This window comes from Silene latifolia, chromosome 1 (assembly GCF_048544455.1).
Source record: "Silene latifolia isolate original U9 population chromosome 1, ASM4854445v1, whole genome shotgun sequence".
Taxonomy (NCBI): domain Eukaryota; kingdom Viridiplantae; phylum Streptophyta; class Magnoliopsida; order Caryophyllales; family Caryophyllaceae; genus Silene; species Silene latifolia.
Window position 1 is genome coordinate 129,858,991 of NC_133526.1, and position 72,089 is coordinate 129,931,079.

Here is a 72,089-nt window from a genome sequence, read left to right on the forward strand (position 1 = left end):
ACCGTCTAACCAAACAAAACTAAGGTTTTCAGAAAAGGTTTTGACTCAAAAAGAAGTAAAACAAACTTGAAAGATTACAACTCGATAAACCAAACTTAAATTACAAGCTAACAAACGACAAAGAACGAAAGGCATAAAACAAACGAGACAAAGAAAGACGCGACCAACCCCACGGCCTAAAGCCACGGCCCAAACCAACGGCCAAGACAAGGTCAACCTAGCTCCTAAGTTAGATTCATTGGTTAGATCGAATGATTGCGAAAAGGGATAGGAAACAAGTTAGAAAATGAGTTAAAAACGATGTTGATTGATTGTCGCATGAGGGTGCATTCTACACGGCCTAAAGGGTCCAATTAGGTCAGATATCATAAGATTAATGCTTACTCGTCGAGTGTTAATAGGGAGGTGCTAATCACGCACTCCTATGCTAGCGAGAAATCAAGTGATAAGAAAGATGCGTTCAATTATTTACAGAGTTGCTAGTTGATTTTTAAAGCTATGTCGATGTACCCTAAAGTGTCTAATTAGGTTATTAAATTAATTTAAAGTCATCTAAATACGTCCTAGGTTAACAATCAGAGGTTAAACTAACATACAACGGGTCCTAGGGTATGTCGATTTGGCCGAAACAATAAGGGGGTCAAAAGCGAAGATCGAAGTTAGAAACTTGTTTTATTTATGCCCTACCTTGAACACGAGGATATGTAAATGAGACGGGGGTGTACGACCGACAGAAGGAGCGGTTTCTTTTCCCATCTCAAGTCAACGCGGGTGTTCATGGTGGTACTTTAACTCATACTCGGACTAACTAGTTTCATAGTTAATTTAAAACAATCGATAAACAAACGAAAAAACAAACAAAAAAAGACAATAAAAAAAAGCATAAAACAAACGAAATAAAAGGGAAAAGATGAGGATTTGATGCACCCTCAACCTACATGTATCGTTGACACCGTCTTGGGTCGTAATCGATGGTAGATTTTATCTCGAGAGGCCGTCGTCGACGAAGAAACAAAGCAACACGCGTTTTTTGACAAATCTGGACAGCAACTTTCAAACGATGATATCTCCCTCGTTTCATGACGAAAATTCGATTTAAAAGATGTTTTGAAAACTAGAAAGAGAGGAGAACAGGGATCTTAAAGCAACCCCTGCTCGTTTTGGGTTATTGGGCACGAAAAACGAGCACAAACAGAACTGGACAGACAAGAATAAACCGCGAAAACAGAGTGTATAACACTCTGTTTTTCGAGGGATTTCGTGTACTCTCAAGGGCAATTTGGCTCGTAAATCTTTGTCTAATGTATAGATGGATGTTATGTGGTAAATTAGGAACAAGAAACTCGAATTTTTATGAAGGTTTGATGGAGGAACGAATGGGTTTTCGAAGAGGACACACAAACAGTTTCAGTTTGTGTGTCGGTTTTGTTTAGGGTTTTTGGAGGATGTTTAGGGTTTGTTTCTGAGGTTTAAAGCTTATAGGTGATGGTTGGATGTGTGGAGAACTTAGAGGAATGAATGTATGGTGAAGGGGTGGTATTTATAAGGAGTTAAAATAGGTTAAAAGAGAGGGAGGGCAAATCGGGCTAGCTCACGGATGGCTGCTGTCCATCGACTTTTGTGAGGGTTTGAGGGGGGGTTTTCTTAGTGATTAAGCTAGGATAATATGGGTAGGATACTAGGGTATGGGTTAGGGTTAATGGGTACGGGTCTTGGTAGTGTTTGGAGCGGGTTTGGGCTCGCGAATTGGCTGCCAAAACAGGGGCCTGTTGCGGTTTGGTGCGGGCTGCTTGGGGGGGTTTGAGACAAGGATTTGGGCCGTGGTATGGGGGTTCGAACATGGGTGGATGGGCATTGGTCTAGGTGGGTTAGCATACTCGAGATTCGTGCCCATTCGTAAAAGAAACGGGCTCAAAAATCGAGCTAAAATCGAGCTCAAAAACACATGGTAAAACGAGTTTTCTTCGCTTTTAAAATCGATTTTTCAAATCAAATAATCCATTAAAATAAATGACTTTTCAAATCAAATATACTCATAAAATGATTTTTCAAATCAAATATTTATTTTATTTTCAATAAAATAAACTTGGAAAAATAAATTCAAAATAAGATAAATTAAATTGAAATTACTTTAAAAAACAAACTTTAATTTAAATATCATTTAAATTAATAAAATGAACTCACTAAAAAAACATTAATTTAAATATCATTTAAATTAATAAAATACTTCATCGACGACGCCCATTCTACATCGTAAAACGAGCTCCAAATAATGACAATGACAACTAACGAATACATGTGTCCTATCATCATCGGGTGTTTGTCGGGTTCTCTATAAATTCCAATATCGACGGATACGGGTATCTACAATATGCCATCTCGTGCATGTTCTGGAGCGTCAAGGTAGAAGACACTCTCTCTGCCAGGTAGCTGTCACGTGTCGCCGGGGTATCAAGGTAAGGGTAACAAGGAAACGGGTGCTGTGGTGGTGGTGCCGGCTGTGGCTGGGTCTCAGCCATCCTCTCCCTCACACGACGTGGTCCTCTCCCTATCCTGGGTCTATCCTCCGCAGCTCTCACATTCTCCCCCTTCCTCGGCTCGAGCATAACCTGAAGGATCGTCTGGTCGATACAATACGTCTGTCTCGCCGGAGGTGCATCCTCATCCGCCTCCTCATCAGAATCGGCAGCTACCACAGTCGCAGCTAACGGCTCAGTTGGTGGGAGGTGCTCAGGAGCTGGTATCTTCATCCAGCTCATGCCCCACACCCTCCATGCTAGACTACCGTCCTCCAAAGTTCTCAACCATTTCAGGTCGAGGAAATAATCTCTGTCCATGGTAGGGACCGGGGTGGCTAAGGGAACGTACTCGGAGAAAGTCTCAAAAGAAGTTAGCTTTTCAGCCAACCGGGTAGCAATAGCACCACAACTCAGGAACCTAGTACTAGAGGAGGCCATCATAGCAAGACTGGCACAAACCATAGCGGGAGCATTAAAGATCACTCTCTCGGTCCGCTCAAGGTTAAGGTAAGCCATCAGAAGCAACAACTCGTGGGAGTTTAACTTACTCATATCAGACCTCTCGTAAAGGAGACACGACACAGCACGAAGAAAGATCATCAAGGTAACATGTTGCACATCGTTGATCAACATGTTACTAGCGATGGGAGCTGATTTCCCGGTAATACAGGGCATAAGGCGGCAAACCCCGCACTCAGCTGGAATGTCACAGAGGGATCCCTTGGGAGGCTTAGCCAAACCAAGGTGGGAAGCAAACAGGTCCATGGTTAAAATAAAACTGGTGTTCATAAGACGGAACTGCACAGTCTGCTCAGCCGGCTCGTATTTAAACGAGATCATGAACTCAAGGGTCAGAAAAGCATATGAATGTTTCCGTAAACGGTATAGCCCGGTGAATCCCAAAGTCTCAAAGATATGACGGACATCCGTCTCAACACCCAGGTCCTCTAAAAGAGTCGTGTCCACACAGCGAGTCGGTCTCATCTTACGGGACTGTAAGGCTACAAACCTATCCCGTTGTGCGTAGTCTACAAAGACCACAGACGGGTACTCTGGTACAGCTGGTACCACCGGTCCACTCCCCTCCCCAACTTCGGGCTGGGAAGCCCTACCCCTCTTACTTTGTCTGGTCCCTAGGTTTAGTCTCGGCATCTGTTTCAACATACCATTTAAATACAACAACACATATGCACCCAAACATACAAAGTACACATATTAAATCATGAAAGATTCATCTAAGTACACACTATCACCAACAATTTCCCAAATTACAAGTAAAATTTCAAATTCTTATATCTCAGACGGTCTCTTAAGCTGTGAAAATTTTGGCATAATTAACATGAATTAAATCAACCACTACAACTTTTAGGACTTAAATCTTCAAAATACATTCACATCCAACTTGAATCTTTAATTATATGAGACGAATTTCAGTTTGGGGCACTTTTAAAACGGAGTTTTAAGATAATTTTTGAGGTGAAAATCACAAAAATCAACTTCCCACATAAGATATATAACATACATTACTCAAATTTCATCCTTTTTCATGTGAAAGACAACCAAAAATCGATTCAATTTATCAAACCCTAGGAAATTCGGCCACTTTATGCTAAATTTTGATTCGATTTTTGCACTATTAACAACAATAATCATCAAAGGGAAGCATCTAGATCACATTATCACAATTGCAAACAAATTTTCTCACATATAACACTACAAAAATAAAGTCCTTTTCCGACTGAAATAATCAGTCGCAAATATAAAATAAACGGTCGGAACCTCTTACTTGTGACGGATTTCTGAGTTTTCCGACCGAATATTGTCCGTCGGAATTATTGGTCGCAAACAAACACATTTAGCGACTGAAAGGTGGTCGCAAATATTAGCGACCGATGTTCCGACCGATACCAAAGGGTTTCAATAGAGTGAATAATGAATTAAGGGTTTTGTAATGACCAGGTAAATAAATGGTCGTATGTTTTTAGTTTGGGTAATTCTATTTACGACCGCTAAATAGTCGGTACTTTGGTTGGAAATTAACGCATTCGCACCCCAAAAACTGTAGTCGCAAAATCAGTCGCAAATAGACATTTGCGACCGCTAATCAGTCGGACACGTGGTTAGTACCAACCCGCGAAAAATAATTTGGGAGCCCGCGTACTTGAAAACTGAAATCGGTCGTAAGTATTACGAAAGCGGTCGGAAAATATATATTGCGACTACTTTAAATTCGGTCGGAAATATACGGTCGGAAAAAGGCTGTTTTCACTTTTCAGATTTTTCTATCATGCTAATTGTTTCTAATTGAGATAAAGCATTAAAATAGGAAGGAGATTCATACCTTAATCAAATAGGAAGTAAAAGAACAAATAGAAGCAAGGAAAATCACCAATTAGATTGCCACAAGCACAAGGACTTAAGAGTTTGAGAGAGATGTAGGGATTAGGGTTTGCGAGATTGTGAGGAAGAATAAGAAGAATGAGGAAGAAAAGGATTTATAAACCCGCGGAATTTCCCTGTACTGTAGCTTACTCGATCGAGTAAGTCGGGTACTCGATCGAGTGCCCTCTACTCGATCGAGTAGGCGCTATTCGGTCGAGTTTCCGTAGGAAATTCCTACATCTTCGACGTCATAGCTTCCTAAGTAGATCGAGTGAGGTCTACTCGGTCTAGTAGGCACTCATACTCGGTCAAGTAAGGTTGGGTACACGGTCGGAATTACGAGATTAACTGAAGATTCCTGCAAAACAACATCACGGGTCGACTCCAAACCAAGTTCGGAAGTCATCACCGGTTACCGTAATCATTCTCATCACACTAGTACTACTCAGATGTAGCGTAACGGTTTCACCAACTAAGATACATACCATATTGTTCTACAGCGAACTTCACGCAACATAATTTACCGTGCTATTAAATCATTCATGAACACATTTAACGCATTATTTCATAGCTAAACCTTTGTCTACAACTCCGCTAATAAACTTATAATCACATTACTCTAAACACTCATTTAACATTAAATTTCCAGGTATCATCCAAGTCTACTTAGCAATGTAACTAAGTTTCAACATACACAAATTAGTCTACTCAAGTTAATCACGTCACATGCGGAAACTTTCAACCATTCATATATCACATTTATCCATTACTATTTTGATAATTCTCATTACAATTCTACAACTCTTTAACTATCATCATTAGTACCATTATAAAACTTATAAATCCTTATAGAAACTACCATTACTAACAACATGAAACAAACATAGCCATTACCATATTCTATACACTACTCCGCACTCCTACACTTTCACACACACTTCTTTTCGTGTCCAAACTTTCACATTTTTCCATTATCCTTAGACATACATATTAGCTCCATTAGGAACTTCACCACATACGATTCTAACATAGCCATCACACACATGCTAACTTCAGCAGAAACTTTACCACGGATAATTCTAGTATGACCACTATACACATTGGGCACATAATTGCCGACTCAACATTCCCATTCCCAGTGACTGGCTTAAGCATAATGGGGCCATGATTTTGAAATGAGGGCGCCTACTCACCCAAAATCTAGCATCAGCTGGGGCTCCCAATATACATACTCCAGGTTCATTTTATTAGACTCACTATATTCATTAGGCTCATTTGTTACAGGTTCCAAAATCGTCGCTCTGATACCACTTTGTGACATCCCCATATACTAAGGAGCCTTAACAAGACCTTCCCTAGCATATAAAGGCATCACCATCTCGGTTGCTCGAGGTAAGTAATCATCAAAAGTCGATAAAAGAACATTTAAAGTTATTTTACAAGTGATACAACCAAACTACTAAAACAAAAGGTACAACTCGTCAAAGCTATATAACTACTTCTGACATTACTCGTGAAGACTCATCTCTACCAGAACTCCAGCTACCATCCAAGACAACATCTGCTAAGACTGACTGCTCACCATAAGGGATCACGACAGACACAACAAAACAAACAAAAGACAAACCACACAAGGTCAGTAACTGAGGCAAGACATAACAAACAACCAATAACACATTACAAACACAACCAAACACACACACCAGTCACAACCACTCCAACCAGTCACCGTCACCGACTGTCCACTGGACCAGCCCTGCCAGTGGGGGACCGCAGCCGTTCCCACCTAAGCCCCGCTCATCATACTGAGCGATAACCCTGTCCCATTAATGTTCACATCCCCTCCCGTGGCGGGTTCCACGGAGGGCGAAACTAGGGCGTGAAGCCACTCCCGCAAGTGACTCCACTCAGCCGAGGACGCACCTCGAGAACCAAAGACAATCAATCACAAACAGTTGCAATACAACAACAACCAACAAAACAGCATACACCAACCGATTACCACGTATACTCAGCCACACGGTCACAACAACAATACAACAACCGACACACTAGACCACCAACAAAAACTGAGTAGGCAAACCTACCTTTAACCAAAAGCAGCGATTCCTCGATCAACCATACGACCGACATCACCCAAGCAAGCAATCCCTATACAAACAGTATACAAGCCTATTACTACCAATACAACCCTACAAGGAACAACAAAGACAAAGATAATGACGATGACATACCTACGCATCCTAGATCGGCGTTAAGACCGCTACCCGACTCAAGCAACGCATCCCCAAGGCACTAACATCCTCAAAAGCTCCCATGGAAGAAGTTATGGTGAAGGGAAAGGAGAAATGCGACATCTAGGTCTGAAGGAAAGAGGCGGAAATGATTTGCGATTTATCAAAACACGATTATAAACCCTCGCTGAAAAGGCGCTACTCGATCGAGTAACCCACTTACTCGATCGAGTGGCCCCTACTCGATCGAGTACCCAAGCTACTCGATCAGCCTCTATTCTATCGAGTACCACACACTCCTAAGGTTAAACAAGACACAAGGCACCTCTTGCACGCATTCCTAAAGGTTATCACCTGCCCCAAAGGTCGGTCAAGGTTGGTCAACGAGTCCCTAAAAGGACGGGTATTACATTTGACTAGAGGCATTTGGGCTAGCTGGGATGTGTCACCACGAGCTGATTAGAGTCTTCCGCTGTCATATTTTAGTTGTTTAGACTTTTGTTTTGAGAACATGTATTGTACCTTTTGTCAGTTTGGATCTGGTTTTGTAATCACTTTAAACAGTTTGGCTATTTAAATTATGTTTCTTTATTGTCATTTGATTATCATTGCCTCGGGAAACCGAGATGGTGACGTTCTTATACCTGAGTGGTCTTGGTAAGGCACTTGGAGTATGGGGGTGTCTATAAATGGTATCAGAGCGACCCTACGACCGTGTGGTGAGCCCGTGGTCGGGAGTACCCGGGTCACACACCTAGCGGGGGAGGATTCTGGGCTTGGCTGTGGTCAAGTTGGAGGCACAACGAGGACGTTGTGTTCTTTAAGTGGGGGAGATTGTAACACCTCAGTTATTGAGAGTAAGGTTGTCCCACATCGGAGAATTGAGGAGGTTGTGATATGTTTATAAGGGATTCCACCCACCACTTAGTAACAAGGCCTTGTGCTTTTGGGCTTAAGTGAGGACAAGTAATGGGCCCAAAGGTACGTATCCCATCTTATTGGGTTGTGTTACGACTGTGGTGGGTCGGGTTGTTATATCCCTGGTCATTAGTAGAGACCGCTATCGAGGTGGGCGGGATTAGGTGTTCAAATAAACGAGCTTCCTAATACGTACCCTAACCCCTTACTCAAGATCTCTGTGAATATCCGTGTTCATTGGCATCACGAGAGTCATTCTAGACATAAAATGATAAGGGTAACGAATTTCTTAGTGTTCATGTCACTACTTTGTGTCTTGACATGGCGCGAAGTATTCGAACGGTTCCAATTTTCCATAAAAATTGGTGACGACTCCACAAATGCAGGCTTGTCAAACCTTTCACCGGTTTCAATGCTTTTCAAATCGATAACGGCCCATGACGTGCCTCGCCCTTGCGCCGGAGTTCCGTGGGAGAAGTGTCGTCGCCTCGAAACCAACGCGCGGGTGGTTGTGTCCACATAAAGAAGATATGAAAGATTAAGAAATCCTCACAATGCTTAAGATGCCAATAGTTCAAATTACACCAAGCTATGAGAAGATTAGCTCCTCATAATTATCTTACAACCCAAATATTGAAGAAAGATTAACATAGAAATGAAAAGATTTAGTCTTTTAGAGCCAAAAGATTAACCCTAAAACATTACTTAATTGATGAAAGATGAGATCTAGATGGTAACGAGGAGACCTAGATGAGTGATAGATGGGTATTTATACCCTAAAAATTCCCACAAGAGTGAGCCTTCAAAATAAGAGAATAAGGCACATTTGAGTGCGAGAAAACAGAGAAAAGTGCAGGCTGCTAGGGGCGCAGCCTGCGGTTTTCAGCCTTGCAGCGCGTTTTTGCAAGAGCCATATCTCCCTTATTTCTTGGCCAAATAAGGAGTGCGATCTACAGTTGGAAAGCTAAGATTACAAGTTTTTACCTCCACTTGGCCTTGCATCGATGTGAAGTCTAGAATTCTAGATATATCCATTTGAAGTAGACCCTTGTGAAACCGAGTTTTCAATTCTTCATTTCGGCTCTTGTTTGTGCATTTCAATTCTTCAATTCTTCCTTTTGCTTGCTTCTCTTGACTTTGCACTTATTCTCTTGGATTACCCTTGGCTCTCCTTCTTCACCTTGGTTGACCGCGGCTCGGGTTTGACCCATTGACTTTGACTTATCTCCTTCTCGATCTCCTTGACTTGGCTTTGGCAAAATGAATTTTTCTCAAGTCACCGAAATAATACACTTATACAAACCTTAAGACATATAAGTTAATGACAATTATAGTTAATCAAAGTTACAACCAAAGTGTATTAACCGGCATATACAACATTTCATATTCAAAACTCGAAATTTGATAACAAAAATATATTAAAAATGTTGGGAAATTAGCACCAATCTCCCACGCGCAACGGAAGCAACCAATCGACAAGTAAACCGTAAAAGTAAATAACTGTAAGCAATAATAAGATGAGACACTATTTAGGGTCAAACCCAGGGCAAAACCTTCCAAACCGGAAGTAAAACCCCATAGTCAAATCGACTAGAATCCACTATAAAAATAGCACCAGTACAACGTATCTGTCTCGAATTAAATACCAATTCGAAACCCACAATAAAATAAGATAACAACCTCTAGACCTCCAGTAATATTAGTCAATGCCGCAAATATCACCCCTAGAGTAACCTTCTAAATTATTGTATTATACCACCCGTTATACTGCCTCTCACCCTCAAACCCGACTTGCTATTTTCTACCAAGCTAAGTCACCTTGTTTGATATTTGTTGTGAGATATTATTTCCAAAGGATTACAATTCTTTATATAGCAAGGTGAAAATGACGTTATAACTTACCATCATAAATCACCTCACGTTATATGAACAAATGAACTAAAAACTTCATAAGCTTTTACGTAATGTTAAACAAATGAATTAATATTCATTTAACATCACAATGTTACATGTACTAAATTAATACATGTAACACTTCCCATTAAGCCTTGTGTTGGATGTTACTGAACAAAAAACACCTATTAACTCGACATTATTTGACACTATCGGTATGCATCTGACATTTGCTCATCTTATGTATGATTATAGCCAATTTCTTACCTAATAACACATGCGCTATCTTGTACCTCGTTATTCTTATATACTCCGTACTCCGTATTTGCCAATCCTCATCAACACTCTTGAATGATCTTGGGTTCAAAGATAGATGAATTAGCTCGGTGTCGGAATATGGTTCGCTGATTTTATCGAACATGTGGTCTGCATCAGCTGAAGTATTGCTACCATTTGAAATAGCTACAATTGCAGACACCGTCACTTCAGTGTTGACGAATTAGAAGTGTACCATGCGAACTTACTAATATCAATTTTTCCTTCGGCAGCCATTCTTAGAGTCGGCCCCTAATTTATTCATTTCCACTTTGAGTGACACTATATCATCGGAAATCACCATATTTGCAATTTGATTTTTTGCTTTAATAGCCAAATGATACGATATAAATTAAGACGGAAATTAAAAAGGATGAAAGTGTAAATGTTCAACCCAAGGATGATAGGCTACCCAAATAATAAAATTGTAATAAATAAATCACCTAGATTTCATCCCCCTACTACTAAGAGAATAAAAATTCTCTTAGTTTTCCCGCCTAAAGAAACTTCTTCTTAATTGGGCCTATTTTTCTGGATACTACTAACACAACAAGATTTGATGGATTGTAAATTGTGGACCTTATACGTAGCCCACTTTTTCTATCTCATCTATCAAAGTAAAAGTTATTAATAGCCCATAATTTTGGACTCTACATGTCATATTATAAGCTAGATGAGTGAACTTGATTTCGTATAAATTTAAATTTATATTATATTTATATGTTACCTATTTTGTAAGAAATCATCAGTTATTTATTATGTAAATTTTTGTCTTAGTAATATGAACTATTTTTTGAAGAATGTAAAAACAATTATGTATTTTCTATTTGAAATAAAAAAGTGAAAACATTATTTTAATAATTCATAAATTGTCTTTTTCGACGCGAGGAATAGTTTTTACTGCTTTTCGTTTTAAGGTCAATACGCGTTTTAATAAAATTATACAACTAACTTAATAATTGTACTATTAATGTCATAAATTAGTTGCATGTAACGGTATAAAATTATTGTGTTATTTTTAATAGTAAAAAAATAACTTAACTTAAAATGTCTTCTTATGGTAGTAAACTTTTTTTTTTTCAACTTCTTATTAATATTATATTTAGTAGATTATAACATTAAATTAAAAGTATACTTTATTTATGCAAATAATTTAATTAATAATATCTCTTTATAAAATAAATCTAAAAAGTATCGTGCTATAGCACGGGAACTACACTAGTTAAGACAAATGAAATAAAATCTCACAACACAAATTCATTCATAAAATTAATTAATAGATTATTACAATTAAACTAATGCCCCTATATAGACTATAATGACTTGAGAGATAAGAAACAAAAGAGATACATGACTAAACTACCTGATATGCGCGGAAGCGTGTTGAGACGATATAATAACAATAGCAAAATAAAGAACACAAGAATTTACGTGGTTCACTATCAATATGATAGCTACGTCCACAAGGGCCAGGGAAATATTTCACTATGTATGGAGAGAATTACAGATTACAAAAGACGAGCCCTCAAACTTGCCTCACCAAGTTTTCTACCTTTTCTCTCTTAATTAACTTAGAATATAGTCGGGTCTTTATATAGTATTATTCCACCCAAAACTATATACCTAAACTAATTAGAAAATATGAGAACTAACCAAATAATATTACCAAAACCCGATTGGTAATTGCCAAAAGCCAACTCACGTAACTACCGCACTTTATTACGGAGACAAACACTAATACGTGGTTATCAAGGAAGAGAAAGTAGGACCAACACACAAATCCACGTGTGATTAATATGTTTAGTGCATGAAGAACACTAAAACCACTCCACGACCAAATACGGGAACAATGCCTTCCCGCGACTCGTATTTGTTGCTGTTCTTTATTTCTACTTCTTTTAATTTTGCTCCATCTTTTAATCTCACTCTCACATACCCAAACCCGAACACGACTCGGACGAGTCATATTCTAACAATCTCCACCTTGACTCGGACAGTCGGATCTACGAACAACTTCCAGTCAACTGAGCCCTCCACCATAGTCACACTATGATTGCCGATACCGGTCTCAAACCATGAGACACCGTGCTAGCTCCACCTTAGCCAAGATGAGCTACACTCTAGCCAGGACTTGACCCACGCCGGAGTCTAATGCCTACGCCGAGGCATGGAGGCCCCCGTCGGGGCTCCTTACCTGTGCTCGCGCCGGAGCACTCACACCCTCGTCGGGGTGATCCCGCGCCCTCACCGGGACGCGCTAGCTAACTGGTGACTCCCCATAAAATCACCTCTCGACCCAACATCTTCTGGCTTAGATTTTTTGTCCGAGACAAAATAGCTACCTTTTAGTATACAAGGCTCGAAATTTCCAAACCTTATCATACCCCTCCGCAACTGAAAGACTCTTTGTTGTTCTTCTTGACGATCTGTTTTATCAACCCGGCCTTTAGGAGTATCCTCTAACTCCACCTTCCCGTTGACACAATCATCCTCAACACAAGACGAACTCTTCAATCCGGTTGTTGAACTTCTTCTTGTTGATCCTGATCCATCGACCACTAGAGCCTCAGCAAGCTCTACCTCACCTTCGACATCATCAACTATCAAACCAGAAGCAAGATTCAACCCCTCTAGACCAACATGCCTAGTATGACTCACCTCTACATTACCACAATGTTTAGAAAGTGACATCCCCCTAGTCAATGCCTTACCTTGTAAAAGATACAAGTTACCTGCACTTGACTTCACACCACGAAGCAACTCCCATGGACCCTTGCACACACTCAATACTCCACCTTTTCCTTGAAATCGAAAACCCCTCCGGTCTAACATTCCAAGAGAAATAAGATTACTCTTAAGTTGTGGAACATGCCTTACACCCTTGAGATATCTAACCTTTCCATCATGCATTAAAAACTTCACAGAGCCTACTCCAACAGCCTCACAAACCGCTCCATCACCCATGGTAACAGTGCTCCTATGATGACTATATGTCAGAAACATCCCCCGTTTAGAACACATGTGAGATGTGCATCCACTATCAAGAACCCATCTATCACCTAGATGCTTCTTTTCTTGGACCACCAATGCTAGATCATCCTCGAGTCGTAATCACTTTTTGATTGTCAGGCAAATGCAAAAGAAGCAAAATTTCCCTTCTTTGGCTTAGGACATTCTAACTTCCAATGACCCTTTTCCCCACGCTTATGGCAATAATCACTAGAACTTGGTCCCTTTGACTTAGACCTATAAGACTTCTTCTTTTTCCCTCCAAATCTCAACTGTTTCCTTTTCACTTTAGCAACCAATCCTAAAGCCTCGATTATCTACCACAACATTAGTTGCCTTCCTCATGTAACTCCCTAGTGTGAAGCGACGACTTCACCTCCTCTAGGGTCAAAGTCTCCTTACCCACCACAAGTGACTCTACAAAGTTCTCATATGATAACGGTAAAGAAACTAACAAAATAAGCGCAAAGATCCTCATCTTCTATCTTAACATCTAAATTACGTAGATCTAGTAAAATAGAGTTAAGCTTATCTAGATGATCCCGAAGTGACATACCTTCTTGCATTCTGAGGCCAAACAAACGTTGTTTCAATAACAATTTATTGGTGAGTGTTTTAGTCATATAAAGACTCTCCAATTTTGCCCCACAAGCCACCAGTTTCCTCACTTGCAACTTCGTAATAACATCGTCTCGGACATAACAAGATTGTAGCATGAGCCCTTTCCTCCATTGTTGCCAACTCAGGATCCTCGATCCACCGTGGATCGACGACTCAAGACTCGCCACCGCCCTGCGGTAGTCTTTGTCACCTTTGTGGAGAAACCCGGCGTCAACGGTCTCCGGATACACTGCTTCTTTAAGCAAAAAGCCCTCATCTTTATCTCGCCATAGTCCGAAATTATTCCTTCCCGTAAATCTGTCGATCTTTGTAGTTAACTGCTGTGCCATCATCTCTCCCAGATCAAATAACCTAGCTCAGATGCCAATTGTTATGCGCGGAAGCGTGTTGAGACGATATAATAACAATAGCAAAATAAAGAACACAAGAATTTACGTGGTTCACTATCAATATGATAGCTACGTCCACAAGGGCCAGGGAAATATTTCACTATGTATGGAGAGAATTACAGATTACAAAAGACGAGCCCTCAAACTTGCCTCACCAAGTTTTCTACCTTTTCTCTCTTAATTAACCTAGAATATAGTCGGGTCTTTATATAGTATTATTCCACCCAAAACTATATACCTAAACTAATTAGAAAATAAGAGAACTAACCAAATAATATTACCAAAACCCGATTGGTAATTGCCAAAAGCCAACTCACGTAACTACCGCACTTTATTACGGAGACAAACACTAATACGTGGTTATCAAGGAAGAGAAAGTAGGACCAACACACAAATCCACGTGTGATTAATATGTTTAGTGCATGAAGAACACTAAAACCACTCCACGGCCAAATACGGGAACAATGCCTTCCCGCGACTCGTATTTGTTGTTGTTCTTTATTTCTACTTCTTTTAATTTTGCTCCATCTTTTAATCTCACTCTCACATACCCAAACCCGAACACGACTCGGACGAGTCATATTCTAACACTACCCTTCGTTTCATTTTAATGTGTATCATTTACGTGCATCAAATTTGTAGAAAACACTAATAATAAAGGACAACGCTTTATTCATCTGAGCCTCTTTATCCCACCAACGCCCAAGACTGAAGAAAATATTTACATTCATTAGAAGAAAGTAGCAAGTACGGAGTAATAATTACACAACTCCTACAAATAAATACTGGTTGCTAGTTCTGCCACCATATTAAATATTAATCCTCAAGAGTCAAGGCAAAGGAAACCTGTTATAAAAGGGTGCGCAAACAGACCAAACAAGTACATATACAGAAACTCCAGATCTTGAAATAGCCCCCCACGTAAGTCCCAGAATAATTACGACGGTAGCTCACTCTGCACACGCTGTACTCTGATTATTCATATTACTGAGTGTCTCTGCTGGACATTCGACACACCAACATTTGGTATGACACTTCATTTAAACCAAACACCTGGGTAAGGACCGGCACTTGGGCACACCCGTTTTTTATCTTCATAAGTATAGAAAGATGAATGTAAGAACATGATTATAGAAGATTGATAGAAGAAATTATATTTCATATAATTGTGTTTCTAATGTCTGAATACATCGTGTATTTATAGTGGATCAATATAACAACCACCTATACTAGCTATAACTAACTCGGGTTAGTTACAACAAACTTTAAACATAACTAACTATATTGAGTTAGTTACTCTATTCTATATTCCCCCCTCAAGCTTGAGTGGGTGTAAAAATTAAACCAAGCTTGCTAGCCAGAAACTGATGCTGTTTTGTACCAAGTGCCTTGGTCATTAAATCTGCTAATTGAAGCCCTGTCCTGGCATGCTTAGTGAGCAAAAATCCTTTAGTCTGTTTCTCACGAACATAATGACAATCAATGGACAAGTGCTTTGTTCTTTCATGGAAAATTGGATTATGAGTAAGGTGCTCTGCAGCTTTGTTATCACACAGTAGAGACATTGGCTTAGGTATAGCAATGTGCAAGTCCTTGAGTATGTTATCCAACCAGACTAACTCAGATGAAGTATAAGAGAGATTGCGATACTCATATTCAGCCGAGCTCTTACTTACAGTACGCTGCTTTTTCGTTTTCCAAGAAATCAAGGAAGAGCCAAGAAATATGCAGTACCCACTAAGTGATCTGCAGGTGAAAGCACATTGCCCCCAATCTGCATCACTATAGGCAGTGAGGGATAAATCTGAATTAGCACTGTAAAATAATCCAGTATTAATGGTGCATTTTAGGTATTTTAGAACATGAAGTGTTGCTTGTAGATGTGGAAGACGTGGTGCACTGATAAACTGACTTAAATGCTGGACTGAATAGGAGAGATCTGGTCTGGAAGAGTTTAAGTAAAGCAATCTTCCAATTAATCTCCTATATACCTCTGGATTCTGCAGTAGCTGTCCTTGATCTGTAGAAAGCTTGAGACCTCGTGGTAATGGAAAAGTAGCAGACTTGCAATCTGCCATTTGCATATCTTGTAAGATGTCTAATATATATTTTCTCTGATTGATCATTATTCCTGATGCATTTCTGGATATCTCCAATCCCAAAAAATACCTCATATAACCCAAGTCTTTAATGGAAAACTTGGAATTCAGACCTTGCTTAATCTTAGCAATCTGGTTATCATCTGTCCCAGATAGTAAAACATCATCTACATAGACTAATGCAACAACAAAAGACTGAGTGAGTGCATTATATCTTGTAAACAATGAATAGTCATTCTTAGATTGAACAAAACCAACACTTTGCAGATACTTGATCAGTTCTTTATTCCACTGCCTGCTGGCCTGTTTTAAACCATATAAGGACCTGAGCAATCTGCAAACTTGACCAGGCTGAACAGTGTAGCCTTCTGGAGGAGGCATATACACCTCCTCATCTAGATAGCCATGAAGAAAAGCGTTATTTATATCCAACTGAAGCAAATTCCACCCCTTTGCTGCAGCTAAGGCTATCAATGCCCTAACTGTTGTGAACTTTGCAACAGGTGAAAAAGTGTCTTTGTAATCCTTATCCTTTACTTGATTATACCCTTTTGCTACTAGACGAGCCTTGTACCTTTCTACACTACCATCTGACTTATACTTTATTTTAAATACCCACTTTGAACCAATGGGTCTTTTATCAGATGGTAAATCAACTATTTCCCATGTGTTATTTTCCTCTAATGCTTTAAGTTCCTTATTCATAGCCTCAACCCATTTCGGCTGACTGCTGGCTTGTTTGAAGGTATAAGGCTCAGATTCCTTGATAACATTAGCCAAGGATGCTTGATAATCAGGGGAAAAAACTGATAGGTCTTGCAAGATAGCAGCATGTGATGATGATGCAGGAACTGTATTCGACAGCTTCAATGGACAGTGGTACTGCTGCAGCAGGACTGATGGTTGCTTGGGCCTGGTCGACCTCCTAGTAACTTGTAATTGCTCATTTGATTCTTGAACCAGATTATCAGTATTACTATGTGGCATACTACTAGTAGTTGTGACAGTGTCAGGAACCTCTGTGGCAACACTTACAGGTTCACCAGTAACCACTGGCATTGTACTATGTATATTATTGCTTACTGTTGTGGCATTTTTTGATAATACCAAGGTTGAGGTAGCTGGATTAACCATCATTATATCCTCATTTGTATTTGAATGTTGTTGCTTAAAAGGAAAAATGTCCTCTTTAAATAGAACATCTCTGTTAACAAAAATCTTGTGTGTGGCTAAGTCATATAGTCTGTAGCCTTTTTGTTGATGGGGGTAACCCAAAAAGATACATTTTCTAGCTCTTGTTCCCAACTTATCAATGTAAGTGGGTGGCATAGTAGCATAACAACAACACCCAAAAATTCTTAAGGATTCATAGGGTGGGGGTTTGTCAAAAAGTACAGTATAAGGAACTTTCCAATTAATAGCAGATGAGGGCATCATATTGATTAAGTGTGTTGCAGTAAGAAGGCAATCTCCCCAAAACTTAATGGGTAAACCAGCATGTATTCTAAGTGCCCTATCAGTCTCTAGTAGGTGTCGGTGTTTACGTTCTACCCTACCATTCTGCTGGAGCCTTCCAACAACACTAGTCTTGTGTACTAAACCCATTCCCTTAAACAAGTCACCACACACATGATACAAAAATTCTGATCCATTATCTGTTCTTATTATTCGTAACTGAGCATTGAATTGAGTAACAACATATGCAAAGAAATCCTTTACCAATTTGCAAACTTGATCTTTGGTTTTAAATAAAATAGTCCAAGTATTCCTAGAGAAATCATCAAGGATAGTCAAAAAATACTTAGCACCAGTCAAGGCAGGGGTCTTATATGGACCCCAAACATCCATATGTAGTAAAGCAAAAACACAAGAAGCTCTAGAAGAACTTATAGGAAAAGGCAACTGGTGATGTTTAGATAATACACAAGTCTCACAATGCTTTGCTTTCTTCTCATTATTAACAAGAGTAGTTACATATTTGAGTTTATCATATCCTACATGGCCTAATCTGGCATGTAACAGATCTACAGAGATAGAGATTGAACTACTGTTTGCAGTATGTAAAGACTTATTAACTGATCCATTTAGTGACTGAGAAATAATGGAAACAACTTTATTGACTAAGTCTGTAGTACTAAAATTCTGAAATCTGTAGAGGTCCCCTATTCGTCTCCCCGTAGCAATGACAAGTCTAGTTGAAAGATCCTGAAAAGAGCAAGTTGCAGCAGAAAACACAGCAAACAAGTTGTTATCATCAATTAGTTTACTGACAGATAGAAGATTTTGTTTAAAATCAGGAATCAAAAGAACATTTTTCAACAAGATTTTGTCAGTCAATTGAACATCACCAATCTTAGAAACATACTTAACACTGCCATCAGGAAGACCAATAAGCAATGACTTTGTCAAAACTTTAACATTATGCAAGAAATGAACATTAAATGTCATATGATCAGATGCACCCGTGTCAATGATCCAGTCATGTAAAAAAAAAATTATGATTAACAGCATTTGCAAGAGAAGAAGGAACCATACCTGCAAAATTAGAGGATGATAGCATACCATCTGAAATTCGTTTTAGAACTTGATCAACAACAGATGTGACCAAACCATCTAGCATGCTAGGATCAAAAGACTGAGAAGTACTAGCACCAGAAGACTGAACCAGAGGATGTTCTTCTTCAGTGTCATCAGATTCAATGACATCAACTGTATTAGCACTCTTCTTGTACCCATTCTTTCCACCAAAACCCTTTGGCTTAAATTTTGCAGGTTTTGCAGGTGGTTTTGCAGTCTTATCACCAGGAAACCCAACCAAACGATAACATTTGTCAATCTTATGCCCTGGCTTACCACAATAATCACACCCATTGACCCAAAAACATTCTTCCAAAGTATGGTTATTCATCTTGCAATGACTACAATACTTCTTTTCTTTCTTATCAGTGGTATTAGGATCAACAGCTTTGAAAGAAGCATAAGCAGATGCCTCAGTCAAGACTTCAACAGATTCTACAACCTGCTTCTGTTTCTCAATTTTTTGTAACAACCCTAAAGCCTTATTGATAGTAGGCAAGGGATCCATGGAGAGTATCTGGGTTCTAATATTGTCAAAACCAGTATTAAGTCCCATCAAAAACTGTATTAACTTTGAGTTGTTCTCTCTAGCAATGATTCTCCTCATCAAAGTGCAGGAACACTGAGAGATCTTACCACAAGAACACTGAGGAATTGGGTCAAGACTGTCCAAAGTCTCCCAATAGTTCTTCAGCTTGCTGTAGTACTCCACCAGGGATAAGTTTGATTGACTCACTACATCAAGATCCTTCTTGAGTTGATAGATCTCTATAGCATTCGCCTGCCCATACCGTTCCAGCAGCTCTTCCCAGAGTTCTTGAGCAGATTTGACATACTTGAGATTGTCACGAATAGATTTGTCGAGAGAATTTAAAATCCATTTCATCACCATCAAGTCACAACGCACCCATTGATGATACTTTTTGTCCGTCTTTGGAGGCTGAGGAAGCGTACCATCTATGAAGCAATCCTTGTTTTTCGAAGCAAGAGCCATCAAGATATCTTGTTTCCAACCCAGAAAATTTGTGCCATCAAACAGTGGTGATACGAGATGCGAAAAAGGCTGATCAGATGATAATAAGTACAAGGGATCATCATAGAAATCATAGCCATGATTACTTTCTTCAGAATTCTCAGGCATGTTGTTAATTGGATTTGATTCGAAGATGATTTGATCAAAAATTTGTGAAGATGAGTATATATGAAGATGATCAAAATTTGATCAAGATTTATGATGAATTTGATTGAATATGAGAGCGGAAGCAAAAGAATTTGTTAAGGATCGAATTAATTGGTAACTGATACCATATAGAAAGATGAATGTAAGAACATGATTATAGAAGATTGATAGAAGAAATTATATTTCATAGAATTGTGTTTCTAATGTCTGAATACATCGTGTATTTATAGTGGATCAATATAACAACCACCTATACTAGCTATAACTAACTCGGGTTAGTTACAACAAACTTTAAACATAACTAACTATATTGAGTTAGTTACTCTATTCTATAATAAGGAATCTGAGTTAACATAGCTAGTACATGAGAATTAGCATCACGACCACTTTCACAACTCCTGCAGGATGCACATAAAAGAATTGGAAGCATGACAAGCCAATTGTGAACAAATTTTGTAACACAGCTTACAGTTTCTATAATTTCTGGACACAAAAAAACATTAAATTATATGTGAACAAGCTCACCTTGTTATAGACTAGTGTTACATCCATGACAGCTATGGATTATGGAACATGAAGTCTCATTCATTCTCATAATTCTAGAACTCCTGCAACTGCATCTTCAGAATTATCGTCACTTGATGCATCTTCAGAATCACTGAAATCCCCATCAAGGATTTCTGCTCTACTACTAGAACCAATAATATCCTCCTCTTTGGCATAAAGAACACAGTATTCTGAATGTTTTTAAATAATACTCGTACTAATTAATACAATTTATTTGCAAATCAATGAGCATTATAATGGCAGTCAGCAACCATTAATCTACGATGCTGAAATGTAAATGTTATAGAAGGCGATCGGCACACAAAGTGATAAAAAAAAAAGCCCATCTGGCGCAAAGACATTATTAACAAAATAGTCATGCATAAGAGCAACAAAATTAATAAATTATCTACTGTGTAGAAAAATTTGATCTAGCAGCCTTGCAGTATAAGAAGCTAAAAGGTTTCAAGTTTGAGCAACAGTGCAACTCTCAGAGAAAATAGTAAGCCGCACACAAGGTCAAATCACAAATTTCCTTAAAAGGTTAATATTAGGTTTCTTACATCCCATGAATTCTTAATACTAATGTCCTCGAAATAATCAACAGAAACCTTAATTTTCCGCCTTTACGATCATAGAAGTCTTCAGTCACCTTCACCTACTACCTAGCAGTTAGTGCACATTTGCAACGGAATATAAAGCCTCTGGCTTCTCTATTCATTACAACAAACCCTTGGTAAATTCATCAAATTTATAAAAGCTAACAAATCAAAAGAAAGAAAAACCACATGTTCAAAATAATCAGGAAGAAAAATATATTCGGTGCAAAGTGCCACAAGAACCAAGATAGTTTTTCAACCCAGTAGAAAAGAACAGGGTTCCTTCAATATATAAACTGTCACACATAGGTATACCTTGAATTCGGATGTTGTACCTTTAACTTTCTCTTCAAATTCCTCTTTATTGGTCATCAGTAGGAAGATGGCATCTTCATTGAGGCCATGTGAAGGATTTGGGTATAGCAACAGCTGAGGAAGGATGATATCAAACACCTTCACAAACTCTGCATCGAAACAGCAAGTGATAACCAGAGATGAGAAGAAAATAGCTTACTTGACCCCATCCCTAGAATCAAAAACTCGAATTCTTCTGGTAAGTAGATCATTTTCGCCATAGGGAGAAAAAGTCATTAACGGTGATAATATTTATGCCAAAGACAGATTATTACCATATGCAGGACTCCAGTCTTTGTCAATCACGTTCAAGCAAATGGTGCCCAAGCTGGAGCTCAAAGAAAGCATATAGTCAGGTTTCTAGTGATTTTGTTCCGAAAAAGTTAAAGTTGCTGAAGAAGACGAATAGCAAACTCACTGCTCATGAATATTTGGGTGAAAAATTTTGTTCATGAATGTAATCGAAGGAGGCTTGTAAGGATAAGCATCTGGAAGCTGAACATGTAATTTCCAAACTCCACCCTTGTATGGACCTGTCGGCAAAACATCCACATATGTAATTCCCAAAATCAGAAATTTTATTCCATTTCTAAAAAGGGGAAAAATTAGTCTCCTTTTTACACACACTGATAGTTATGTTTTGTGTCGGTCTAAGAGGGCGATTTTATCACCCTCGTGTCCTTTAATATGGGTCTTTTGGTACACTTTTCCTAACAATTGGCAATCGGTTATATGGTGGTAACTTGTGCATGTTTACTCGGTTGGGCACTCAATCCTTATGCATGGAACCCGAGTGGCATTAAAGCACCTTTCAAAGGTCAAGGCAAAGAACAAAAGGATCACTTGTAACCCGGAAATCAATTGGGAGAAGTAAGAATGAAGACTAGAAGAAATGAAGGCTATTGTAGAGGTCTAGCTCGTGGGAAAAAGAAGTTCGATTTGCGAGATCGTGCGCGGCTGCTTAAAAAGAAGTCTTGTGCTTGGGTGTGCGCCAAAATGCGCAGCATGAACAGATCTTGCGCGACTGCGCGACAGCTGCGCATCCCCGCTTTACGGGTTTTTCTAATCTTCTTCGTGGGCTTGTTAAGTGGAAATCTTTCTAGGTTTTCGTGAAGGCCTATAAATACCCGAGAGTTTGAAGACACGGGATTATCACCTACCATCATCTCATCTCTTTTAATCTCATTTTTAGGGTTAATCTTGTAGTAATTAAGAAGGCTATTTTCCATTTCAAGTTGTAATCTTTCTTTGTTTTTGGGTTTTATGAAGACTATGGGAGGCTAATCTTTCCATTCTTGATGTAATTTGATCAAAGTATCCAACTTTGGTGATTGTAAGACTCTTAAACCTCTCTTAATTTATCTAATGTTCTTTTCTTGTGCTTTATTTCTTATGTTGAGTAGATGAATGTTTGGGTTGGCCATCCTTGCATGTTATTTACTTAATTAGTGCAAATCCTAATGAAATGGTTTAATTTAGTTGGGATTGTTGAAGCAAGTTTGTTGTTTGTTGATTTGGTTTAAAGGATTCATGCAACAAATAGAAAAGTTCATGTCTTTTACTCATTTGTATGGTTTAATCTTATGAGGAATTGATCCTAGCTTCATCTCTTGGTTAAATTCTTTATGCTCATGCTTAGTCTCCTTTCATGGTTTAATGAATTGTTGCTTAAGTTTGAAGGGTATTTGTAGATGGTTTAATTTACATGTATCAATATCTTGAGATGATAGTATTGGGTAGAAAATTGTAAGAGAGGAATAAAAGAGTCAAGCATCATCATTGTTGGGTTACTAAGAGAGAATTACATCAAGTTTTCCCTTTATATTGAATCTTGCATACTAGTTGTTTGTGGAATTGTCTCAATAGGAAGATTTCCAATTTCTACTCTTATTTCCATGTTTGTTTCTCAAAACCAATCCCTTTCCATATATGTTCCCTACTTGTTGACCTTTGTTAATATCCATTGTTTGTGATTATTGCTTTTGTTAAGTTAATATTGTCTTTAGGATCTTAATTAGTAGTAGAGACCCACTTAGTAGTCATTAGTTTACATTTCAAGCTTTAGTCTTATTTCCTTCTCTAGGGTTCGACCCTTTACTTCCACTTTACTATTGTTTTAAGTTTAAAGTTAGTAGAGTCAAAGTTTAGGTTATAAATTGTTAATTTGATAGGCTAATTCTAGTATTTTAACGACCTAGTTTTATATTTATCAAATTTTGGCGCCGTTGCCGGGGAAGGCAACGTAGCTAAAGCTTGTTTTTGAACTATTGGTCTTTAAATTAGTGTAGTTAGTCTTTGTAAAAGAGTGATTGTTAAATTGCATGCTAGTAGTTATTTCTCTCCTCTTTGCCTTGATAAATACGTGGAAGTTCTAATTGGTGTGGTTAGTGTGAAGGTTTATGTTTAGCTCTCCACCACACGGTGAATCAACCCCCGTGGAAGAAGACGCTTTTGGAGCATATTCTTGGCTATTCACTAACCCTTGGTACCGAAGACCACCAAGAGAACATAGAGTAGAAGAACCACCTTTAGAAGTCCCTATTGAAGAAGAACCAATAGAAGTAGAACCAATTGAAGTGGAATACCCACAAATGGCGAATGATACTAGAACTATTAGGGAGCTCCGGGCAAGAAATTATGACACTCAACCTCTTTGCATAGCCTACCCACCCATGGGAGCTAATGCCAACTTTGAATTGAAGGGCTATTTCATTCACAACCTCCCAAAGTTTCATGGACATGCGGGGGATGACCCAAATCGCCATCTTTCCGAATTCCATATGATGTGTGAGGGTGCAATTCCAAATGGTGTCACGGAAGATCAATTTAAGTTGAGAGCTTTCCCATTTTCACTTCAAGATGCGGCAAAAGATTGGTTGTTTTACCTTCAACCGGGTACAATCCGTACTTGGAAGGACATGAAGGCGGCTTTTCTTGAGAAATACTACCCCGACTCAAGACATAACCATGCAAAGAAAGCCATCACTTCTCCGGAGCAAGATGCAAGTGAGAGCTTATATGAGTATTGGGAGAGATTCAAGAAATTGGTTGCTCAATGTCCTTACCATGGTCTTAGTGGTGATGACCTTTTGGTCAACTTTTGTGATGGTCTTACCGTACAATACCAAATCATGGTTAATTCCGCTACGGGTGGTGGAGTTGACAACTATTCCGTGGCGGAGGCAAATGAGATCATAGAAAAGTTGGCCGCTAGCACAAGGAACTATGGAAGAAGCCGAGTGTCAAAGAATATTAACTCCATTGAGACACCTTCTCCTTCCTCCCACAAGCTTGAGAAAACCGTGGATGATCTCACAAAAATGGTTGCTCAACTAGGGGGGAACAATCAAGGAGGAGCACAAGGATCTAATGTGGAGTGTAATTTTTGTCAAGGGCCACACCCAATGGAAACTTGTCCCATCATGGAAGAGCAAGGAATAAGCAAGGAGAATGTGAGTGCCATGATGCACGGTCAATACAACTCTAGGAACCCCAATGGGGGAGGGTATTATAAGTATGATCCGAGCGGCAATACTTACAATATTGGGTCAAGGGACAATCCAAACCTTAGTTGGGGAGGAGATACCTCCAAGAGCTTCCAAAATGGTCAATTCAATCACTTGAAGAACTCCAACTCTCAAGGACAAAACTCCAATTACCAAAGAAACAACAATCATCAACAAGCCAAGGGAGGATCCTTCCAATTTGGAAACCAAGGAAACCAAGGGAATTTCCAAGGTAACCACAAGAACTTCCAACAAGGAGGGGGCTCTTCCTCCCAAGGAAATGAAGATTTGTCTACAAATGAGATGTTCAAGATGATCATGAAAGGGCAAGCCGAAAATACCAAGAGGTTTGACAAAATGGATGCGGACAAAATTTCAAGTGATGCTAGGGTGAAGAACCTTGAGATTCAACTTGGCCAACTTGCACAAGAAATGGCCAAGAACAATCAAAGGAACTCTAACTCAATTCCATCTACAACATTTCCACCAAAGGAAAATGCAAGCTCCATGACTTTGAGAAAGGGGAGAACCCTAGAATCTCCCCCGAAGAAGAAGAGGAAGGCCAAATCACATGAGAGGGTCATTGACATTGAGGAACAAGTTGAAGAAGAGCTAGTGGTTGAGGAAGAGAAAGAGACACCCTCTAGAGCTAGTGGGGAAGAGGAGAAGACTCCCTTGAGGAATGACAAAGAAAAGAGTGAAAGCAACAAAGCCAAGGATCATGTTGAGGAGATCGAGAGAGAGTATGTTGTGGAGGTACCTTTTCCTAGTGCTCTCACACATTCTAAAAGTGTCGCAAGAGATGAGGATCTCTATGAAACTTTTAGGAAGTGTGAAGTAAATATCCCTTTGCTAAATCTTTTGAAAGGTGTACCTAGGTATGCAAAGTTTCTCAAGGAACTTTTCACACCTAGGAGAAGCCCAAGGAAGGGAACCCAAAGAGTAAGGGTAAGTGAACATGTTTCCGCAATTTTTAAAAAATCACTTCCCAAAAAGTGTGGAGACCCGGGAATGTTCACCATACCATGCTCTATTGGGGACAAAAGTTTCACTCATGCTATGTTAGACCTTGGTGCATCAATCAATGTTATGCCATATGCCCTCTATGAGACTTTGGGACTTCCACCATTGAACAAAACCGATGTAGTGATCCAACTTGCGGATCGCTCAAACATATACCCAAAGGGGATGGTGGAGGATGTGTTGGTAGAGGTAGACCACTTAACCTTCCCGGCCGACTTCTATGTTCTTGACATGGAAGCCGACTCGAGGGCCACTCCCATCCTTTTGGGGAGGCCTTTTATGAAGACCTCTAAAACCAAGATTGATGTGTCTAATGGGAACCTCACTATGGAATTTGATGGAAAGAAACTCACGTACAACATCTATGATGCTATGAAACAACCTAGCGATTCACATTCATGTTATTTCTTAGACATCATTGAACCAATTACCTCTCAAGTTTATATGTTGTGTCAAAGGGACCCACTTGAGGTGGCCCTCACTAACAATGTCGAGAAGGAAGGGTTGCGTTTTTTGTTGTCTAATGATGTGCAGGAAAGTGTAGAAGAATTGGAAACGGAAGAACCACTTGAAGAATTAAAGGATGGAAAAGAAGTGAAAGAAATTGAAGAAGGAATGTCGAGAACCTGCGCAGCCTGCGCACCCACAATGCGCAGCCTGCGCAATCCTGCGCAGCCTGCGCAGACCCTATGCGCAGCCTGCGCAATTCCCAGTCCATCCGAGTCTTGTTTTTCTTCCTACTCTTATGACAACCCGTCCCATTTTCTATCCTTAGAGGCCTCCCTTGAAAGGCCCCTTCCATCCATCATTAAGCCACCCACCCCCAACCTCAAACCACTCCCCAACAATTTGAAATACGTCTTTCTTGGGGCAAATGACACTCTACCCCTCATAATTTCAAACCAACTTGAGAGTGAACAAGAGAGGAGGTTGGTGGATGTTTTGCAAAAGTATAAAGGAGCATTTGGATGGAGCATCGCGGATATCAAGGGGATAAGCCCAAGCACTTGCGTGCACAAAATTCGATTGGAAAAGGATGCAAAACCCGTTCGACAACCACAACGAAGGCTTAATCCACCTATGATGGAAGTTGTCAAGGAAGAGATTATCAAACTTCTTCAAATGGGTATTATCTTTCCAATTAGTGACTCCCAATGGGTAAGTCCTACTCAAGTTGTGCCAAAGAAGAGAGGGGTGACGGTAGTCAAAAACACTCAAGGGGCATTGATCCCCACCCGTTTGCAAACGGGATGGAGGGTGTGTATTGATTATCGTCGCCTCAACCAAGTCACTTGGAAGGACCATTTCCCCCTACCCTTTCTAGATCAAATGCTAGAGAGGTTAGGTGGGAAAGAGTATTATTGCTTTTTGGATGGATATTCCGGGTATTTTCAAATCCCCATTCACCCGGAGGATCAATCCAAAACAACCTTTACTTGCCCATTCGGTACTTATGCTTACCGCCGCATGCCTTTTGGATTGTGCAATGCCCCCGGCACTTTCCAACGATGCATGATGAGCATTTTCTCGGACTATGTGGAGCGTATTTTGGAAGTCTTCATGGATGACTTCACCCTCCATGGGGACTCATTTGACTCGTGTCTAGACCACCTCGCTATGGTCCTATCACGGTGCATAGACTCTCACCTCATTTTAAATTCTGAAAAGTGTCACTTGATGGTGAGTAGTGGAATCGTGTTAGGACACATAGTGTCGAAAAGAGGGATTGAGGTGGATACGGCAAAGGTGGATGTGATTAAAACCTTACCGTATCCATCTAATACTCGAGACGTGAGGTCGTTCTTGGGACACGCGAGTTTTTATCGAAGGTTTATTAAAGATTTCTCCAAAATCGCTAACCCCTTGTGCAAACTTTTGCACAAGGATGTGGAGTTCGTGTTTGATGATCATTGTAGGGAAGCATTTGACTTGTTGAAGGAAAGACTTGTATCGGCTCCAATCATTCAAGCACCCAAGTGGGATCGGCCTTTTGAGATCATGACCGATGCAAGCGATTTTGCCATTGGAGCCGTTTTGGGAGAAAAGGATGACAAAGCTTCATATGTGATTCAATATGCTTCATCTCTCTTGAATGATGCTCAACGAAACTACACCGTCACCGAGAAGGAATTCTTGGCGGTGGTTTATGCTCTAGAGAAGTTCCGCTCATACTTACTAGGAGTCAAGGTGATTGTCTATACCGATCACAAATCCATCACTCAACTTGTGAGCAAGAAGGACTCCAAACCAAGATTAATGAGGTGGGTTCTCCTACTTAGTGAGTTTGACATAGAGATAAGAGAGAAAAAGGGATTGGCAAATGTGGTGGCCGACCACCTAAGTCGACTACAACTCAATGATCAACAAATGCAACGAATGGGGATAGTCGATGGGAGTTTGCCTCATGAATCTCTTTATAGTTTGAGGATGACGGAGCCATGGTATGCCAACTTGGTAAATTACATGGTCACCAAGAAGTTTCCCACCTCTCTTTCATCTAGTCAAAGGAACAAGATCAAGTCCGATTCTAGGTTCTATATATGGGATGAGCCATATTTGTGGAAAATGTGCCAAGACCAAGTCATCCGCCGTTGTGTGCCGGATGTAGAAATCCCGTCCATCCTAAAGCATTGCCATGAGTACGCTTGTGGGGGTCACTTTGGGCCGCAAAGAACGGCACGTAAAATCCTTGAGTGCGGTTTTTATTGGCCCAAGTTGTTTAAAGATGCTCATATCTTCGTTACTACTTGTGATAGATGCCAACGTTTTGGCAACATATCACGTAGGAACGAAATGCCCCAACAACCGATGCTCTACTTGGAAATTTTTGATGTTTGGGGAATAGACTTCATGGGACCATTCCCTAACTCCTATGGATATCTCTACATCCTCTTGGCGGTCGACTACGTGTCTAAGTGGGTGGAAGCCATCCCCACCAAATGTGATGATGCCAAGACGGTGCAAGCATTTGTCAAAAGCAATATATTTTCAAGATTCGGCTTCCCAAAAGCCATTGTGAGTGATAGGGGGACTCATTTTTGTAACAAGGTGATCTCAACCTTGCTTCAAAAATATGGTGTGCTTCACAAAGTTTCTACGGCATATCACCCCCAAACAAATGGCCAAGCGGAAGTCTCTAACCGGGAGGTTAAACACATCTTGGAAAGAACGGTCAATCCCGACCGCAAGGATTGGAGCAAGAGGCTTGAAGATGCTCTATGGGCTTATCGAACGGCATATAAGACCCCAATCGACATGTCCCCATATAGGCTAATCTATGGGAAGGGATTCCACCTTCCCGTAGAGGTGGAGCACAAAGCCTATTGGGCAATTAAAGCTTTTAATCAAAATGTCGATGAGGCGGGATTGCACCGAAAGCTTCAAATACAAGAATTGGAAGAGCTTAGGCACAATGCCTATGACAATGCTAGCATCTACAAGGAGAAGGCTCGGTCTTGGCATGACAAGATGGTCACAAGAAGAGTTTTCGAAGAGGGAGAAGATGTGTTGGTTTTTCAAAGTCGCCTCAAGAATTTTCCCGGCAAGTTGAGGTCAAAGTGGTTTGGACCCTACAAAGTCAAGAAGGTTTTTCCCCACGGAGCGGTGGAGGTTGAAGACCCGACCTCGGGGAAGGTTATAAAGGTAAATGGGCATAGATTGAAGAAGTACTACAAAGGAATCGAACTACGAGGTGAAGAGGATCTTCTTTTAGAAGATCCAATTTACAAAGATTGATTCTCCAACTTTGACAAAGTCGAGCCATCGACGTTAAATAACGGCAAAATTTGTAAATATTCTATCCCAATTTAATTGCTTTCTTAGAGTAGTTTACTTTCGCAATTTAATTCCGCAATTTATTTACTCGCATGTTAATTTTCGTTGAATTAATTTCATTTGCATTTGATATGTAAAAAGGCACTTGAGGTTTGTTTAATGATATAGTGATTTGCAAGAACCCTCTTGGAAGGCGTGCCCAAGAGGAGATGAGAGTCGGGTTTGATGAACAAAGTCATAGGAAGAGACCAAGGAAAAGAGAATAGGAAGAAATGGAAAATTTTTGGCTAAGGAATGACTTTGGAACTAAAAGAACAAGAACCAAAACTGCGAAACACTGCGCAGCCTGCGCAAAAGGCATGCGCAGGTGCGCAAAATTGCGCAGGAGGGAACAGTAATTGCGCAGCCTGCTCAGCCTGCGCAGGTCTGATATCTCGATTCTTTTCTTCTCTTAGCCCGTGCTTCCTCCTCATAACTTACTCCATTATTTTTTCGACAAACACCAAACCCCCTCTCTCATCCACTAAAAATCCTACCAAATCACTCCATATCAACAACAAACCTCCTTCTCATCACCAATTTCTTCACCAAATTTATCCTTGACATCAAAAACACCATCAAATCTCCAATTTTCTGACAAAAATCCCCAAATCCCCCTAACCCTAGAATTTTTCCGGGTTGAATTGAAGTTTGTTCAAGTGGATTTCTGGGTTTTAAAAGGGTTTTTATACAACATTCAAGCAAGATTGAGGATTTTTTCGGGGAGGTATAACAACTTTCTTCACTATCCTTGTCTTATTTTTTTTCAATTTGATTTCCTTTGAGTAGTTGAGTTGATTTCTTGCTTGTAATTGCTTGTTTGGGGATTGTTGGTAATCATTTTCTGTTAGGGAAGGCAAATATTCAACAAAATTACCTTAGATACACAATTTGGTGCTAGTGCACACAAGGTGTTTGTTGAATTGCCCCTTAGAAAATTTTTCAGATTTTTGGTTGTATTAAGTGGTTGTTTTTGAAAATTTTTTTACAAGAACAAGATGGTTTTTGGTCTTGGAAAAGGGAAGTCTAAGAAGAAGGGGGAAGCCTCAAACCAACCTCCACCAAGTGCACCACCCAAACCTTTTAAGGGGGATGAAGGGTTACCAAACAACATTAAGACTTACTTTAGGTTCCTTGAGAGTAAGCCCCTCCCAATTTCCAAATTCCTTCACCCGGAAACCTTGAGGGATATGGGCATCCTTGACCACACCCTTGCCTTCCTCACTAAGGTGGGGTTAGAGAGGTACCTTCACCTTCAACCTCGCACCTACTCCGCTTACACCTTAGAATTCCTCTCGACCATCGAAATCACGGGGGAAAGGGGGAATGAAAGGGTGAACTTTAGGTTGAACAAAACTTGGCACACCATCACCTTTGAGCGGGTAAGGGAAATTTTGAGTATCACCAAACCACCCTCCCCAATAAACCTACCGGGTACGGCCTTGGATGATTCTTGGTTTGGGCTCACAAGGAAAACACCCCGGACAAACAATGACAAAATAGCCTCAATCACAAACCCTCCCATCCGGATTCTCACCCGAATGATTTCATGCTTTTTCTTTACGATGGGGGAGCCTACCAAGCTCAATGAGGGGGTCCGTGAGTGTTTGTGGGCGATGTTGCCCGAGGGGGAGGGAGTGCCGGATTGGGCAAGGCTTTTTGTGGTGGGTGCAACTAAGCAACGTGAAAAGAAAGGAAGTATAAATTGTGGAGGTTTGGTCACTCTTTTCGTGGCTAGTTTGGTTGGGGAAATTCCGGACGAACAACCTCATGTGTGGGGGAATCACCTATACAATGAAGCGGGGTTGGTGGAGTGTCACATGATTCATTCTTTGGACACGGTTCCATGGAGTTGTCATTGGTTGGGGGAGGGGGGTGTACCTTACATGAAGCTTCCCTTGAATGGCCCACTTCCGAGTGGACCTCGAGCCCGGGATTTCTTTTGTCCTCCCGAGGGCAACCTCCCTAACCCACCACCGCAACGAATGAGGAAGAGAAGAGCCGTTGAGCCTTCCCGAGGTCCCCAACATGAAGAAGAAAGAGAAGTTGAGCTTATTGAGGGGGGCTTCCATGAGACCCCACACATTCCGTCGACCTACCAACCGCCTCAAGACACTCCTATGTTTGAGGCCGAGGGTTCTTCAAGTACACCTTTACCACCATGGCAACACAAATTGTTTAAGTACTTTGAAGATACCCGGGGGACGTTGGAAGCGATTAGTGGGAGGGTTGAGAGCTCCCATTCTTGGCAACAACAACAAACGCCAAGATTGGAGAGTTATGATCAATTCCGAAAATCTTTTGAGGAGCATAGACGGTTGGGAGATGAGGCCGAATTGGCCCAAAAGAAAATTCTTGAAGACATTGCCAAGAGGCAAGAGGAGTCTCTTGCATGGCAACAACAATGTGCCAAAGCTTGGGCGGAAAATCAAGCTATGTGGCAAGATCAAAACAAGTGGCGGGAAGAAGTGAGTCAACAATTTGGGGTGCAAAACGAAAGGCACCACCAATACCTTGACGACTCCTACTATGACGCCAAAGCCCATGAAGACTCCTTTGGCCTTATTCAAGGCCTTTTCGGCATGACTCTTCACTCCAATGACCCAACCTATCAACCCACCATCGATGAGACTCAAGTTAATGCGGCCTACACAAGGGCCCAACAAGAAAGAGAAAGAAGAGAAAGAAGAAGAAAGAACCGGGGGGCATATGAGCAAGGCGAAGGCTCGGGCCCCTCCAACTAAATTTTTGAAGAAGTTGGCACTCCCTCACATTGAGGACAATGTGAAATTTAAGTGTGGGGGAGTGAGAATTGTAACATATGTAAATTGTCTTTCAAATGCAAGTGCAAACAAAAAAAAAAAAAAAAAAAAAAAAAAAAAAAAAAAAATGAAAATCCCGGCTAGGTGAAAACCCACAAGGGTGGGCGCCTAGGCAAGATTGGGAAGGTGGCCGAGGACGGGATGAAAACCCGAAAGGGCATTCCGGGTAAAATGAAGAAATGAGTTGCGAGCCACCATGAGAGGAAAGGAAAAGCTAAGGTGAAAACCCGGAAGGGCACCTTAGGCAAAATGAGGGATTTTCACCAAAAAAATTGAAAAATTGAAAAATTGTAACACCAAAAAGATGGAGGGATAAGAAGGGAGTGATAAGGAGGGTCTTGGAAGGAGGCTAGATTAGGATTTAATTTCTTTTTGAGTCACAAAACTTGTCCCAAATCGGTGGATTTTTGCTTTGGCTACTTTGGTTGTTGATTTACTTCGGAGTGTGGCCAACCAAGTAGCATGATCATACCTTGCTTGGAGTGATAAGGGGGTGATATAAGTGGTGAATTAGATTGTTTTAGGAGTTGCTTAGGCCACTTTGCTTCCACCTTGGGATAAGGTGAAAGTGGCCATCTCTCGTTGGTGATATAAGGAGGGTGGAGTTGTGTGATGAGTCGGAGTTGGTGGTTGTGTCGTGTCTTGTTTGAGGGAGAAATAAGGAGGGTGAGTGAGTGAAGAGTATGTGCAAATTTTGAGTCATGTCTTTTTCTTTTTAATTGGTGGTTGTGTTAGAGGGAGACATAAGAAGGTAGAGGAAAGGGAAGAGTGGTCTTACTCTCCTACGCTCTCTTGTAGACTTCATGGTTGCTTGTTGCGGGTTTTGCTCGGGACTAGCAAAAGTCTAAGTGTGGGGGAGTTTGATAGTTATGTTTTGTGTCGGTCTAAGAGGGCGATTTTATCACCCTCGTGTCCTTTAATATGGGTCTTTTGGTACACTTTTCCTAACAATTGGCAATCGGTTATATGGTGGTAACTTGTGCATGTTTACTCGGTTGGGCACTCAATCCTTATGCATGGAACCCGAGTGGCATTAAAGCACCTTTCAAAGGTCAAGGCAAAGCACAAAAGGATCACTTGTAACCCGGAAATCAATTGGGAGAAGTAAGAATGAAGACTAGAAGAAATGAAGGCTATTGTAGAGGTCTAGCTCGTGGGAAAAAGAAGTTCAGATTTGCGAGATCGATCGTGCGCGACTGCGCAAAAACAGTCTTGCAGTGCGCCAAAATGCGCAGCATGAACAGTGCTTGCGCGCTGCTGCGCATCCCCGCTTTACGGGTTTTTCTAATCTTCTTCGTGGGCTTGTTAAGTGGAAATCTTTCTAGGTTTTCGTGAAGGCCTATAAATACCCGAGAGTTTGAAGACCTGGGATTATCACCTACCATCATCTCATCTCTTTTAATCTCATTTTTAGGGTTAATCTTGTAGTAATTAAGAAGGCTATTTTCCATTTCAAGTTGTAATCTTTCTTTGTTTTTGGGTTTTATGAAGACTATGGGAGGCTAATCTTTCCATTCTTGATGTAATTTGATCAAAGTATCCAACTTTGGTGATTGTAAGACTCTTAAACCTCTCTTAATTTATCTAATGTTCTTTTCTTGTGCTTTATTTCTTATGTTGAGTAGATGAATGTTTGGGTTGGCCATCCTTGCATGTTATTTACTTAATTAGTGCAAATCCTAATGAAATGGTTTAATTTAGTTGGGATTGTTGAAGCAAGTTTGTTGTTTGTTGATTTGGTTTAAAGGATTCATGCAACAAATAGAAAAGTTCATGTCTTTTACTCATTTGTATGGTTTAATCTTATGAGGAATTGATCCTAGCTTCATCTCTTGGTTAAATTCTTTATGCTCATGCTTAGTCTCCTTTCATGGTTTAATGAATTGTTGCTTAAGTTTGAAGGGTATTTGTAGATGGTTTAATTTACATGTATCAATATCTTGAGATGATAGTATTGGGTAGAAAATTGTAAGAGAGGAATAAAAGAGTCAAGCATCATCATTGTTGGGTTACTAAGAGAGAATTACATCAAGTTTTCCCTTTATATTGAATCTTGCATACTAGTTGTTTGTGGAATTGTCTCAATAGGAAGATTTCCAATTTCTACTCTTATTTCCATGTTTGTTTCTCAAAACCAATCCCTTTCCATATATGTTCCCTACTTGTTGACCTTTGTTAATATCCATTGTTTGTGATTATTGCTTTTGTTAAGTTAATATTGTCTTTAGGATCTTAATTAGTAGTAGAGACCCACTTAGTAGTCATTAGTTTACATTTCAAGCTTTAGTCTTATTTCCTTCTCTAGGGTTCGACCATTTACTTCCACTTTACTATTGTTTTAAGTTTAAAGTTAGTAGAGTCAAAGTTTAGGTTATAAATTGTTAATTTGATAGGCTAATTCTAGTATTTTAACGACCTAGTTTTATATTTATCACACACCTTCAGCATGGTAAAGCTCTATCAATGTGTTTCACAATGGCAAAAGGAATTCATGAAGAGAATACTGAAAAATAACAATAGCGAAAGAAAAGAATCAACTTACTCCCAGTCGGACCACGTAATATCACGATGAATTCATCAGTTCTGTCATCGATAAGCTCCACAATGAAATCTCTCATCATCCTAAGGCGACACAAAAGTAGTATTTCCATCAAAGTGATCATCTTGCATTAGAATGACACTTCTGAATAGACACTAGATAAGATAATATGCCTCAATACCAAATAGACCAACTTTTTGACAGGAGGAATTGTCAATATGAACATTCATATAATAAGGACTTCAAACCAAAAGATTTGTCAGATTAGAACATAAGGAATACAAGCTCTTGGTTAGTTATAAATTTCACGGCATTATGAAAGGAAATTCATTTTCTATTGTACAAATAAAAAAATAAAAATAAAAACACCAACCCTGTGTAGATGGGAAAATTTCAGCATAAAACCCATCATCAGAGTCAGCTAGAAAGGCTAAAATCACATTTATAAAGAAGCCAGCTGTAGAACTTATTAATTGAAAATGAGCTTACAATGTCATAGCATCCGACTCCCTTCGCTTGCCCAATGAAGACATCAGATTAGGATAATAGAGAGCTTAAACCTACAAAATATTCAAGGTCCTTGAAAAAAATACTATGGTAAAATGGTATTATTATAAGTAAACACGGAGTTAAGCAGATCATGTTGATAGAAAAATCGATATTTATAAAGCATCTTAAAAATTAAACATAGCCACTATACAATCAGCACAAGTAATCTTCCAAAGTTCCAATAGACAGCAACATATGTTCCCATGGATACAACATACCGCCACCATAAACCTTTAGTCAAAGAGGGATCACTAACACGAGCCATCATATATTATATGGAAAGCTCAGTATGCATAAGCTCCCGCAAAAAAAATACAACATCATTCAAGCCACTGGGATAATAATTGCCAAGAATAACTGATTTTACATAAACTAGGACTAAGGTACTCGAAATTGTAATTTAATTCTCATCCAAAAATTATAATTTAATTCTCATCCAAAAATTCACCAATGATGCTGATAATGATGTAGTCAGCTAAAAGTAACATGATCAAATTAAAGCTGAAAGTAAAGATGAGCAGAGACTAACCAACAAGAGCTGAAATCTGAACAATCAGGGAGATAGCAGCAGACAAATTATGAGAGGGCTGACCTGCCTGGCCAAAATATTCCTAAACGTAGGAGTTACGAACTAGATATGTATATCTAAAGACTCTTTGTAGTACTTGAGAGATGGAAACAGACCAGACAAATTCAAATATTTTACAAGAAAAGGTAAAACAACAGGCTGCTTCAACAAATGCTATCCAGGCATTTTCCTTTCTCCACTTCTTCTTTCTCCATTATGGCAGTTGAAACATTATTCTCAAGCTTGATCGCCAAGTAATAAACAACGATAGTAATGCATTGACTCGGCACATTGAGTTTATGTGACATCCAAACTTCATAAAGAATAAAGTTAATCCTTCTAAAAGAGATGGGGGTGTTTATTAGCATGAAAGAGAAAAGAAAGTTCAATTCAATGACATTCTCCTAAACCCATTCCCAAACAGCGCCACAAGGAGGCGGTCAAAACGAATAAATTTGAAAAATAAGATAAGGAAGACATTGTCCCTCGAACAGATGACATAAGAATAATTAGCAATCGGGAAATGAAAACAAGTACTTCAAAAATCAAGTACTTTTCACTTCCATCCCAATTTTTTTGTCCCTAATTTACTTTGATGGTTAGCCAAGTTCAACTTGACCACTGAGTTCACCAATTATCAGTGCAAAAAGTTCATGTTTGATTGATACAGTCAACTAGTAGTTTCTTGTTATCATTTTTGAAAATACGCATCTATTGTTTATAGTGAGAAAATATTAGTCCAAAACAACATTGGTTGACCTTCAACGTCAAATTAGGGACAATGTAAATGGGGTGAAGGGAGTATTTTGAATGATTACTTTACAAGCAAAAAACACAGCTGCGAGCTTGCGATGCTTCAATGTGTAAGTCATTGGTTCATCACATCCAAAAAGTCAGTACAAAAATGACACATAATCTTCTGTAATTCAAAGGCCAGGAAACATGAGAAACTTAAGGAAGCTATCTCCATAGTAGCTAGCAGTACCGATCATAAGTGCAACGATGGCACCTTGGAGTGGACTACCACAAAAGCTCTCATAAGCTTCTGTCCCAGCTTAGAGTTACCATTAGACATTTAAAAATAGCATCGAAGGACACCAATCTACAGAGAACATAGCATTGATCTTCCAAATCTTTTTTTTTTTTTTTTTTGGAAGAATGATATTATTACTAAACATAGGGTGAGCAAAACCAAATCAAGAATGATTTTTTCCACAAGATTTGAGAAAGATCTATCAAACTACTTCTGGTAGGGGCTATTTCACTAAAGAAACAGGGCTACTTTTGTCAACGTGCAATGTTTTCTGTACTGTCTGGGTGACTGATACATATGTTTTGGGGGAAGAAACAAAATGATCACGATCAATTTGCCATGAGTTGAGTGTCCTCGAAAAACGGTTCACGGTTGTGGTAAACTTTGAAATGATTGAGTGCAGATAGACCACTATATAAATATAAATCAATAATAATACAACAGCAATTTTGTGACAAGAAAAATATGATAAATATCCCAGATTCCCAGCTCAAAACAGACTAATCTGAGTATCCTCCAACAAAACACTAATTGCAGGACGAAAGTGTATCTGAATACAAAAAATGGAGTGGATCTGAGAAAACGATCTCTAGATCGGCACCACCAATAAATCATAATATCATGCCTCTTTCAAGTAAGCTAACTCCAAACTTCCATGCTCATTGACATGTTTACTTTATCACAGTATAAAGATTTAGTTCGCACGTCATATACTACTCTCAAAGTAAACCCTAAACTGAGAATGCTAATTTCATATCTGCCTGGAATCACCACTGGCACCGGCAAATCTAAGTAGAATGAGAAAATGGGAATATCAGGCTTATGATTTAAGATCATCAGACATTGCAGAAGGTATACAGTGTGTTGCTAGTATATCTACAGTTGCAGCTTTGGCGGTTTTTGTCCGAAGAACAACTACCTGGACACAAAACACAAAGTTACTTTCAGTGATAAGTTTCCAGCATTGGAAGGCATTTAAACTAATCCATGTAAGATTCGATATTCTGACAACTCATATTAACTTGCGCTCATGTCCGACTTGACACTCAGACATGGGTTTGAGTGTACAATATTTGGACATTTCATTTTTATTAAGACAAATGCACAAAGACTTTTCATAAAATAAGAGTGACACTTGGATATACATTTAGGTGAGTTGCTTCTAAGTTCTAGCCAAGTCATAGTACGAGTGAACAAAAGGGAATAGAACAAGACCTGATCATAGTCAAGTTCGAACTTCATAAACTCATCTTCACAAGACTCTACCATACTTGCCAAGCTCTTCAGATTCTTCACCGGACTACCATTGAGAGCTAAAACCTGACAGTCATCACCCGTAAATATTAGAGAACATGCTACTGAACCCCCACAACTAGGGCTGTTAATGAGACGAGACAGCTCGCGAGCTACTCGAGATCGGCTCGGTCAAAGCTTGGTCAAAGTTCGGCTCGTGCGAGCTCGGCTCGGGCTCGGGCTTGGCTCGAGAGCTTAAAGTGTCAAGCTGAACAAAGGCTGGCTCGACTCGAAAAGCTCGCGAGCGGCTCGAACTTGTGTGATTATATAAGATATTGCTCATATTTTAAAAAAAAAAATTATCATGATTATATTTTTGTATCACATATATCAAATTCCTCGTTGATTTGCCAAATATTTTTACATATAACCTTTGAGCCTTGTTATTGAAAAAATCGAAAGAAAAAAAATAAAAAAATAAACAGTTCTATATAGGCTCAATTTGGGCTCGAGCTAAAGCTCGCAAGCTTTATAACGAGCACATTTTTTTCAAGCTCAGGTAAGATCAAATCGGCTCGAATTTGCGTTTTGGTTCTTGAGCACAAGCCGAGCAAGGCCAAGCTCGGGCTCGGCTCGGCTCGTTAACACCCAACCACCAAATTTCTAGAAAGGAAATTGAACAGAAGACAGTCTCTGAAACAGGTCACTTCAGAAAATGAAGTTAACGACTGCCAACAAAATGTTAGTTATTCAATCATGGTGTTAAATCTGGGCCGAAGGCCCGACACTGAATAGAAACCCAATGATCAAGGATTGAAGGTCTTGTGAGTTGTGATCACATTTTGAGCAGGTACCGATCGCATTTATGGAGCAGTGATCAAGACCATGTCACACCAATCTCTTTCAAGATCAAATATTAAACCGCGATTTAACACCATGTAATGAATGCCTAACAGTACCTGAGTGTTGACAATTTCTTCATATCCAATATTGATGTCAGCCACAAGAACCTACAACCAAAACAGAAAATAAGGAACTCCGTAAATATAGCAAGTTTCTACAAACACTCACGGATAGTCCACAATCTATACTACCCTTCCTCAGTTGGGTGAATGGGTGGTAGATAGGGAGTAACAGACCTGAGATACAACAACAAGCTCTTCATCTTTCGACTGTCGCATTGAATGCAATAGCTTGGTCAAAAGCTTGACTGGAGCCTCATACTCGTACTCTTTACCGTACTGTAACAAAATTGAAATATAAACTGCATTACAATACAATAGAATTCAAACACACACAATCTTGCAGAGGGTGCATCTAAAGGTACAGCTACAATAGCCTCAACCCAAGTTAGCTTCTAATCTAAAAAAAGGCTAGACTTATTGCAATAAGGTATAGATATCCTCTTAAACGGAGAATTTTGGTGGATTATCCACACATAAACGTAACAGATGCTATTTTCAGCTCAATAAGATGATTCCTAAAATGGGACGATCATTAAAACTAAAAAGTGAGGGGGGATAATGAGAGTAGAACCAAACCTCTGAGCGAAGATATGGAACGGAGACAGTTGTAAAAACGAAGCCTGCAACTATGTAATATGAAGGAGGTCTACCGTTGCTATGTGCCGGAATGAGCCTCCTGTGAGTACCAAGTTTGATACTGAACTTGTGCGTTACTGAATCACGTAACACCTTAATTTCAGCATTATCTCCCGTATATTTCTGAGAGATAAGGTAACTGAAACCTATGCGCTCACCATGTCTGAAAGGAACTGTTAAAAAGACAACGCGGATTAATTGTAGATTACTCTCACAGAAAGTCGTAAACCATTAATAAACAACTAATAGGATTTAGAAGTAGGCTTAAGATAGCAGCAAAGTTCATGTTTATAGCAAGCAATGAGAAATAACTTGCTTTATTAGTAACAAGTCAACAACACAAATTTCTTTCAACAAATAGAATGAATGAGTCTTCAAAGTAGACTCTTTCTCTGTTTTTCAAAGTTCTCTTTTTTGTTTTGTGAGACTTGGAAGGAGGGGAAAGATGTAAGTAAGCTACTAGTCCTACAACGACATTACCATGTTGCCTCAAAGTCTCCCCGTCTATGATGAGACATGGGGTAGGCAGCCTACTTCCTGTGTTGAAACATGGAAAGTCTGACACCCTGACCTACCAAAATAAGGTTACTAATATGGGATTTTTTTTGGGTTTGTTTGTTATTACTTATTATATACTTTTTTCCCAGAAAATAATTAAGAATTGGGGCTTTCCACTGCAATAGTTAGGTTTTCAATTGCACGAATAACCATAATAAACACCTAAATCATTAACACAAAAATTAAACCTACAGTCAAAATTGAATTCATTCTTTATTGAATAAAAGCAAAATATGTGAAATAAGCAAATATACGAATTAATTTGTGAAATCTGAAGCAAATCATTAGCAAGATGATTCAATCAATTTGTTTGAACGGTTTGATTTATTTGGAAAAGATTCGTCAAGTGTAATGAAAAGGAGGGGAAATGTAAGAATGAAAAGGGTAAAATGAGGTTATTAATAAGGGCAAATCGGTCAGTTATTATCATCTTTCGCTGGAAAAGGACGTTAGTAACAAATTTAAATAAATGTCACACCAAACAACAACAAAACCACCACCAACACCAACAACAACAACAACAACAACAACAATTCTTATTCATAAAACAACTGGAAACTCAGAGCCAACAAAACCCCAAGACCAAATAAAAGAGAAGGAAATAAGTTATATTCTGATATGCTACAACTTGCGAAAAGCAATAATGATAGGACTGTATTAAGTTTACTTGGTTATATATTTTGACAATACAAGCACCAGAATGACGAAAAGAAAAAATCCTAAAATATTAATTTGCACGGCCAATATCCAAGATTGTTGAATAGTGCTTCAGAAGGTTAGACGTTTATCAATTTCGTAAAATTGAGAGAAGTTTAAGCTAGATTAAATTCAAGAACAGCTGGCCACTTTAGGTTGAATCAAAGGGGGAAACAAGTATAAAGGCAGCAAAAGTTTTCTTTTCAGCAGTCTTATCAAGGGCTGCCTACAAAAGCAATCAGTAGACTTCTCTTTGTTACTTTTAAGGCTATCCATTGTAATAAGATATAACTGAAATGGCAACTTTTTTGTCTACAATAACACATTGCCGGAAAATCAGAGACTTAATCGAGTATCTGTGAACAATAGAAGTTATTCAAACCTTTACCTAAATACCAATGGTAATAAGCAACAGCAAGGGTAAAGGAAGACACCTAAAGGATTACTTTTAAAATTATGAAGGAATAGAAAGCGCTAATGACGGAAAAAAGAGGAAATATGACAATCTGACTTGACAGTCACCTGTTCCATCATTTGCAATATCGACCGCATCGAAGCTGAGGATAACATCCGATGGCTGCAAAACCTTGGATTCTGGAGAAGTGGGGTCAACACGTTTTACACGTACACCCTTTTGATCGGATTTCATACCCATTGCCACCCGTAAGTCGGGATTTTCCATTTTTTGCCACTCCACTCCAAGAATTGGAAAACCTGTACAACACATCATGAAGCTTAGAAATGAAGCAATAAAACACAAAAATTAACATCATTCCGACACTTGTTAGATGCGTTAAGACAAAGCTCTAAACACCCTAACACGTTTAATATCCGTTGAACCTACCAGTGTAAGCTCCATTTCTTTCATAATCCTGGATGAAATGCAAGATGACTGGTGTAGGTATAACGTATCCAATATTCTCTGCATCGTCATGCTTCAGTGACTGAAACGCAATGCCCACACAGTTACCTTTATCGTTGAATGCAGGTCCACCAGAGTTTCCAGAATTTATGGCAGCATCTATCTACAGTTGTATCAACATGCATGGAATAAGAGACATAATCACCATTTTAATAGCGAATTTAAGTTATATGTTTCTCACCTGCAAGCCTAGAAGCTCAGTAGACCCATGGACATACGACAATATTTCTATGCGCGAAACAACACCACTGGTCACAGAAATTGTATCCCCTCCTATTGGGTAACCCACAACAGTAACAGCATCTTGAAGGGCAGGCAATTCCCCAAACTCCACTGGTGAAACCCCTTCCCAGAACTCATCGTCATTAACGGTAAGCAAAGCTGCAAAATTACATGCATTAACATTATCCGGTAAAATTAAAAAGCACCTAACTTTTAAACTCCTCTGCAGGAAAAAAAAAATTGCCAATCAACAAAAAACACCATTATTCAACAGTGTTGATAAATAAATGTGCTTGATTAAGAACATAGAAACAAGATAATGAAAAAGAAGCAGAAATTTCAAAAAGGGAAAAATCTTGTACTTCGTAGAACATATTGTGATCCAGTGTACAAGAAAGTGTTTTTGAACTCTTTAATATGAAATGATATCCTCCTCTCCCACCCCATCTCAAACTCAAACGAAAAAAATATGAAGATAGACGCTTTAAGCACGGTAGTAAAAAATAAAAAAAAATATTAATAAGGGTTTTTTGATAACTACTCACACGCATAACCATCACTTTTGTAATTACTCCCTACTTAAAAGAACTTTAAAATCTGCTACCTTAATCTTTACTCAGGTTAGTAATTGCTTCAAAAGTTTTTTTAAAGATTAAAGAGCAATTTTTAAAGTTTTGAAGCAATTTCCAACCTGAGTAAAGATTAAGGTAGCAGTTTTTAAAGTTTTTTTAAGTAGGGAGCAATTACAAAAGTGATGATTCCACCTGGGAGTAGTTATCCAAAAAAAAGTAATAATAATAATAATAAAAACTGGCACCAACTATAACTAGATCAGGACAGCTGTGAGGGTTTAAATCTCTTGCCTAAAGCTAAGGGCTGCTCTTGCTAAACTGCTCTCTTCACATCAAATGTTCACACTTCACAGCATGTAATGCACTCTTCATACAGTCATCACCTTGTACATTATAACCACACAAGAAGCAGAAAGTCTTGTCTGAGGGCCTCAAGTCAACAAGTCACCATTGAATTGCAACATCAAAACATCACGCCTATAAAAAAATGGCATTAATCTTTCTTAGGACGGCAGTATCTGTCTTAAGGTGAAAACGGGTCAAATATGCTCCCACTTGCATATATAGGACAAACATTTTGTTAGTCCGCACTCCCTAGGCATCCTCTTTTTTGTCTCATCTACCCACACTTGACCCGTTTTAAGTTTAAGACGAATATGCCGTCTTAAATAAGAATTTGTGAAAAAATGGTTCTTTCGTCCGTATTATTAGGATGTCCCAACCCAAAATCCCACCCTATAGCTTCCTATCTTCGATTCTTTGGCCTTACGTCACGGGAAAATCAAAAAGAAAATAGAGGCGCGGACTGGGTTTATCACTTTCCTAACTTTGGTCTTTCGAATCATACAAAAATCATCATGAAGATAGGACAGTCTATTTGAAAATTAATTACGAAACCTCCATTTTTGTCCACCACGCAAATTAACAGAGTAGAAACAAAAAGATAGCTCCAATTTAAAGTTTCTCGATTATCTAGAATTATCCTTTAATGACAAAAGAAAAAAAATACTACTTCCTTAATGTTACTCTTACTAAACCATTTTATCTTCTAAGATATTTTCTTCCTAATTCTCTCTTCATTTGCCTTTGGAGTCTCCTCAAACACGAACTTGTTTTATATGTTAAACCTTCCTTTCCTTTAATTGTCTACCACACTACCTTTATCACAACCTAATTACACCAATGGTCAAAGAATCGTCGATTCAAAGCAAAACACAGTTAATCTAATCAATAACCAAGAGTTTCAAAAACCTAACATACAATGCTCTCACCGTAATCTCTTGCTCAAAATTCATAAAAAATAACAATGCTTACTCAATACATTTCAAGCTTAACCCATTCTAACCATTCTTCAAAGCAAATTAAGAAACAAACAACAATATCGAACTACTTAAACAATAAAAGCCCAAACACTAGACAATTCTCCAATGCAAATTCACAACAACTAATATCACATCTCCAACACAGATTTTACACAAAGAAACAAGGAGAATATTAACGAAGATAATGAATTTACCAATATCGCATTCAGTTCCGATAGCAAGAACAGTAGCTAAATACTTAGTATCAGACCCTCTCTTCTTAAGCTTAACCTGAGTATAATGCTCAACAGAATGCGCATTCGTCAAAACCCTACGTCCACCAATAACAAACCCGCTACTCGACGAGCTGTACTGGCGTTTACGCTGCCATGGAAGCGAGAAGTTGGGCTCCGTATGCACGCAGAACACCTTCACCACCGAGTCCATCGCCGGCAACACACGCGCCACCGCGCTATCTTCATCCCACGTCGGAGAATGGGGCGGCGACGCAGCGATGGCGTCGTCGCGGCGGTTAGAGGCGGAAGCACGTTTCTTACGGCGGCGGTGAGAGGCGGTGGGAGAGGAGAGAGCGCCTTCATCCACGGCGTCGGCGGTAGTGGGTTGGGATTCTAGGGTTTCAGGAGGGATGGTTTTGGATTTTCCGGAGCGCTTTCGTTTACGGTTAGAGTTGCCGTTGTTACTGTTGTCGCCCATAGTAGCTCTCAGCTTCAGGTTAGGGTATGTGGAAATGTATATGTTGAAAATGGCGGAGATAGGGGACAAAACAACAACGCTAAAAAATGGACCATAAAATTTTCCAAACACAAGCTCTCTTTTAAGACGCATTATCCGCAAATATGTCATTGGGGCGGATACGAGTAGATACGGCTTCATATCCGCTCCAGTTGGAATGGGTATGGGTAGAGTTTTGTTGAGTGATGGACGGGTAGGGCCCGTAGGGGTATGATTGTATGAAAGTTGTACCTTCATGGTTAGTGGGCGGGAATAGATTTTACATCTTATCCATTTTATACCCGTTTTTCTACATGATAACCCTGTGTTTTTCAAACCCTCAACTCTATTAATACATATTGCCGTAATTCTTAACTTTTTTTTCCCGTCAATTGCCAAATTGAATTTTGAAATTTTCTACAAGGTAACCCTATATTTTTAAAAATTATACATGATAACCCTAGTTTTTATACAAAACACACATGTTTTAAAACATAATCCCTTAATCTTTTTTTCACAATTTTACTCGATTACGCCCAAATTGTCAAATCCACCCTCATTACCCTTCAATTAACCGAGTTTTGAAAAAAAAATAACTAGTAAGAACTTTGTTCGATATAAAAAAAATTTCGATAAGATATTTTAAATAGCAAAGTAAAAGTATTTCATATCAAGCATTATAATAATCAATCCCAAATTTGATTCATAGGTTTAATCTAATTAAAAAATATTTATTTTCGAAAACCTCCTCAGATACCCCAAAATTAAAAATGTTGTAAACACAACAATGACAATGACGTACTTTAATTATTCGACAAATTGGCACAATAAAGTTGGGTACAATTATTGAAGAGTGGAGACTCATTTGTAAACATTGAGATTAATAGTGGATTTGTTTGTTAATTATCAAACCCGATTTTTGGAGATTCACGGTAATGATACCTTAAAGAGATGATGATACTGAGAGTTGACATGTTTTGGATTAATCGAGTGAAAATGTGCTAAGAATGATAAATTGAACAACTAAGGAAGTATTTTTAAGAGCGTTTCTCCTTTGTAAAAAAAAATAATAATAAGGTTATCTTGTATGATTTAAAAAAACAAAGGGTTACCTTGTACAAAATCTCAAATTTCAATTGGCCACTTCACATACTTAACGGACAAAATTGACGGGAAAAAAAAAGTTAAGGGTCACGGCAATACGTATTAATAGAGTTGAGAGTTACCATGTATATTCTCTGAAAAGTAGGGTTACCATGTAAATTTTGAAAAAACTAGTTGGTTGCACCGCGCGCTTCGCGCACGGTCCCCCAAGATATTTTAATTGTTGACGTTTTATGTACATGTTATCGTATCTTTATTTGGTTCGGTTGTCTGCATGTTGAGTGTCGGTCACAATGAAACTCTTATTGTTATATTGTTTTGATGGTTGAATTGATTGGAAACAAAATTACAATCATTCGTAAATAATTCGTATTTAACTTTGCAGAGAGTCTGAATTTCCGAATAACACTACGCCTTTTGCTTAATTAGATGGTTAATTGTTAAAAAAACACAATAACATGGAATTGTAGATACCTCATTTCCGCACCTCACGCAAACCACCCGGTGATGATTGGGCCGCATGTTTGGTACACGGAACGATTTGTGACAGTTCGTAAGTTTATCGTCAAGTGGTCGCTCAAACACGTGTGTCTACCTCATAGTCGCCATCTACGCGCCGATACGGTCGTTTTGGCAGTAATTAGAGTACATTTGGAGTTCGGGTCAAAAACAGTCTTCATTTTTCTAATAACCGTTTAAAATGCCGAGTCAGAATGTTCTAGAACGTTCCGGATATTTCTATTCCATATATTTTCCAATCTTTTAATCTTTGGTAACATATATCCCGAGATTATCATATAAAATATTAAGGAAATAAGATTAATCCGCTATTCCATAATAGAAACACGGAAATCTTTCTTCCGCAGGAGGAAACCATTGAGGAAAAGACGCAGCAGGTGTTGCGCCTCTTCCAAGAGACGCAGTGCTTGCTGCGCCTCTTCCTCAGTCCTTTTCTGCGTATTTTTCGTATCTTTTTGAGATTCACTTCCAAAGTTTCTCTGAAAACCCTAATTTCCTCCGTGTGATTAGTATAAATAGAGACCTTCGGTCTCACATATTTCTCACGCGAGTGTCCGCCCTTCTCTTCTCCCTTTGCATTCTAGACCACGTTCTTACTTTTTGGCGTCTACGTGCTTGAACTTTCGACCACGTAAGCTCGGATCCTTCTGAGTACCAGCCTCGTTTTGCATGACCGACCAATTTGACCAACTCCACAATCAATCAACTTTAATCAATCTTATTCGTTTTCCTCCTAGAGGGCACTTTCGTCGTACATTCGAGTCGAGCATCACTAAACGTTAACTTAGTTCATCTTGTTTCGTCAAACATGTAAGTCTGAGGGTGTATAATCCTTATTTTATTATTGCTATTTATTTTTGTAATCACAATTGTAAGATTTATGTCGAAAATACACTTAAAACCGATTTGTAAAACCTTGTTTTAAAACCCTTTTTACGGATTATCAGAAGACAACCGTCGAGAAAGGACGCAAAGAATCGCCGCGCTCTTGAAGGGACGCAGCACTGCTTTGCGCCTCTTCGAAGGGGACGACACAAGACTGCTTTGCGCCTCTTTCGTGAGGGCCGCCGCAGATTCTCGCTTCCTTTCTTCTTCCTTCGTCTTTTGTTCGTCCTATTGTTTTTCGCTTTGTTTTCAATTGTTCATTGTTCTTTAGCACAACAATTTGAGTATGATAACTTTAACCTATAATTCATTAATCTTTCATCATCATTAATTAATCCATCATTAAAATCCCCGACTTAAATCCCTTATAATTCATATTTGCGGGTTTTCGTCATTAAAATCAATTCAGGTTTTTAGAGGTTCGATTCCTCAATATTGAATCTCTGAAATTCACTTTTGATATATTTCATCTGTTATTTATCGTTGTCATCATTAATTCGTCGTTAATAACTTATTTAACCTAATTAATTCAATTAATTCGATTAATTTATATTTATAATAACCTCATTAATCTTGTATATAATTCGTTCTAATTAGTTTTTATCCATGTTTTATCATTTTTATGACCTCAATCATATGTAAATAATCTGTTAATCACTTTCATCCGAGTCAAATAATATAATCAAGCATTTAAAATCACCAACGAACATTAACGATTTGCAATTCCGGCTTCACAGCCAGAACTGAGCTCAGGAATAGACGCAGCGATCGGCTATTTGCGCGCTTCTTCAAGGGACGCAGGCTCTGCTTGCGCCGTTCGGGTTGAGTTCGTCTCGAACTCGTTTACGCCTTGACCTAGTTTATTAATTACGTATTAATTAACTATTAGTCGTATTATCACCCATAATCTGTCCGTTTATTTTTCATTCTTTCTTTTCCCAAATTATCCATTTTAAATGTATTTTCGACATAAATCAATTAACTCGTTGTAATTATTGTAATTTTCTTTATTGTATTTCTTTATTGTATCTCTTTATTATTGTTTGTATGCTCTCACATGCAATTAACCTAAATCCCAACTTCGACCCAATTGTATGTTAAATTACGTGTTCACCGACTTAGTATTAATTCTCACATGCTAGGATTAATCTATTTGTTTGTTGCATTGCATGCATATAAATCGGCAACATATCAAGTGATACGTGCATTTTATATAGTCTTTTTAGCCTATTTTATGCACGTCTTTCTATGCTTTTATCGTGGTTTTATGCTACGAAATACCCCGAATATGCTACTTTGGTTTATTTTGTCTTAATTGCAGGAATGGATCAAAAAGTAGTGGAATCAAGCCATTTACCATCTGATTTGCATGCATTTGGAGGAAGAGTGAATTTGGAGCGGGAATGTAGCTATTTTGAGATGCGCAAAGAAGAAAGATAGCTAGGCGAGCAAAGGAAGAACTTCAAATTGCTAGTGCCTACTTTGGAGAGACATATCTCAAGTTCTACAACGTATATTCAGGTGATTCCAATTGGAGATGAAAGCTTGTCCTCTTAGCTTTCCAACGCCACCGGAATCACCCTGTTTGCCCAAGTAACGAAGAAATGGCAGTCGTTTGAAGTTCAGTGCGCGAAGCAGGAAACTGCCGCTGGAAAGTACTCGATCGAGTAGAATTTTGCTCGATCGAGTCCTTTTTCTACTCGATCGAGTAGATTAAATTTATGGTTTACTCGATCGAGTAGATTTTCTACTCGATCGAGTGGTTTAAGCTTTAATTACTCGATCGAGTGGTTTTATTCCACTCGATCGAGTGGATTTTGCTACAGGCTGGGCTTTTTGCTTTAAATCCGTCAATTAAGTTTAACTAATCCTATTTTCTTATAAATAGGAAGTTTAGGACGTCATTTAAACTCTCTCTCTTCTCCTCTGTTATCATCCCACATACACTGTTACTGTTACTTAGCTACTTTCTTCCGGATCTATTTTAGTAATTAATTCTTTCCCTTTCTTTTCCTCTTTAATTTATGCTTATGTTTATTGTTCTCTCTTTATTTCTTGTTTTCCCTTTAATCATGCATAGCTAATTACCCTAATATGTTAGGATTAGGGAAGTCGTGGCAATAGCATGTTTTAATTGACTTGATTAGATTAGTCTTGCGATAAGAATTGTACTAGGCAATTTAATTGTTATCAGGTCGAATGAATGCATGCAGGAGACCAATAAATCTAGTTAACCCCGACCTGGATCGAAAGATTGGAAGGGAAGGCTTGCTTAATTACGATAGGGTATTGTAGTGAGGGCGAAAGCTAAGCTATTTACGCTCTAGGGCGGTTTAAGGACCGAAAGGTGACGACCATAGCTCTTCTTATCAATAGTCTAATCGCCTCAGTATTCCTGATAGTATAGCTGCCACGGTGGACCGACTCCTAGCATATTTCCCTTCCCTTATTGTTAATTTCTCGCATTCCTTTCCCTCTTGCCTTAATCTCTTAGTATAGTCAAAACCTTTCAAACCCCCATTAGTGACATTAGACAGATAAATAGACAAATAGATAGTAAACCGCCTCCCTGTGGAGATCGACCCTACTTACCGCTGACTTCAGTTAGTTGTACTTAGGTATTTTATCTTTGGTACGAAACGACAGTATCAAATTTTGGCGCCGTTGCCGGGGAGGCATCTATTTATTTATTTGTTTCATTTTATCTGTTTTTAGCCTCAGGGGATTTTTCCCTTGAGGCCGTTCTAATCTTTTCCTTGAGTGCTGTTTTGATAGGCTTTACAAGTACTACCTAGACAGTTCTAGGTGAAAGATCGTCAAAGGGAAGGCTTGAGTACCTTTGACCCGTCACCTATGTCCCATTATATGGCACAACAGGTGATTTATCATGGGAGATGTGGTGCTTCGCTGGGCATGATGCGCTTTTTGTTTGGCGAGAGAATGACGAAGTTTACGCGTTCAAGCAGCGCAGTCGAGCTAGTCAAGCAGCTGTAGTTATGCCGCCACATCCACCCTATCAATGGCCACCGCAACAAGATCCCCCTGATATACAAGAAGAAGAAATTGCGGAGCTGAAATCTTTAGTGAAGACACTTGCATCTCAAATGCAAGTGAGGCAAGAATATGATAGACAATACTTCTCGCGAGTTGATAAGCTCGAGTCCGTAGTTGCTCGATTAGCGGTGAGATGGAGATAGAAGAGATCGCGAGTGACATATTCAATGGTAACGCTTGTATCACAAATGCAAGAGAGCAATAAAAATATGGACGCTCGATTCCTTAAGCTCGAAACTGACATTGCTCACTTAGTAGCTGAGATGCAAGAAGAAGAGGTATACCTTGCTGAGAGCGGTTTTTCCCCTGAGGAAACCGTGTTACCCAATGCTGAGGATGACCTCTATGACTCGGATGACGAGTTTCTATCATATTTCAATGCCTCACGCGAAGATTTCAGCCATGTACAGGAGGAATCACTCGATCGAGTGACTAATATAGGTCGATCGAGTGATTTGCCAGGAGAAAGTGCTCGATCGAGTGATATTTTCACTCGATCGAGTGAAAATCAAGAGGGAAGTGCTCGATCGAGTAATAATTCTACTCGATCGAGTGAGTTGGCCATTGGGAGCTATGATTCGTCATGTGGGTTTGATTTAGATGACGATTTTGACGATGATATCGGTTACGGTGAATCCCCCTTATTCAAAGCCGAGTTAGATGCACTTGAGGCTGAGATTTACGGGACGAATTCCACTGAGGGCGACGAAAGGACAGCTGAGTCGGTATTTGCTCCTAGCACGGATGAGGTATTACATTCTTTTGTCAGTGATTCCATTGTTGAGAGCAACCAACCTGAGGTAGTAAACGATAATTTTATTATTGTTTGTTTTAATAGTATTTTGACTCATTTGATTCGCGCTATTTCTTTTAATGCTATACCCCCTTCCATGTGGACATATAAATTAACGAACTTTCACCGTACTTGTCATGTCAAAATTGCTAATCTGAATCGGGACCCTAATATATTGACAATTTCTCCCGCGCTCCTTTATTTTGTGGATAAATTTAGGAGCGCTCATAGGAAATGTGTACGACTTAAAAAGTTAGACATTTTTATTTCCTATTTTGCTATTCCACTTTGGTGCTACTTATGCTTTTTTGTAGCACATGCGCAAGTTTATGATCTAATGCTGCGCGCTTTGAGTTGTTTTGATTGTGACTAATTAGAGAGGCTCGAAGAAAAAGAAGGTCGAGCTGGGACCTGACTGAAGCTAACGCTACCCGGGAGGCAACCCGGCGATTTATTTCTGCATTTTTATTTACCTTAAGTTGTAATAAATGGTTTTTATACCATAGACTATCTCAGTAAGCTTGTTTAGTAGTTTGCGGGCTGTTTTTAATTGCATTTTGCAGGAATACATTGAGAATTACTCGATCGAGAAGTTTTTCTACTCGATCGAGCATTTTCGCTGAAGAATTCACTCGATCGAGTGATTAATCTACTCGATCGACCACTGCAAAAATACAATCTACTCGATCGACCTAAATTCCATTCGATCGAGCAGTTTTGAGCGCCCATTCTACTCAATCAGACACTATTCCTCTTGACCGAGTATTGTTGACTTGGATTAGCTTCCTGAGACGGTTTTCCGGGCCCTTAGCAACCTCCCATTTCATGGTCGGTTTGGGGAGGTCCCTTTATTCGCGCTATCTTGTGAGTTTTTCCGCATTTACTCTCTTTCTCTTTCAGTTTGCATTTCCTTTCCATGTTTTGGTACAATGGGGGCATTGTACGGTTTGGTTTGGGGAGGTTATGCATCCATATCTGTGTCTGCATATTGTTTTTTGTTGCATTTCTGTAATCACGTTTAATTTCAGTATGCATTGCTGTTTATTTTTCATAAAATTCAAATCCCATAAAAAAAAAATTTGAAAATTCAAAAAACATTTCATGTTTACTTTTAGCATATAGGTTGAGTCGGAACGGTAGATTTCAATGATGATATTGCACTATTATTTGTCCTTTTTGCTTAAACCTTGCATTAAACTGTTATCTTTTAGCTTTGTCTTTTGCATATCGACGAGTTAATGTTTAATTCAGCTGAACGAATAGACTTGACCTGAAATTTTGGCAATCTACTTATAAATTCTAAGGAATTAGAGCCTTATAAACTGGTGTCATTTATGACCAGTTTCATGTAGGATTGTGAGTAGTTACTCCTTGCATAACATGTATCATTAATTTACACGTATATGAAATTCAATTGCTTTTTGCCTTCATACATTCGGGATAGTGGTTGGTGTCACATGCAGGGAGGTGCTTACAATTTCCCCTTTTCTTTCATTTTTACCCATTTAACTCCACATTAGCCAAATTTGCCAGTTGACCCTTAGCTACATCCAAATTTAGCCTGCCTTGTCAAGCTAGTTTAGATTGTTCTGCGGTATATTGTCTATTGTATCAATTTTGGCTTGTATTCTGTTGATTCGGAGTTGGTATTTTATGAAGAAAAGGAGGATGATGAAAAAAGACGTGAAAAAGAAGAAAAAAAAAAGAGAATTCGAAAAAAAAAGAAAAAAAAAAAGATGTCTGATTATGAGATGGTTTCTGCTCCTATGTTTTACTTATATCATTTGAGGAGTGTTTTCAGTTTGGTTTGGTGAGATTTGTGCCAAATGAAGGGCATGTGCTTAATTCATAATTGAGTTGGAAATGGATGTTGTCACATGGTTTTGTTTAGGTACTAGCTTGGCCGCCTATACCTCCACATTCCCATACATGTTTTGCCTTTTCTTACCCATTGCCTCACTTTACCATATTTTTGTAAGCCCTCGGCTGTGACAGGACCTTGTTTGGTTGGAACGTATGTACGGTAGTTAGAATTGTCTATCATATTAGTTGCATGCATGTTTATGTGAGTCGTAGTCTAGGTGAGCGACTATTTTTCTTTCTCTCTTACATATATATGTTCACCCTTTGCTTCATGAGAGAAGAGTGACCCGTGAGAGTCCATCATTAAAGGTCTTGCAAGGTCGACGGTTCAGCTTTATTTATAAACATCCTATAACTCGTTTGCATTTGACTGTTTGTTATAAGTGTTAGTTTGTCTGCATTAAATTGGCTTAAGTGGGCATTTGTAGCTAGCTCTGAGTTATCTTTTCCGTTCCATTAGTTGCATTTTAGTTTACTCGGGGACGAGTAAAGGTTTGGTTTGGGGAGATTTGATACGTGCATTTTATATAGTCTTTTTAGCCTATTTTATGCACGTATTTCTATGCTTTTATCGTGGTTTTATGCTACGAAATGCCCCGAATATGCTACTTTGGTTTATTTTGTCTTAATTGCAGGAATGGATTAAAAAGTAGTGGAATCAAGCCATTTACCATCTGATTTGCATGCATTTGGAGGAAGAGTGAATTTGGAGCGGGAATGTAGCTATTTTGAGATGCGCAAAGAAGAAAGATAGCTAGGCGAGCAAAGGAAGAACTTCAAATTGCTAGTGCCTACTTTGGAGAGCCATATCTCAAGTTCTACAACGGATATTCAGGTGATTCCAATTGGAGATGAAAGCTTGTCCTCTTAGCTTTCCAACGCCACCGGAATAACCCTGTTTGCCCAAGTAACGAAGAAATGGCAGCCGTTTGAAGTTCAGTGCGCGAAGTAGGAAACTGCCTCTGGAAAGTACTCGATCGAGTAGAATTTTGCTCGATCGAGTCCTTTTTCTACTCGATCGAGTAGATTAAATTTATGGTTTACTCGATCGAGTAGATTTTCTACTCGATCGAGTGGTTTAAGCTTTAGTTACTCGATCGAGTGGTTTTATTCCACTCGATCGAGTGGATTTTGCTACAGGCTGGGCTTTTTGCTTTATTTCCGTCAATTAGGTTTAGCTAATCCTATTTTCTTATAAATAGGAAGCTTAGGACGTCATTTAAACTCTCTCTCTTCTCCTCTGTTATCATCCCACATACACTGTTACTGTTACTTAGCTACTTTCTTCCGGATCTATTTTAGTAATTAATTCTTTCCCTTTCTTTTCCTCTTTAATTTATGCTTATGTTTATTGTTCTCTCTTTATTTCTTGTTTTCCCTTTAATCATGCATAGCTAATTACCCTAATATGTTAGGATTAGGGAAGCCGTGGCAATAGCATGTTTTAATTGACTTGATTAGATTAGTCTTGCGATAAGAATTGTACTAGGCAATTTAATTGTTATCAGGTCGAATGAATGCATGCAGGAGACCAATAAATCTAGTTAACCCCGACCTGGATCGAAAGATTGGAAGGGAAGGCTTGCTTAATTACGATAGGGTATTGTAGTGAGGGCGAAAGCTAAGCTATTTACGCTCTAGGGCGGTTTAAGGACCGAAAGGTGACGACCATAGCTCTTCTTATCAATAGTCTAATCGCCTCAGTATTCCTGATAGTATAGCTGCCACGGTGGACCGACTCCTAGCATATTTCCCTTCCCTTATTGTTAATTTCTCGCATTCCTTTCCCTCTTGCCTTAATCTCTTAGTATAGTCAAAACCTTTCAAACCCCCATTAGTGACATTAGACAGATAAATAGACAAATAGATAGTAAACCGCCTCCCTGTGGAGATCGACCCTACTTACCGCTGACTTCTGTTAGTTGTACTTAGGTATTTTATCTTTGGTACGAAATGACAGTATCAAATTTTGCAACATATCAAGTATAGAAGATTTTCCCTAATCATTAGTAGAGGCCGCTATCGAGGCGGGCGGGATTAGGTTTTCGATCAAAAGAGCTTCCTAATACGTACCCTCACCCCTTACTCCAGATCTCTGTGAACATCCGTGTTCATTGGCATCCACGAGAGTCATTCTAGACATAGAATGCTAAGGGTAACGAGTTCTTGGTGTTCATGTCACTACTTTGTGTCTTGACATGGCACGAGGTATTCGAACGGTTTCCAATTTTCCACAATAAATTGGTGGCGACTCCACAAATGCAACAAAGAAAAGCTTGCTTCGCTTTTCGCCCCCGTGGGCCCGCGTCCACAGTTTGGCGACTCCGCTGGGGATAATACACTTACGTGTAGCCAAGGGTGAAACTTGAACAAGGTTAGGGAATAGTTTGTACAAGACAGTTGTTGATTTTCATAACTCGATCTTCCTAGATCGTTTTATTCGGCTTTCCTAGGCCCAACCCAACCCATTCGACCAATTGTCCCGTCTAGATGGTCCAAATTCTTATTTGGGCCTAAGGATGGATAGCGATTGACGTCATCCATACCATGGTACCTACTCTTGTTTGTATCAAGGACTTTCACTACTCGAGGAAATGGACTAGGAATCAGCCTTACTCCTGTTTGGTACGAGCCTCTCCACATACCCTGGGTTTGATTGTTCGGTATGGCAACCCACCTTTATGCCAAAACCCTTTTAAATGCACTCAGCTTCCCGTTATAATGCCTGTATAAATGCTTGTACCATATGTGACCACCATTTCTAAAAAAAACCATGACGATTTTTGTAAAAATCAAAATCTCTTTCAAAATGTAAAAATTTCGAACATAAGCCCAATATTAGCGCAAAACCAGTCAAAACTCTGTCCAATTGTCGAGTCAAAATCCGGGCCTCAAAACCCATTTCAAAACCTCACTTCGAGTCCACTCCTACGACTACACTACAGTTGACTAGGACCAACATTTTTAAACTTTGTCATTTCTTCCAAAAAGCTCATTTGACACAAGTGGCACACTCCCACTTCACAAGTCAAACCTTTTCTTTGAGTAAGTGTGCTAGAATGGTCGATCGTGTTTTGATTCGTCGTCGATCTCTTATCCAGTTTTCAAGATGCCTGGAACTAGTCACGCAAGTGTCAATGGACAACCATCGAATGGTAATGATCTAATCCTAGCCGCGCTCGCTCGTCTCCAAACTAGCCAAGACCAAGTGAATAATCGTCTCAACACGATCGAGGGCCGAATTGTTGCTGTAGAAACTAGGTTGCCTCCTGCAAAAAATGAAATACTTCATGATTTTGTGAATGACTTCGCGCATGAAAATCCACCACCTTTTGTGGGAGCACAAGAGGTCAACCCTCCCATAGATCCGACTGCAGCTGAGAAGCGACTCCAATACTTGGAGGAACAACTGATGTTTCTCAAAGGGGATGATATCTATAGGGAAAACAATCGCAAGTATGAGGTCGTGAGCTCTAAATTGCCCACCAACTTCAACATGACGGATATCCCGAAATTCAAGGGACATGAAAACCCTTTGAACCATATCCGTGCTTTCAAGGATTACATGTCTATCAAAGGCATTAAACCCGAGATGTTCCTAAGGATCTTTCCTTCATCTCTCGACACCATTCCTAAACAATGGTTTTATTCTCTAGAGCATAAAAAGATTGCCACTTGGGATGATGCCGCGATTGAGTTTGCTAAGCAATATGCGGATAATGCCGAAATCCAAGTCAACATGCGCATTTTAGAGGTTCTTACCCAAAATGACAAAGAAGGTTTCACCGACTTCCTAAGTAGGTGGAGGAAGACTAGTATCCAACTTGTTGAACGTCCAGATGAAGCTACCCTCGTGGAGAAATTCGTGGACAACCTAAAACCCATCTATGCGAGTCATTTGAGGTACCAAAATATTAAGACCTTCAAAGACTTAATTGTACTAGGAACAAGGATCGAAGATGACATCCGTAAAGGGCTCTTGTCCAAAACGGTAGGTCGTGGATATCAAGGCTCAACAAGTCGTTCTTACAGCTCTACTAGCAAGACTGATGAAGTTAACCTTCTCGAGCCATCTAAGAAAAGTACCCCACCAAGAAAATTCACAAATATTGGGGACACATACTCTAATGCTCTAAAAAGACTGATGAAATAGGGTAAGCTTCAACCCATAGGCCCTACACCTGAACCAGAAAAGAAATCCAAGTTATGGGACGAAAATTCGTATTGAGAATATCATAGAGGCAAGGGACATGATACAGAAAAATGCTACAAACTAAAAAATGTGCTTCAAGACATGATTGAAGACGGTCGCCTACCAATACCGCCTAGAGGCAAGCCTAACAATACTCAGAATCCTCTTGGAGTTCTGATGATTACAAGTGAAGAATATACCTTAGATTGTTCACACCTCATTTCTCCAGTCGGAGATGAGATCTATGCAATAGAAGAAGAAGGGAACTACTCTACCATTTCCCCTACCATCACCGACTTTATAGCATGGGCAAAGAGTGTGAATAGACAAGTCTCGGAATTAGAAAGTGTAGTGGCAACCCCACGTGATCCACGTGCAACACCCAAAGAACGTGCGCCACTAAGTTTCTCTCAAAATGCTACAATGCAAGAAGTAGTAGCCATGGTTGATGAACTAGTCGACCAAATTATCCAATTGGAGGCCGAGATCATGAGGATGAAAGAACTTTCCATCATCAATGGAGTGTGGGCCGACGACGATGAAGACGAGTATCTCACTGAACACTACTTAGTCAAAGTCAGTGAGGAAATAGTCCAAAATAGTGAGGATCAAGATGTAGACCACCTTACTCGTTCGGGACGTCCATACCAAAACACTTCTCAAAATGGTCCCATAGCAAATGGTCCAACCAACGTTGTCACATCAAATGATAACGAAGATACCTCTACTGACCATCTGCAAAAGCAACTACAGAAGACAAAGGCTGATCTTTCAGTCTGGCAACTAGTTGCAAGCTCATTGCTACGTCGCCAGGCTTTACTGCAAGCCTTGGCCAAACTCATTGTGGCACATAATTCCACACCCGATGACGTAGTCAACTTGGTCTTCCAAGAATCACCTAAGCTAAGTAACCCTGTTATTTTCTCAGATGAAGATTTACCACCTTTTGGCGCTAATCACAACTTGGCTCTTTACATCACTGTCATTTGCTTGAAGAAGAATGTGCCAATGACTTTGGTAGATGATGGCTCGGCAGTTAACGTCATACCTTTGAAAACGGCATACAAACTGGGCATGAAAGAGTCGGATTGAACCCCTACCAACCAAGGTGTTCGCGCATATGATGATACACGACGAAAAGTGGTAGGACTTGTTAACCTGACCATAGCCACAGGGCCGATCGAACGAAAAGTCAACTTCCAAATAGTAGACATTGAAGCATCCTTCAACATACTTCTGGGAAGACCTTGGATTCACGCTTCCAAAGCGGTAACATCCACCCTCCACCAGAAGATCAAAATCCCACTAGATGGTAAAGTGGTGACAATCACCTCATCACCCATCAAGGCAGTAATAGAAAAGAGATCAAGTAACCAAGTACTCGCGGATCCAGTGCATGAACTTGGGGGCTTCCATAGCATATACGTCATAGAAAGCGAGTTGGCACCTTTATACTTCAATCCATACTCCAATTTGGTGGTCAACCACATACTCAAATCCCAGGGATACTTCCCAAGAATGCCTTTGAATCCAATCCGAAGGAACACCTTTGCACCCTACAATGAAGGCAACTCACAAAAGATACCACTTGGATTAGGATACAAACCCACTAAAGAGGAAGCTCTCAAGATGCTCGCCCAAGTTCAAAACCGTAAGAACGTGGGAATCCAAATGCAACCCTATCTCCCTACCCTAAATGGATACTTCGTTAGGGAAGGAAGTCAAGAACTATTTCATGGATTTCCCGAACCTTGGCACTATCTCGAAAGGAAGTTAGCCGAAATCGAGATCTTTCACGATTGCTACCTCATTCCTCCAGGAACGGTTCCTACCGTCAAAACTCGTCAAGCACCTTGCTTAGACGAACAAGCTGTTAGCCTACTATTTGGGGAAGATCAATTTATTAGAGCCGCGTAGGATGAGATCATTACCATGATACTTCAAGATGATCATTTCAACCCTACCGCATTGATCACATAAACCAACTCAAATCAGCAGAAAGGATGGAGAAAGTCGATCAAGTGGACGAACAATCAAGGAAGACTCTTCAAGCTCACCACTGGAGAAGGAGAGATGTTCAAAGGAGAACCAGAAGACGAGGAGTTCGAGTCAGAGTCAGAGTCGGAGTCAGAGTCGGAGTCTAGAGAAGTCCCTAGAGAGTCTCCTCTTGTCGTCACTCCCACTCCCATTGTTTCTCCTAGTTTAGCATCAAATAACAGTAGTTCGGGAAATGTCCCAACAGTTGTCCCTTTACCGCCACTGACTACAGAATAGATGGCTTCTTTGTTTCAACTTTTCTCAAATTTTAATATGAATAAATCAGGTTCTGCTTACTCTTTGTGTTATTCTGAATGCAATTCTGTTTACGATGATAATGAGGATGACCCAGACCCAGACTCAATCGAAATACCTCCCTACATAGCCAAAGAAATACTACAAGAGGGGGAAGGGGGACCAGTAATAGAAGATACTGAACCCATCAACGTAGGAACCGAACTAGAACCCCAAGAACTTAGGATAGGGACGACCTTGAGCCCCGCCGAGAGGGCCAGTTTCATAGACCTCCTACATGAGTTCAAAGACGTTTTTGCTTGGTCCTACAAAGACATGCCAGGAATCGACATGGACATTGCAGAACATAGGATCCCGATTAAACCAGGTTTCAAACCCGTGAAACAGAAGCTTCAAAGAATGAGGACAGAATGGGCTCTTAAGATCAAAGAAGAAGTCGACAAACAATTCAAAGCCGGGTTCATCAAAGTTTCCGAGTACTCAGACTGGGTAGCTAACATAGTGCCCGTACCAAAAAAGGATGGGAGAATCCGGGTTTGTGTGGATTTCAGAGACCTAAACAAAGCAAGTCCCAAGGATGAATTTCCTCTACCACATATCGACATATTGGCGGATAACACAGCAGATCACGCGCTACTATCCTTCATGGATGGATACGCAGGATATAACCAGATCAAGATGGCCATAGAAGATATGCATAAGACCACCTTCGTCACTCAATGGGGCACCTATTGCTACACGGTTATGCCATTTGGGCTAATCAATGCCGGGGCTACATATCAACGCACCGCAACTACGCTCTTACATGACATGATGCATAAAGAAGTTGAGGTATACGTAGGCGATATGATTGTCAAGTCCAAGGATAGAGAGGGACACATTGCGAACCTTTGCAAATTCTTCTCAAGGCTACGAAAGTACAACATGAGACTCAACCCTCAGAAATGTGCATTCGGGGTAACATCTGGTAAACTCCTGGGATACGTTGTTAGCCAATGAGGAATAGAAATAGACCCTTCCAAGATCAAAGCTCTAATCGAAATGCAGCAACCTCAAACAGAGAAAGAAGTTAGAGGATTCTTCGGTAAGGTGCAATACATAAGTCGATTCATATCGAAACTCACCATGATTTGTGAACCTATCTTCAAAAAGCTAAAGAAAACAGATCACACCATGTGGGATGATGACTGTCAGAAAGCATTCGACCGAATCAAGGAGATACTAGCCAAGCCACCAGTGCTCATGCCACCTCAACGAGATCAACCTCTTGGTTTATATCTCACGAATCGAATCAAAAATGACCATGGGCGCCATGCTAGCCCAAACCGTAGGAAAAGAAGAAAGAGCTATTTACTACCTTAGTAAGAAGTTCTTGGAGTACGAGTACAAATACACACCACTCGAGAAGACATGCCTCTCTCTTGTGTGGGCAACGAAGAAGCTACGCCATTACATGCTTAGCTACTCCGTCAAAGTATACTCCAAAATGGATCTTGTCAAATACCTCTTCGAGAAACCCGTTCTCAATGGACGCCTAGCAAGATGGACCTTGATGCTCTCAGAATTCGATCTCAAGTATGTACCCCTGAAAGTTATAAAAGGGCGCGCCGTTGCCGAGTTCTTCGCAGAAAATCCCATCAATGATGCACAAACAATAGACACCTAGTCATTTCCGGATGAGGATATACTCCAAACTGATGTAGACTCCTGGGACCTTTACTTTGATGGGGCATCGAACTTGAGAGGATTTGGAATAGGAGTGTTGCTCATTTCTCCTGAAGGCGAGCATACACCAATATCTGTCAAACTCGACTTCGAGGTAACAAATAACGCGGCAGAATATGAAGCTTGTCTCATCGGATTGCAAGCAGCAGTAGGTTTAGGCATCAAGAATCTTCGCGTACATGGAGATTCATCTTTGATCGTCAACCAAATTACGGGATCCTGGAAAATTCGAAGTGAAAGCCTAGCACCTTATCAAGCCAGAATAGACCAAGTTGCCCAATTTTTCGATCAAGTAACCTACCTACACTTACCTCGAGAAGAGAATCAATTTGCAGATGCTCTTGCAAAACTTGCATCTTTGATTAACATGCTGGATAATATGGTAGAAATGCCTTTATGCATCGAACGACGGTTAGAACCGGCTTACGTTCACCAAATTACAGAGGAAGAAGAAATTACAGAGGAACCTTGGTTCCAAGAAATCCTGAACTTCAAGCTCAATGGCACCTATCCACCAGATATGGACAAGAGGGGACAACATGCTATACGCTTACTAGCTTCCCAATACGTCCTCATACAAGGAGAATTATACAAAAGAACGCCTCTTGGTGTAATCTTACTTTGCCTTGATCATTCACAGGCACGGAAAGTGACGGAAGAAGTCCATGATGGAGAATGTGGCCCTCACATGAGTGGACCAATGATGGCAAAGAAAATCACACGTCTAGGGTACTATTGGACCACAATGGAATCCGATTGCATCAAGTATGTCAGACATTGTCATAACTGCCAGATATTCGGGAATGTACAACTTGTCCCTCCTTCATTACTCTACACCATGACATCTCCTTGGCCATTTTCTGCTTGGGGAATCGACATCATCGGAAAGATCACGCCAGCCGGAACAGGAGGTCACTGTTTCATTCTAGTGGCTATCGATTATTTCACCAAATGGGTAGAAGCGGCTTCCTACACTAGTCTCACAGCCAAGAACGTGGCAAAGTTCATACAAACCAACATCATCTGTCGATACGGTTGCCCACATGAGATCATTAGTGACAATGGGTCACATTTCTAGGCTGAGACTGAGCAATTGCTAGCCAAGTACAAAATCAAGCATCACCACTCCTCGCCATATGGACCACAAACTAATGGCGTGGTAGAGGCGGCAAACAAGAACGTTGTCACAATCCTCAAGAAAATGATTGACAACTATCGATATTGGCCAAGCAATATACCATTTGCCTTATGGGGATATCACACATCTGTTAGGACGCCCACTGGGCCACCCCTTTCTATTTGACCTACGGCATGGAAGTCGTGCAACCAGTCGAGCTCGAAATACCATCTTTGCGTATTTTACTCGAAAGTCAAATCCCGGAAGCCGATTGGAAGAGGGATAAGTATGAAGAACTCATCCTCCTAGATGACCGAAGATTGCGGGCATTACATATTGTGCAAAATATGAGGCACGCATCAAACGAGCCTTCAACAAAAGGGTTAAGCCAAGGAACATCAGAGAAGGAGACTTGGTCCTCAAATCAATTAGAGCTCTTTTACCTGTCGATCCACGAGGAAAGTTCAAACCCAACTGGGCCGGACCATTTCTAGTCAAGTCCATACTTCCAGGGGGTGCGGTTAGGATCACAGACTTAGATGGGAATGAATTTGCCAACCCGACAAACCTCGACCAATTGAAACGTTACTATGCCTAGAATAGGAACAAAACGCGCCTCGCGTAACCCCACATGTCGCTCCTGTGGCACGAAATAAACGCGCCTCGCGTAACCCCACATGCCAAGCTAAATAAAGCTAATGTCACCTTGCTCTTGCATTTTGACAATTTGTCATCTTCATATCATCAAATAAATTGAATTGCACTTTAGGAGTAAGTAAAAAGCTCATGCTTATTTTCTAGTTCGCTACAAGCTCTTGCTTAGAACAATTATTCTTTTACATTTACTTGAACTACGCGCAAGGGTTTGATTTCATTTTTTTAAATGAATACGTAGGCAATCCTTCACAGGATACAACCCATTATTTTAAATGGAAATAGAAGGACATTTGCATATGCATTTGGAATTCAACAAGAACAATAATAGAAAATCCCAAAGGTTTCATAATCAATCAACCTATTTTATTTCATTTCTTTTAATAATAATACGCTACATAATAGAAATAATAAAAATTAAAGTAAAATATATAGGTTAGGATTCTAAAAACCCCACCTTCTTATTACAAACAATAATAATAATAATAATAATAATAAATAATAATAAAGACTCAGGCTATTCTTCCATTTTCCCTTTGCCTTTGTCATTTTTATCATATTTTTTGTCTCGACCTCGAGCCGGACGCTCTTGCGCCACTTAAGACCTAATCACCAACGGTCTCTCTCGTGGTCTTGCCTTGCCATTCTTGTCAACCACCTTTTCCACGGCAGGAGAAGTCTTTGGTTTCTTCGAAGGATGAACAACTTGAAACCCGGCTTCTTCCTCTCCCTCAGTCAGATGCTTCTCTTTCTCCTTCTCTACATCATGAACCTTGTAGTCAACGGGCTCGCGCTTCCTCAATCTCTCGCGCTCCTCCGGAGTAGTAGCTTTCCTCCACTGCAAGTAGGAATCAGACACCCATAGAGCACTAACAGAGGAATTCAAGAACCACATGTTTCTTTGAGCCCATTTGATGGCCCATTCCCTTCGGCTCTCAGTGGTAAGGGCCATAGCGGTCGAGGGACGGTATCAAGCTTCGGAATCGTCTGCTTCAATCCAACCTGCCTCATCAACCTCTCCGGGAAGATGCATATCATAAACTCCAAGCCAGGAATGCGCACCGATCAAGTAGGATCCAAGGACGATACTCCAGTGACATATTTGAGATGCCACCATGGTACGATCCATCTAATCAGGGGACCATCATCACTCTTCAGTTTGTTCTCCCAATAATTGCAGACTCGAGTGAAGTCCACCATGTAAAGTCTAGTCCTCATTGCAATTGAGCGAGCATGATAAGCAGGAATATTAACTGGGGGCTCGATCAATCGAAGACGCTCCATAAGCCAGACCTACCAAAACGCGGGTATTAGAATAAAAAACAAAAAGAAAAAAAAAAAAAAAAGCTTCGTTCTGTTACCTGCAGTATGATGGGACTTCCCAAATAAGGAAGGTCGCGGTTGTCTTTCCTGTTATCTAACCCCAACAGGATCTCTCCTAAACACAGTAAGTGGGCTCTGCGCGCTCCATTTGCTCGATTAAGCTCAAGTAACGAGGGTCGCCTCTCAAATCCTCATCAACATGCCCTTGAAGGACATATACATGCAGTAGGCAAAATCCGAATGCCCTTTGCCTTGCAACATAGGAAATGGTAGGATCTGCCCTGTTTATGAATCGATCGATGAAGTCCAACATTCGCACTCCTTTAGAGGTCACAAGACGGTCAACCTCAACTCTTGTCAACCCAAGCAAATCTCTGAACTTATTCTTATACCCTTGAGAAGTAGAGGGTATAGCAGGCAAATGCTCCGGGTCCCAACTACCAATTGCAGCAATTTCTTCGGGAAATGGGAAAATCTCGCATCCAGGAAAGGCAAATACGTGATAATTCGGGTCCCAATAATCCAGGCAAGCGTCTAGGAACGGTTTGACAACCTTGACCAACTTCAAACTCAAGATCGATCCAAAATTATATGCGCCCATATCGTGTTTCCCAACATTAGAGAACTCATTTGTCCACTCTTTTAGACGAATTTCAAGAGTATTCATGATATATGCTTAATTAGAGAGCTTTTATGTAATAAGAAGAGAGAAAGACGGAAGAATTATGTGAATAAAACCTCCCTCGATGTCTATATTTATACTAAAAGTTGTTTCCTAAAATCATCGGAGACAGACACATCAGAACAGCGCAAGACTGCTGCGCCTCTTCAAAGGGACGCAGCTCCTGCTGCGCCTCTTCCTAAGCCTTCTTTCTGTGATTTTTCGCGTTGGATCTTTCCTAATTCTTCCAAGAATAATTTCCTATTCATAAGGGCTATTATTTTGGTAAATCCGTCAAATTACCATGTTGCGCGTTTCCTAAATTCCACGGGCACACATTTCGAGGCAATATCGGCATTTTCGTCATTTCAGCACACTTATACATTTCTTTTTTTAATTTCTTTTTGGGGAATCATTTCACCAATTTAGATATTCATTTTCAAACTTACACATTTTCTTTTAATTTTCTTTTTTCTTTTTTTGGGAATTATTTCACTACCATTCCATTTCACATTTCAAACTTATATGTTTCTATTTTTTCTTTTTTTAGGGGGTAACCCTCCCTACCGTCCGGTCATTTTCAGTAATTTTTTTTGCATTTTCAAGTCTTTGTCTTGCGTTAATTTAGGCCATGTGTACAAATATGTGTTTTATGTGCAATCCCTGTGTACATTTCGGCAGCATGACGGCGTAAACCGTCATCTACCAAACCTGTTCCAAGCTAACCTGCAGGTACAAACAAAGCAACCCAACAGCAAAGGCACTCAGGCCATCATATATACAACCAAAAAGGGTATATGTACACCAAACTGGGGGCTCGAGCCCGAAAAAAAGTGTATAAAGTGCAAAATGAAGGTTCCAAAATGTATAAAGTACAGCCAACGACAAAGAGCAACAAACTACAGCTGGTCGCCGCCTAGCTCGGTAACTCTCGCCTCGAGAGCAGCAATCTCGGCGTCGCGGACCTCTAGCTCCCTCAACAAGCTAGCTGTCTCCTCCCGAGACTGGGCAAGCTCTCGCTCCAGGTCACGCTCCCTCTGCAAACGACAAGAATTGGCTCATGTCAATCATTTCAAACATAAGGAAAGTTAGAAAATTCAAAAAGGAAGTAAACGGAAGGTTTATACCTGACGTCCTCGACCGCCAGCAAGTGCCTCGATGGCAGTAGCTCGTAGCCGGTTGGCTACCCTCCACAAAGCCACGAACCGGGATGGCGCAACCTACATTTCAAGGATCCTCAATAAGTTGATAGGTTTAAACAAATGTATTCTTATACGAAAGCTGATTAAATTAGGAAGCATACCCTCCGAATCAGATGCTGCCACTCGTCTAGACCAGCATCTCTCACCACCGCATCAAAGTCGCGAAGCTCGGAGATCGTCGTCATCCCCGTCGCGTCAGTGAACTCGAGGGTCTCGGGGTACGCTGGGGGCTCGATGCCCGCCACCTCAACCTCCTACAAAATTCAAATGGTTTTCATTAATTGATGATCATTCATCATGTTTTCATGTCAATCAAAAGGGAATAAAACACTTACCACGACTGGCCAGTACACCAGCCTCGCGTAGAGGAACGTCGAGTAGTCCTCACCAGGAAGAAGGAGGGCATCGCCACCGACGCCAGCTAAGTCAGCCTCCCTCTCAGCATCGGAAGGATCCCTGAACATCGTCCGAAGAGGATCGATGGGAACCGTCAGGACATCTCGGGAGCACTGACGAGCCAAGCGCTCGCCCAAGTACCACACAGGACCCATCGACGTAATCAAAAGCAACCGGCTCGAGCTCCAAGGTCGAAGGACCTCAGCCACAAAAGGAGGAGCGCCAGTGTAGTCCGCCCAAAGCCTGGGCACCCACTATGAAAGCAAACAAGAGGTCATTCATATGATCGGTTCCGAAAGGGAGCAATGAAAAGTAAACAAAGAAAAGTGGCTCGAAGATACTCACGCCGTCTAGCTGCAGAGCATTCACCTCCCGTAGACAGGCGTCGTGGAAGGAATGCTGACTCTTCGTGCGACACATCACCCAATCCCTCACGACGGAATAAGCTCTCTCCCCTGGCTCCGTCCTCTTGGGCGCGAGGCCCGGAAAGTAGGAGTACACCCACGCCTGTAAAATAAGATAGTTAATGATGATATTTCGTGATTCGATAAAGAAATGATCTTTCATGAAAAGAAATGGAGGTTCATACCTCCAGCAACAGTCCAGGGCCAACAGTGGCAGGAGAAGTCCCCTTCTCTATCAAATCCGGACGAACCATGGCCCTCATATAGCGAATGAGGACCGCAAAGCCAGCAGTGACCCAGTCCCAACGGCCTAGGCCACCCAGGTCTGTTGGATGTTGCGTGTGTGGACATGGAATCGTTGCAATCGCTTAAAGGTAGGTTCGCCTACTCAGTTTCTGTTGATTGTCTAGTGTGTCATTGCTGCGTTGTCGTTGTGTTGTTGTCGTGACCGTGTGGTTGAGTACACATGGTAATCGGTTGGTGTATGCTGTTTTGTTGATTGTTGTTGTATTGCAACTGTCTATGATTATTGTCGTTGGTTCTTGAGGTGCATCCTCGGCTGAGTGGAGTCACTTGCGGGAGTGGCTTCACGCCCTAGTTTCGCCCTCCGTGGAACCCGCCACGGGAGGGGATGTGCACATTAATGGGACAGGGTTATCGCTCGGTTTGATGAGCGGGGTGTAGGTGGGAACGACTGTGGTCCCCCACTGGCAGGGCTGGTCCAGTGGACAGTTGGTGACGGAAATTGGTTGGAGTGGTTGTGATTGTGTGTGTGTTTGGTTGTGGTTATTATAAGTGGTTGTGTTTGATGTGTCTTGTCTTAGTTACTGACCTTATGTGGTTGTCTTGTTTATTTTGTTTTGTCTGCCGTGATCCCTTATGGTGAGCAGTCAGTCTTAGCAGGTGTTGTCTTGGATGGTTGCTGGAGTCCGGGCTGGGATGAGTCCTCACGAGTTATGACAGGAAGTAGTATATAGCGATGAGTTGTATCTTTCTTTTAACAGTTTGGTTGTAACACTTGTAAAACAGTTTAAATGTTCTTTTATTGACCTTTGATGATTACTTACCTCGGGCAACCGAGATGGTGATGTCCTTATATGCTAGGGAAGGTCTTAGTAAGGCTCCTTGGCATATGGGGGTGTCCCAAAGTGGTATCAGAGCGACGATTTTGGAACCTGAACAAACGAACCCAATGAACGTAGTGAGTCTAATAAAATGAACCCGGTGTATGTATAATGGGAGCCCCAGCTGATGCTAGATTTTGGGTGAGTAGGCGCCCTCATTTCAAAATCCTGGCCCCATTGTGCTTAAGCCAGTCACTGGGTATGGGAATGTGGAGTCGGCAAAGATGTGCCTAATGTGTATGATGATTATGATAGAGATCATTGTGGATGAGTCTCTGTTGAAGATAGTATGTGCGTAATAGTTAAGTTAGAAGTATATATAGTAAAGTTTTGATGGAACTAATGTCTGTGTGTAATGATAATGAGGAACGTGAAAAGTCTAATACGATAGAAGTATGCGAAAGAGTAGAAATGTGTGATGTGAGCTGGAATGTGGTAACGGCTATATTTACTTCAGCTTGTTGGTAGTGGTAGTTTTATACGATTTTATAAGTTCTATAATAGTGCTAATGTTAGTAATTAAATAGTTATAGAATTGTAATGAGCATTATAAGACGCTAATGGATGAATGTGATATGTGTATGGCTGAAAGTTTCCGCATGTGACGTGATTAATTTGAGTAGGTTAATTAGTTTATGTTGAAGCATGAATATGTTTCTAATGTATTTAGATGACACATGGAAAGTTCATGCTAAATATGTGCTCAGAGTAAGGTGAATATCAGTTTGTTAGCGATGTTGTAGACAAGAGTTTAGACATGATATAATGAGTTAATTGCATACATGGATAACCCAATAGTAGGGTAAACTATGTTGTATGAATTTCGTTATGGAATAATGTGATATGAGCCTTAGTTGGTGAAACTGTTGCAACATGTTTGAGTAGTAATGACATAATGTGAATGAATACGATAACCAGTGACGACTTTCGGACTTGGTTTGGAATCGACACGTAATGTTGTTTTGCAGGAATCTTCAGTTAACCTTGTAATTCCGACCGTGTACCCAACCTTACTTGACCGAGTGTGAGTGCTTACTAGACCGAGTAGACCTCACTCGATCTAGTTAGGAAGCTATGACGTCGAAATGTAGGAAATTTCCTACGGTTACCCGATAAAATAGCGCCTACTCGATCGAGTACCCTAGACACTCGATCGAGTAAGCTACAGTACCGGAGATTACACGGGTTCTTAAACCCCTTTTCTTTACTCTTTCTTCTTATTTCTTCCCTCAACCTCGCAAACCCTAACCTCCATATCTCTCATCTTGCTCTCAATCTTGTATTTGTGGTGATTTGTTGGGTGAATTCTTTTGCTTATAATTGTTCTTGTACTTCCTATTTGATCAAGGTATGAATTTCCTTTCTATTTTAATGTTCTTCATCAATTAGAAACAATTAGGATGCTAGAAAAATCTGAAAATTCGATTTATATGTGAGAAAATTTGCTTATAATTGATGCAATATGATTTATATGCTTCCCTTTTATGGTTAATTGTTGTTATAATACAAAAAATTCAAATAGAAATTGCATATATGGATACCGAATTTTCTAGGGTTTGAGAAATTAAATTGATTTTTGATTGTCTTTTACATGTTGAAGGGTGAAATTTGGTCATGTATGTCGTATATATGATGTGGGAAGTTGATTTTTGTGATTTTCACCTCAAAATTTGCCTTAAAACTCCGTCTTAAAAGTGCCTCAAATTGAAATTCGTTCCCATAATTGGGATTTTGTGTTGTACATGGATGCAATTTGAATGTAGGAGTCCTAGAAATTGTAATAGATGGATTAACTCATGTTGATTTTGACAAAATTTTCGCAGCTGTAAAGACCGTCTGAACTTTGAAAACTTGAATTTTACTTGTAATTTGGGAAATTGTTGGTGATAGTGTGTACTTAGATGATCCTTTCAGGGTATAATTAGTGTAATTAGCATGTTTTGGTGCATCCATGTTCGTGTATTTATATTATATGTTGAACAGATGCCGAGACTAAACTTGGGAACCCGACAAAGTAAGAGGGGAAGGGCTTCTCAGCCCGAAGTTGGGGAGGGTAGCGGACCAGCAGTACCGGCGGTACCAGAGTACCCTTCGGTAGTTTTCGTAGACTTTAACCAACGGAAGAGGTTTCTAGCTTTACAGTCTCGCAAGATGAGACCAACCCGTTGTGTTGACACGAGTATCTTAGAGGACCTGGGTATTGAGACAGATGTCCGTCACATTTTCGAGACTTTGGGGTTCACTGGGCTATATCGTCTACGGAAGCATTCTTATGCTTTTCTGACCCTTGAGTTCATGAGCTCGTTTAAATACGAGCCGGTTGAGCAGACTGTGCAATTCCGTCTTATTAACACCAGTTTCCTTTTAACCATGGACTTGTTTGCTTCCCACCTTGGTTTGGCTAAGCCTTCCAAGGATGCCCTTCGTGACATACCGTCTGAGTGCGGAATTTGCCGTCTTATGCCCTGTATCACCGGGAAGTCTGCTCCCACCGCTAGTAACATGTTGATCAATGATGTGCAACATGTTACCTTGAGAATATTCCTACGTGCTGTGTCGAACCTTCTTTTCGAGAGGTCGGATATAAGTTGAACTCTCACGAGTTGTTCCTTCTGATGGCCTATCTTAACCCCGAGCGGACCGAGAAGGTGGTCTTCAATGCTCCCGCTATGGTTTGTGCCAGTCTTGCCTTGACGGCCTCTTCTAGTATCAGGTACCTGAGTTGCGGTGCTATTGCCACCCGGTTAGCTGAAAAGCTAGCTTCTTTTGAGGCTTCCTCCGAGTACATTCCCTTAGCCACCCCGGTGCCTACCATGGATAGAGATTACTTCCTCGACCTGAAATGGTTGAGAACTTTGGCGGATGGTAGCCTAGCATGGAGGGTGTGGGGTATGAGCTGGATGAGGATACCGGCTCCTGAGCACCTCTCACCAACTGAGCCGTTAGATGCGATTGATTCTGATGAGGAGGAGGATGAGGATGTACCCCGACCAAGATAGACGTACCTCATTGATGATACGATCCTTCAGTTTATGCCCGAACCGAAGAAGGGGGGGAGAATGTGAGAGCGACGGAGGATAGACCCAGGTTAGGGAGAGGACCACGTCGTGTGAGGGAGAGGATGGCCAAGACCCAGCCACAGCCAGCGGCACCACCACAGCACCCGTTTCCTTGCTATCCCTATCTTGATACCCCAGAGACACGTGCGAGCTACTTGGCAGAGAGAGTGTCTTCTACCATGACGCTCCGGAACATACAGGAGATGGCATATGCTCAGGGTATTGGGACCGAGGGACCGCATCCAGTGTGGTGGAGCGGAGTTGGAGACTACAGCGGGGTTTTCAACTCCTACGGGGTGGACATGTCCGCATGGGGAACACCACAGTCTTTTTGAAGTAAAACTCTCAAGACTCGGATTTTTACGGAAAAGGACTCGATTTGGACAATGATATGGAC

The 72,089-nt window shown here is 40.2% G+C and overlaps 2 protein-coding genes across 2 annotated transcripts; both read right to left on the reverse strand.

The window, feature by feature from the left end:
- Window positions 1-20,660: 20,660 nt before the first annotated feature.
- LOC141609200 (ubiquitin-conjugating enzyme E2 5-like) lies at window positions 20,661-36,499 on the reverse strand. The gene is made up of 7 exons (XM_074428357.1): window positions 36,417-36,499; window positions 35,828-35,898; window positions 35,342-35,421; window positions 22,054-22,168; window positions 21,911-21,963; window positions 21,617-21,745; window positions 20,661-20,873 (listed from the first exon to the last, which is right to left on the reverse strand). Exons 2-7 carry the CDS (start codon window positions 35,869-35,871, stop codon window positions 20,728-20,730), a joined length of 567 nt encoding a protein of 188 aa, XP_074284458.1. The 5' UTR covers window positions 35,872-35,898; window positions 36,417-36,499; the 3' UTR covers window positions 20,661-20,727.
- Window positions 36,500-37,994: 1,495 nt separating this feature from the next.
- On the reverse strand, window positions 37,995-45,486 carry LOC141609186 (protease Do-like 9). The gene is made up of 9 exons (XM_074428352.1): window positions 44,809-45,486; window positions 42,680-42,879; window positions 42,421-42,601; window positions 42,099-42,290; window positions 40,263-40,495; window positions 39,861-39,962; window positions 39,681-39,731; window positions 38,704-38,808; window positions 37,995-38,407 (listed from the first exon to the last, which is right to left on the reverse strand). The coding sequence occupies exons 1-9, from the start codon at window positions 45,455-45,457 to the stop codon at window positions 38,309-38,311; spliced, it is 1,812 nt and encodes a 603-aa protein (XP_074284453.1). The 5' UTR covers window positions 45,458-45,486; the 3' UTR covers window positions 37,995-38,308.
- Between the last annotated feature and the right edge of the window lie 26,603 nt (window positions 45,487-72,089).

Coding starts and splice junctions, on each gene's coding strand:
- LOC141609186 (XM_074428352.1), bottom strand. CDS start 45,457: ATGACATATTTGCGGATAATGCGTCTTAAAAGAGAGCTTGTGTTTGGA. Junction 42,602..42,679: donor CTGAGCTTCTAGGCTTGCAG/GTGAGAAACATA, acceptor ATACAACTGTAG/ATAGATGCTGCCATAAATTC. Junction 39,732..39,860: donor AGCTTGTTGTTGTATCTCAG/GTCTGTTACTCC, acceptor TTTTGGTTGTAG/GTTCTTGTGGCTGACATCAA.
- LOC141609200 (XM_074428357.1), bottom strand. CDS start 35,871: ATGTCTTCATTGGGCAAGCGAAGGGAGTCGGATGCTATGACATT. Junction 35,422..35,827: donor GAGTCGGATGCTATGACATT/GTAAGCTCATTT, acceptor GTGTCGCCTTAG/GATGATGAGAGATTTCATTG. Junction 21,746..21,910: donor AGACTGGAGTCCTGCATATG/GTAATAATCTGT, acceptor GTTTCGATGCAG/AGTTTGTGAAGGTGTTTGAT.